The 72089-nt window shown below is 36.5% G+C and overlaps 2 protein-coding genes across 2 annotated transcripts; one reads left to right on the top strand and one right to left on the bottom strand.

Moving 5' to 3' along the window:
- Nucleotides 1–864: 864 nt before the first annotated feature.
- On the bottom strand, nucleotides 865–23672 carry Smp_125340 (putative hepatoma derived growth factor; the record flags this gene model as incomplete). The annotated part of the gene is made up of 11 exons (XM_018794319.1): nucleotides 865–2019; nucleotides 3344–3439; nucleotides 5756–5949; nucleotides 8656–8675; nucleotides 11486–12422; nucleotides 15805–16496; nucleotides 19476–19515; nucleotides 23246–23294; nucleotides 23330–23465; nucleotides 23501–23574; nucleotides 23607–23672. The coding sequence occupies 11 exons, from the start codon at nucleotides 23670–23672 to the stop codon at nucleotides 865–867; spliced, it is 3459 nt and encodes a 1152-aa protein (XP_018648744.1).
- Nucleotides 23673–52208: 28536 nt separating this feature from the next.
- Nucleotides 52209–68407, top strand: Smp_005960 (hypothetical protein; the record flags this gene model as incomplete). The annotated part of the gene is made up of 2 exons (XM_018794318.1): nucleotides 52209–52257; nucleotides 68109–68407. The coding sequence occupies 2 exons, from the start codon at nucleotides 52209–52211 to the stop codon at nucleotides 68405–68407; spliced, it is 348 nt and encodes a 115-aa protein (XP_018648743.1).
- Nucleotides 68408–72089: the final 3682 nt, after the last annotated feature.

The raw sequence follows: 72089 nt of genomic DNA, 5'->3' as shown, positions 1-72089 counted from the left end.
AAATGTATATGTAGATGTGTGTGTACGACAGCGAGAGAGAAAGAAGAGAACAAAATAGAACATGAACATATGGAACACAAGATCCAAATAGAAGAACAGTACGAAAGACAACAACAACAATAAACCATCACTAAGATACATGAAAAGGAGAAGGGGAAGAAGAAGAGTGTAGATAGTTTGATAACAGAAAGTGAGACTTCATTTCCTTATGTCACATTACTAGTATTAACAAAAAAAACAGATATGATACATTGGTGAATATATGTATGTAGGCTTATGAGGGCTATGGAGATACCTTATTAAAGGAGATTACAGAAAATAGTAGTAATAATGACCATAATTGACAATAGCATGTGGTGGTAAACACGTACGTACGTACGCACGCACGCACACATACATACACACACACGACTGATCCTAAAACTACAAATTGGTCAATAGTAAGTATTACTAAGTGAGAATACAAACACACTTGAGCACAAATCCGATCGAGTTTAGTTGTTGTTGTTGTTGTTGTTTATTTTCAAAGTGTTCATCGCCGACAGTTTGCATTTATACACTGGGGATGATATACAAACATTATAATTTATAGATCATTATTATTATTATTACCATTAGATACACTGGTTTATACATAGAAATAATTTAGATAAGAGGCTAATTGAATAAGTCAATATTGTTTATGAATAAAATCCTCATAGGACAAATAATATAAATACATATCTATATATATATATGTATATGTATAGATAGAGAGAAGGGGGGGGGAGAGAGCAAACTTTTAGAATATTATATTGTTGTGACTGTGCATGAAAAAAATAGTAACAATAACAATAATGAAAAGAGACCAGTTTAAAAAAAAAATTACACACCTAATAAATCATACAATTCTTCATCTTTCGAAGGCATTTTTGCAGTATTCAACCTTTTGGTCAATAATGGAGGTGTATGAATAGTAGTAGTAGTAGTAGTAGTGATGGGTGTAGTAATAATTGAAGACGATAATTTTTCTACAATATTTAATTCATTATTATTGGATGTTGGTGATGGTAATGGTGAAGTGACTGGATGACATGATTTAATCGGAGAACCAGATGCTTTAACTGCAGCTAATTTATCTGCTATTACTTTACGCTTAGCTAAAAGAACTGGTAATAGGCTAGATGACGATAATGATGTGGATGGAAGTGTAGAAGATGAAGTGGAGGATGACGATGTCGATGAGGTTATACTTGTTGAATTCTGCTGAATATGATGAGATTGTGCTTTAGGTGTCATTTCTGATTTACCTACACTGATTACAGGGTTTGAGTTAGAGGACCTAACAGATTTTTGTGAACTAGCTGCCGACATAAACAACTGTATACGTGAATCAAGATCTAAGTGGTCAACACTAGGGGATGTCTTTGCTTCAAGTTGGTCAGACGGACCAACAGAGCTAAAAGATAATGATGGCGGGGGAGGCGGAGGCGGGGGTGGAGACCCTAAACTAGCTGAATTTGAATAATCTATTGAGCCTGCCTCGTAAGCGGCCACTTGTTCAACACGTGACATGACAGATTCTTCATCTTCTTCATCATGCATATGGGCAGTGGCTGCAGCGACGGCCGATGCTCTGATTGTTCGACCTCCTGTAGATCTTATCGAGGAATTGGTTACATGATTAGATATAGATTTATATGGTGTATCAGATCGTGTAGATGAAACGGCAGCAGCAGCCATTCGTTCTTCTGTTGCACGTATTCGTGATAGGACATCATCGACTTTTGCTTCTAAATCAGCTGTTAAATTTTCAGGTTCATTTGTAATAGTAGTAGTTGTATTGGTATTAGTGTCGGTGGCATGATTCGATGTTGATTCAGAATTATTTGAATTTGTATTATTTTGTAATGTTTGTTTATTATCAACATCAGTGGAAGTAGGTAGTGAATCAGTTTTTGAAGTATTTTCCATTACAGAATCTTGAATTGAATGAATACGATTTTGATGAGATGCAATAAGTGCCTGTGCTTTAGAGAGCTATGAAAAAAAAACCGAACAAATCATGTTGTAATCCTATTAATTTAACATTAGAATAATGAAAAATACTTTTATATAACAGTACTTACTTAGCAGTTTGGTGTTATACAACACGACAAAACTAATCAACATACAAATCTTGACTGTATCTAATAAGTAGCAACTAGGTTACAGCGCCGAACATTAGCTTTTCGTCTTCTCAATTTCGTAAACAACACTCCCACTACGAGAAGGCAGAGAATCGGACTTTCCTGACAGTGGCTGTAAGAGCGTGGCTGTGTGAGAGCATTTTGAAAGGGAGAGCTAACTCTTCCCACTCTCAGCCGTACGAGGACATTTGGGGAATTAAGTCCTAAGATTGTATAACAACTCATAAGATGAAATCGAGTAAGAATCTTTCTCGTATTTCATTAGGTGTGCGCATATATAAATAATAAAGTGGTTTTAGAAAAAGCTTAAATTCTTGTTAGATTCGAACTATTGCTCTAACAAACTGGTACAAACGTTAAATAATCATGCATTATTATTATTATATAAAGAGATTGATGGAAAATACTGTTTACATTATCAAAATAAAGCGTTGTCCTAAGATGAGAACCCAGATAATCTAATTTGTTTGATTATTTCTATAATACCATTTGATGTTAGTATTTTGAAACGTCTTTGCCATGAAGTCATTTTATGTTACTATGTAAACAGTGTTGTACCTTTTCAATTTTTCCACTTTATATTTGGAATATAAATTTTATCTTGAAAGTCTCATCTCCTCTATTTTATATTCACAATATCTATTAATAACCACGATGAGTTTGTTGTGTGTTAGATGTTCAGTTTATTTGACTTTCTGTTCATTGCATTGCATTAAGAAAATCTTCAGTTGTTCTTAAATAGAACTGATAAGTTAATGAGAACCTTTTAATCACAATTGATTGATCACTGGGTGGTGATCAATGTCATGCGTGTCAAGTCCTTCTTAGTGCCGATCGAATGCTATCGATCAAGTTGCAATGTGGCCACTAGTCTAGGTGGCTCGACACTGCGTGCACTATGTTGAGATAAGATGGTGGTTGGAGGTGATCAACAGGAAACCCTGGATCCGGGTTTCGTGCTACTTGGCAACTCGTCAGCAAGGTGTACCTGTAATCTTAAGGGAACTGGTGCTCCCTGACGGATTCGATCCCGTGTCACTCAGCTTCACAGTCAGAGACGTTACCACTGAGCTACTCGGGCCACACAAAGTCATTATTCTTAAGAATTAAATTTTAACAAGGATGATTAGATTGATATTTTTGGAAGAAAAAGACCATACACTACATTTATATACCTCTTCTTTGGTTGTATTTGCTTGTAAAGATTGAAAAAATTGAAATGTTGTTTGAGCAGCTTCACGAACTTCACTTGACAGTTTATACCGTCGACACTAAAACAAATATTAAGACAGAAATTTGATGAATGATTGATTATAGAATATCACTGAATCAAATATGTCTATTAATAGGAGTAGAAAAAACATAGTTTGCAGAAGTGATATGAATTAAAACTCAAAGAATTCTTATTAGCTCTGGTGAACTCTAGCATTAATATATTCTAATTCAGTTTATTTACACGACTATGAAGGGAGATATGGATATAAACATTTTACAATATATCGGAGTGAGGATGAGGAATTTGAGAAATAATAATAATTGACTAACGAAAGCTTCGTTCATAGATGTTCACAATGAACATCTCCATCTATCAACATTTTGATTCGTTGAGGTAGTTGAAACATGTGTTTCATATGACCAACTACAACTTAACTTGACGGATGATTTTGTTTGACGTAGGAATAAATTGAAAAAAAGTTAGGGGGCGGTCAAACTAAAACATGTAATCGGTCAATGGAATTATGAACTGCTGAACTAAATCGTGTAAACAGATGCAGGCAACCTGATTGAGGTTTGTGTGTCGACGGTAACTAGCGATTGGAGATTTCATGTGACACGGTTCAGAAACGTCCGCAATAGCAAAGGAACATTCAATTTATACTATTGTTATAAACGGTTTTATTCCCTTAGTTTCCAGATCCCGAAATCTCCTTATAATCTTCTCTTTTCTACTACTACTAATGATACTGTGTTAATACTTCTACTCATGGATCTGCCTTGACCATTTTATCTTACTGTGATAATGTGGTAAGACACACTGAGCTGATGTATGTATGTTCTAGGCTCTGCGTTGCATATGACTGAGAGATCAAAACCAAACTAAATTATATTTCAAAAAACGAAATAAAAGTGAGTTTATCAGAGATTTCTTAAAAATGAAATACTGATGTGTTTAGTACGTATGATAGGACATCTCTATTTCGTTAGGGATTTATTCTTTTCAGAATTTTTGTCGTTAATTAACATTACCAAATGAAGAAGTACTATTGGCAAATAAACTAATACCTATAAGAGGGGCGGGCATTTTTTTATCATTACTCCATAATGATCTGGTTGCATGATTCGAAGTTGAAACCAGTAAGGATGTTTTATTATTTATTTATTGAATCCACATAAAATCTATTACAAATGGGCACCAAAAATAGTATGGAATACATACCCAAACCAAAGCAAGCGATCCTCTCGAAAGATTACCCTACAAGCCTTCGGACTTGAAGGTCTATTCCATGAAACAGTGAAACAAAATCAAGCGTCAGCGTCCCATGGTAACCAGAGACCGAAAATAGGTTACGATTACCATTTATTCCTCCATTGTCTTTGACGCTGCACATTATTAGTTTGGGATCAGGATGTTCTAACTATTCTAGGTGGACTCTCCAGATCAAGTGATCTGGTTTACTAACTGAACGTTTGTTTTTCGTCGCCAAAACCTTTTAAATAACACCGTCACGAGGAGTGAGTGAGTAGAACTTCCCTGATAGAAGCTACAAACGTATGTATATATGAGGGCATTTCAGGGAGGACAGAGGACTCGTCCGTTCCATAGATTCGTGAGGTAGATACATTCAGTAAAATGGACTCGGCGTATATTGTCCCAAGAATAACTAGCATTTGCCAAGTTAGTGAATAGTGGCAACAATCTATGGTTCGAAAGTCACGTTTTTTTATTAATTTAATTTTTATTATTTAATTTCTGGTCAGTTCTTTTTAGCAAAGCTCTCTCGAGTGTGAGATGGGACAGTTAACCCCCATGCCTGATCCTCCTCTTTTATCCGGGCTTGGGAACAGCAGCAACTCTAGAAGAGCTTCAGGCGAAAACGCTATAATAGAATCAAACTCCATCACAAGACAAGCCCTGACCAGGAATCTTTAAGTCGAAAGCAAAAGAGGCAGATCAAAGAACATATTGTGTTGGAAACTGGAAACAGACGTGAATAGCATGAATAGTACGAAAGAACTAGAAAGGGGGGGGCCACGATAAAGTTGATTGGAGATCTCTAGTCGGTGCTTATCATTCACGAAGAGCAACACATGTAAGTAAGAAAACTTGAATCAGCGACATTGCGGTTGAAATCTAACGAGGAATAATAATATGTATTCAGGTACATTCTACTAAGAGATTTTAGACAGATGGAAATGAACGACTTTGAACATCACCATGGGATACCATCAGATGTTATTAAAAAAATAATCAGCCATTTGAATCTACAAATATTCGATGGAAATATTACAAAATAAAATTAAGCATTGGTATTAACATTTTACAATAGTTAAATTATATACAAAGTCAAAATATTAACTTTACTCACTTTTTTAATACAATCCATAAGATCCCAAGCTTCAGCTAACTGAGGAAGTCGAACAGGGATAGAACGAACTTTATTCAATAATTGTACCGCTTCGACAAAATTCTCATGACCTTTGATTAGACTGGTTTTTAGGTCACGACAGCATTGATTCAATTGAGTGACAGGATCATTCGATGGTGTAACGTGACGAATACCTGTATTTGTATTAGCAAATATTTAAAAAGATGTGAGGGAAATAACTAAATGATCTCAGTATGAAGGGTTTGTGGAGATTTTTGAAATCACAACCCGACTACTACTTTTGATAGTGTTGCTACTTTTTCCGTTACTCTGGGATTTGTCTTGATAATTTTAGACATCCGTTAAAAACCAAGAGGCAGTAAACGACTGTTTTGCTCTAGTATCGGTCTCCTCAGAAGTGCGTACCCACGATTCAATCCAAACGGGTCTAACCCAAGACCTTCAGTCTCATGAACAAATGTTTAACCTCTCTAGATCATTAGCCTGACATCCAATGGTTTACATGCCTAACTTCGATCAATAATTAGTAATATATCTTAAAGAAAACATTAACAATTTAAAGAGAACAGAAATCAACGGAAGACTCGGAGCTAGTACGATAAAAAAGAACTAAACAAGCAGTAGCTAGTTATAAACAACCTTATACCTGGTGTACATCGGCTCCGAGTGTCACAATGAAAAGGGAAATAACAAGGTGAAAAGCATTGATGGAGGTGAAAATTATATCCAGTAAATTCGAAAACGAATTAAATTGGTGGATGAAAAAATTACGAACCTTCAAACCTAGAAATTTGAAGATGAATAGATGTAACTGTAGGTTATAGGTGTTTAGAGGTTGTCAGCAGAGAATCATGGTTAACTATTGAAGTCAGAATAGCTCAGTAGTGACACCTAAAACTGTGAAGCTGAGTGAGGAGGCTCGAGTCAATACCTTCATGATTACAGGTACACTTTGCTGATCAGTACCCATTAACACGAAACCTATGTCAAGTAATGTCCCCTGTTGACTACGTAGCAACCACCTTATATCAAAACATAGTGCATATGATGTCGAGTCACTTAAACTAGTGACCACATTGCAACTTGATCAACAAAATTCGATCCTTACTAAAGTAATAGACAAACATAACATTGGTCTCTACTCAGTGATCAATCAATTGTAAACGCAAATTGCATCAGTTATCGAGTTTCCAACCTATTTGTTATTCTATTATTTCATATCTAGCCTGACATTCAAGCAACATAAATATAATCATGATCTAGCACTCTAATATACAGAGCGTGTAAAGAACTCTCACTAGGTATTGAATTGAATAGGTTATACCTAACTCTTCATTCATTGATGTCATGTTTAGAATTCTATCATTTTAGATATTATTTTCCATCGTCTGCTTTGCATTGAGTTTATTTCTTCTCACTGTGGTAACATGAAGTATGGCAACATCATTTACTGATTCAAGCTTATATCAAGTCTTATGTGAGATGATCACTGACTGATAAAGAATTTAGCAGAATATTAACATGTAAAGTTTTGCAGATGCGATTCTTAGGAAGAAACAAAAGCTTGTAACTGATAATCCATCACGTTCGGTAGCAGACCTGATGATGTATAAATCTACGGAATCAGTCAAGTGAATCTCAAGTAAGAAATTTGTTAACGACCTAAACATTCAGATGACATTATTACGTGTAAAAAAAGAACAATTTAATTGACATCGCTTGAGTTCTAATAACATCACAACTATATCTCATATACCAAACAGATATTCGCAAAACAGTAAATAGAATCATATACATATTTAGTTAAGACGTAGCGGTTTGTAGTTATAGACCTTCAAAGTTAAACTTTGAAGGTAAACCAAGGAATTTGATTGGCTAATTTATAATTTTCATAGTTTAAATAACGGATTGATTTTATCTAGAACACTAATGATAACTTGAAAGCATTGAATGGCCATTTCGTCCTAGTAACCGACACCTAAGCAATGGGCATCCAAGGCCCTGAAACCGACAAATGGATCTAGGACCTTCGGTCTCACATCCGAAAGTTTAACCCCTAAACCACTGATCCTATAACCAACGATGAAAAATGTCTCAGTTAAATTAATTCGCAATAATCTCTAATCCTCATCGATTGTCTGCGGTGGATAACTGTTTTACACTCGAAACGGTTAAACTCCACTGGTCAAGGCTTCTCATTAGAATTGCATCTTGGAGCTAGTAGCTATTAGTTAGCGAATAATTATTATCAGCAATGATAGATTTATAGGGATTGTAGGATTTTCATGGTTTAAATCACGAACTGGTCCTAGCTAGGATAATCAGTAATCTAAAATACATTTAGTTGTCATGAAAAGTAAGATAAGAATTTCAAAAAACGTGCAAAAATCAGAGAGATGTAAACTGATACAAAAATAACTGATTAATCACTGAATAATGACGACCGTCACATATATCTAGTACGTCAGTGTTGTTAATCTAATTTTATCGATTAACTTGTAAGGTGACCAAAAGTTTAACTGAATCAAAATCACATCCACTGTTTAGATGCAAGGCGATAGTTGAATGTAATCGACAGGAAACTCTGAACCTAGACTTCGTGTTATTTGGCACTCGTCAGCAAGATGTACCAGTAATCTTGAAAATGGTACCTCCCAGCAGATTCGATCCTATGTCACCGAGCTAAACAGTCAGCGAAAATACCACTGAGCTATTTGGGCTAATGATCTTCCGTATAATTGAGATTTATTTACAGTTAATTGATTCATGAGTAGTAGTGACCAATGTCATGTTGATCTAGTCCTGTATACTATGATATCTTTGGTCACGTTTCTCTTATTAACAAAGGGAAATATATAATATATACGGTAAAAACTTACCACTTGAATCGTTAGAAATTCTAAAAATTAGAAATAAAAAAAATACAGATCTTTTAAAATTACGAATTACGGACAAAATTAGATACAAACTTTCAAAAAATACAAATGACCTGGTTAATCTATAACTGGATTAAATTTTGAATCTGTTTTTTCGTAACAATAATAATATTATGTAATATGTAATAATAGCCCATCAATCGTGGCTCACTAGTTTACGAAATAACAATCAATGGTCTCAATTTGACTGTTCCTTCTACAAATATCCATCCATAGTCTCCGATTATTATTGTTCATGCATTTTATCATACCAATTGCGTGCCGTTCCCGTTCTCTCCTTATCGATCTTCTACTGAAATGCATTCAATACCCGACCACCATATACTACTTATGTGGATATCAGTAACCCACACCATAGTATTACTTGGCATTTCATTACACTTAAAGCAAGACTGTTGAAGCTAAGTACATACATCTGTATTTGATGAGTTGTAAACAGAACCTACAATCCATATTATATGAACAAATTAATGATTTTGAACATTGAAAAAGACTTGTGAATACTTAAAATAAACGATTAAATCGATGATTAATTCCAAGTATCTTCTTGAACAAACAGTTGAAAAAATAGAAATAAATAAATAAAACTTGATCACATAATCCCTTGAACATTCCAGAAATTTCTTTAAATAACTAAGCCATAACATAATACATTAACAAACCTGAAAGAATAAATTGTGAAACTCGAGATTCTAACTTAGTTTCAAATTATTACAGTACAGTTTTAACCTCCACCTCTACCACCATTAAATTAACTACTTCTATGAATCCGGTGTTTATCTTGTTGTGCTAACAAGGTATAGCAACTTGAACCGATGCATATATGTGTCTGGTCCTACGTTGTAGCTGACTGACTCAAAGAAATACAGGTTATCTTTTAAATCAGAATACAAGTGTCAATTATCTCTACAGTTGTAGAAGAGATTAATAAAAGTAATAATAAAATGCTCGTATTGAACAATTCACTTCAATGATCTCAACAATCAGTTTGAGTTTAAAATGGAATTAAACTACTTACTCATCAACCTATTATAGTGTCTGAACATAGTACAGATTGTAAATTATTCATTTAATAAAATATCTACTAATTCTGTTTATTCTATGAATTTCAGTCTATATGGTCTTTGTAACAAAAAAATAAACATATCACTCAGTCTTACATCATATATATATACGGTACGGTACAGTTGAGAGTGGGGAGGGCCCGCTCTCTCTCTCGAAATGCTTTTACACAACCACGCGTATACAGCCTCTGCCAGGAAAGTTCTACTCACTGACATCTCTCAATCAAGGTGTTGTTTACGAAATTGAGAGAACGAAAACCGAATGTCCGGTGCTTTAACCGGGTTGGTGGACACGGAAAGTCCACCTATAGGAGTTGGAAAACCCTGATTCAAAACCAATGGTGCACAGGGTTCCAGGATCCTGAGGGAACAAATGGTGTATGAACCAATCGTCGACCATCGGCTACTATGGGACTGTAACTCCTCACGATGCTCCACTGCCTTGTGGATCAGACCTTTAGATCGAAAGCTCCGGATGTGACCCCTTAAGAAAACCACCTGCTTCGGTCTGGGTACCCGGGCAGTATCATAGCCCTTACACAATTGAATGAAATGACAATTTTTTGTGTGGCGCATATATATCTGGTGCCCCCTGGTACCAATATTTATGTGTTCAAATAAATAAAGAAAACAACAACCAATTAAAATCCTAATGAATATAAGCAAGTAAGATACAAGTATGATAGACTGACTAAACTTATTCTCTCTTTCTAAATATTTACAAATCATCATTCATTTAGATAATCTAAAACAAGAACTAATAAGTATTTCAGAATGAAATCTGCATTAAATAAATGTAATTGGTCATACAATAATGATTCACAAGTACGGTTGAGACTTTTTATAAGTGAATTTTGATGGAGTTTTGTTCTCTGAGATGGATGGTTTGGTCGTTGAGCTTTCATCGTCCTTCTGAACAACATCATCAGCAAAAACTTCAGGTAAATGTTTGATTTACAGAAGTTTTATGGAATCAAATAAACTAAGCCAAATAAAAAGTTGGTTGACAATTAAATGTGTTAGTTTTATCACTGCAAAAAGCTACAAAACTAGTATTACCAAAAATCAACTAACTGTGGTAGTCCATCATAGTAAAATTAAATGTCACTACACAGTTGATTACCTTAAAGTTTGGGGAATAAAAATAAGTTAGGTCAGGACACGAACAATTACGATGTGATCATACAGAACGACTGAGTTGAATCTAAAATGGCCGCTTAGAAGAATATCAAGATAATCAGTGGTGTCTAATGGAGTAAAGTTGCTTAGTGTTTAAAACATTCGGATTTTAGTATCCCAGGATGGCAGCCCATTCTATCAAATTCAGTTTGGGAAACTGGGCAGTATCATCGGCTTATACGAAGATGCTGGCGAATGATTTAATTATATCATGATGTTAATCAATTCCAGATTCTAACTGGAATACAGTGATTAACCCATTTTCGATAAATCAACACTAACGGACGGATCAAAGTGCTAAAAGATTCTGATGTAAATTCAAGTCACTAAAAGATTTATTGTTTGCTCTCAATTCTTGACCTGATATGAGAGGAAACAAATTGAGCACAGTATGTCCAAGTGGTGTATACTTGACAGTAAAGTAGTATATCAAGGTTATCAATAGTGAAAAGAAAATCAGCTACATTTAAAAAAGGAATTAAGTAACACTGTATGAAAGAGAATACTATCAAAACCTATATTTCTCTTACCTTTTTTCATCCCGTACACTGGTATTTGATGCGGTAGTCGGTTTGACTTCTGATTGTTTGCTTTTCATTTTCAAATTATTATTATTATTAGTTTTCTGATTAGATTTTTGATTTCTCGATTTTCTAGATCGATTTGATTTGTTTATTGTTGAGGATTTTGGTGAAGAATCTCGACTTTTCTCTTTCAACTGTGAAGATGGTTGGTCTTTGCTCTTTGAATTCTCTACGTCAGAATCATTTGACAATGATAAAGGTGATGGAGATGATGATGAGGAGGAACCGTGTAGGTTGATTACTTTCTTTTCAGAATTTATTTCATCTTCCTCTGAATCAAGTGATATAGAGATAGGTTTCTTTTTACGTAAACGAGAACGATGTTGTTCAGACTTCTTTCGTTTACTATTATTATTATTACTAGTAGTAGTAGTGATGACGCCATGTTTAGTGACAGCATCCGATAAAAGTTCAGAAACAGGTGATTTTGAATTGTTAAACCCCTCAACTGCCAATAAATCAGTAGCTTCGGTTACTGCTACTGATTGTTTGACATCTTGTTCATTGTTCGTTTGAGAGTGATGACCAGTTGATTTTGATGATGACATAATTTTCATTTCAGAATGACACATTCTGTCGTCGTCATCATCATCATTATCGTTAATTAATTCTGTTTTAGCTTTTTTCTTCGGAGGAATTTCACTACTTTCCAATTTCATTGCCCCATTTAATAGTTGAGAACTTTCATTATCGCTTTCATCAGAATGTAAAAATATTCCTGTGCGTTTATTTCCAATAGAATATTCGGGTTTATCATATTCTGAAGGTGTAGTGTTTGAGAACTTCATTTCTTTAGTTAAAAGTTCTCCATCGGAAGAAGAGTTGTCATTTTGATGAGTTGAAAATATACCATCATCATCATCATTAGGTTGATGTATGAATACTATAAATTAACACAATTGTATAACGCATTACTTGACTGCATTACATAATTCATTGCATATAAATTTCAAAGTACCCATTATCACATTTACTAATAAAGTGAAATCACTAGTCGTCATACAGACTGTGGCTCTAAGCGAAACACACACGTTTTGTCTCACTTGTGACCTATTAGCCGGACATACCTGCCAAATCCTAGTTTTGATGTTCATTCTGAGACTAAAACTTATGGCCTTTCACTTAATATCCAAATACGCTACACACCCAACTAGATATATAGGCCCTTATAACTGAATTCATCACTGTTGCTCAAAGCAGTGGTTGGGATGTGGTATATATATTTAACTGAAGATTGCTAAACAGGACGAAACGCACGTCCTAGATTCTACCACTAGCTACTAATCAGTTATGTTCAGAAATCCTTGTGACTGATGGAAATAACGAAGCAATCCGCTCAGGATGTATACATACCAAGAGACTGATCAACTTCAGTTCTCCACACCAACAATAGTAAAATTCAAAGCCTTACAATTGAATTACGAAATAAGTGGTTTGAGAATCCCGATCAGTGATGGGTTACATAGTCACATTGACTAGAACGTCTTAATTTAGACATGTATATCTCATTTATTAGCTATACTACTAATTGAAAATGTCAGTAGTTTGGAGACTGGTCTTCAAAACCTTATATCCAGGATCACAAACCCTTTGCGTCGAGCTAGTTCCATTTCAGTTTTTTTCATATATGTGTAGAAGTAGTTAATTTAATGAAGACAATATATAAAAGAAAGATTGTATATAAGAATATAGTACAGGAAGGAAGACAGATATGAAGAAATTTTAATCTCATAGTTTAAGGGAAGACAGAGAGTGTATACACCCACGCCATTGTGATCGATTCTGAGACATGTCACCCACAGTCTCCAACCATTGGTTACGATAGTCACACGAACCCCAACTAAGTAGTCTGCACCTACCAACATGGTACAGACTAGAAGTTAATGAATTCGAGCACTGATGCCACGTTTTGGTTTGGTCACCCCTAACTCTCTTCCAATTATCCCCAATACTAGTCAGCATTGCGTGTCGTGGTAATCGGTGTTCAGGCATACGTAACACGTGGCCTAACCATCTCAGTCGATGAAGATTAATGACCTCATCAACTGATTTACCATCATCATTCCCTAATACCCTGAGTCTAACCTTACTATTACTTACCCGGTTATCCCAGCAGATGCCAGTGTGTAGATATCAATACTACAATCGAGGTAAATCCAGCTGCGACGTCTCAAAAAAGATAAAACATCAGTTCTAGATTCTGCTGCTAGCCACTAATATCCAAAATTACTAAAAATTCAGTGACGTAGCGCATAGGTTGTTAACATAGATATTAAGTGATGAATGATTGAAAGGGAATTGCATTTCAACATGTAAACAATTAAGAAGACACACTTGTAAACAAGTGCCAAATAGCATAAAACTTAAGTCCAGAATATCCTGTCGACTACCTACCTTCAAATACCCAACAAAAAGTACTCTTATCATGTAAAGCTGATGTGACAATTGAATGGAGAAAAATGAGATATACAGGATAGTAATCACATTACAAGTAGGCATTCATTTATCACATAAATATATACACATTGAGAAGAAAAGAAAAGAATTTGAAACTATAATGAATTGAAAAAAATTATTTTAACAACTAGAAAAATTATAAAAATTGTGAGACTAGGTCAGATAGACACAGTCAGTCATAGTCGGTGTATAGATTGGCACAAATAATATGAATAGGCTCAAATTGTCATACGATAGTAGCTATGCACAATGAATAAACACAAATAAGTTGTAATAATTGTAGTAATAAAATTAATGAGAAAGAAAGGTATGTATGCAAGAGTTATGGGACTCAAAATCTAAAGTGAATGAATTTACGGCGTCGTGATGGACTATGTGTCAGGTGTGATGTAGAGAGCAATGAATTAATTGATTAGGAGTGACGACTGGGATATAAAATTGATCATCGATGACATGTAACCATATTTTGAGGAATAATTTAGTCCTACCCCGTTTGGTCACAGATGCTTAATTGCAAGTTATTGAGAAATTGATGTTAATTACTACTCAGTTCAATTTATCTGATTGTATAGAAACCATTCAAACAGTACTATACTCATATATCTCACTTTGATTTATTTCCGTAGTTAAATAAATCAAAAACTACTGTCTTAGTGTTTTCTCTGTGCGTCGTCGGATTTGAGGTTTTCAGTACCAAGCGCAAGCCAGCCAGGCAGTTCCGCGGATATAACAATCGACAGACACAACAGTCAGTCAGTTGGTCACAACGTAGAATGTGGTACATATGTACATCGGTTCAAGTTGCCAAACACCATGAAATTATCAAGCCAAAAAAAATTGATCATTGAAAATACTATTCAAGAAAACAATCTAAATGATACAACAATGTCCTCAAATATCATCAGTCACCATTCGGTAACACGATTTGAAATGGATTAATTATCATTGTTTATAAAAAAATCCTATCCCGTGTATACAAATAGAATATTGGTGAACATTGAAGAAACTGTTTTCTGAACATGATAATAATATTGTGAAATAAAGAATATTTTGTGATGAATTAACTTTCAAACGAAGAGGAAATTAGGAAAAGACTCTGGAAGTGAATGGGATACACATTATGGAAATCGTCAACTGCATCACGAGGCAAGCCGTAACTTGGGATCCTCAAGATAAAAGGGAAAAATGCAGATGAAAGAACATATTGTGTCAGGAACTGCAGACACACATCGCGAAGATGAATGGAACTTTTGTACTGGAAGGCAGAGCTCAGAGATGGTGTTGGTTGCAAAATCCTGGTCGTGGCCTATGCTTCAATGAGGAGTAACAAGATTAAATACTTTGAGTTGTACACGACTTTCGTAAAAAAGGACCACAATTTTGATGAATGAACTGAAAAATTCCATGAACCTATGGTTTATCGTCAATGTGATGAATAGATTGTATAAGTAATAGTCTTAAGTAAAACTGAACTTTTTGTTATTAAGTATCTAACCTAAGAAAAAGAGTTTACTAGTAGTTTACAATGTCAACGTAGATTTTAATTTGGCAAACAATATCTATATCGATCATCAGGCATAGTAGTCTCAAGTTAACTATTGCAATTAGAATCCATACGATTAATGATGAAAAGCCAGTATAAAGTAGACGAATTTGCATCGAACATCAAGTGTTTATCAAATAAACTTTCAAACAAGCCAACCATTAAGCTTCACTTATACAGATATATAAACATAAAATGGATGTATAGGAAAGTGGTTCAACTGCAGATTTACAAGCTTAAAACAAAAGGATTGCATAAAACTTACGAAGCGGGTTGGCACATTTATCGTCCAAGGTAGGCACGATGGGTTTGTTAGAACTGGAGTCGGTAGAATCTTCATTAGTTTGAACAGGCTCAGAATGAGAAGCGGAAGACCAGTGATTTTCATCCCATGCATGATTACTAGAGCTCTCTAGGTTAACGTCAGGATTTCTCGTATTCGATTCTTGAACATCAAAATCTAAACTTCCTTGTTCCGTTAAACGACATTTTTCCAGTTTATGAAGACGTTTTAATTCACGTTTAGCTTCTCGTCGAGCACGTCTTTCAGCTCGTTTCTCTTTTGCTAATCGTTTTGCTTCTCGTTTAGCAGCCTTCTTTAAAGCTTTTTTCTCAGCTTTTTTCTGCATTTTACGAGCAAGTCGACGAGCTTCTCTATTCTCTTGATAAGAATCTTTTTCATCAGATGGACGATCAATTGTTGAACTAGGGCTAAGCAACTCCGGACAACTTATATCCACTTGCTGATAATTATTAAACTGTAAGTGATGATTTGTATCATCTATCAATGTCTCTTCATCATTACTATCTTCAGGAGCTGGGTCTAAGCTATTGACTCTCGATTGATCTGTGCTTATTTCACTCGATGTATCATCACTGACACGATTTATTTGATCATTACTACTTGTCCCTCGTTTAGTAGTACTGAGTGGTTGGTCATTGTCAACTTTTGACTTCCTAATCACCCAAAAATCAAGTAAGAATGAAATATTCAAATTTTTAAATAAATACTTGATTATATATAGCATTACAATTTATTTGATAAAATATCAGTCGGTATTGAACATTGAAGAAATTGGGTGTAAAAGTGATTAATACTAATGATCAAACTCCCACAACTTAAACATGCCTTACATTTGCATAGACCATGTTTCATAGCCATGAAGTAAGTACTACAAAGTGGAATATTATGTGGTAATGATTTTGATGGAGTTTTGTTCTCTGAGCTGGATGGTTTGGTCATGGAGCTTTTATCGTTCTTCTGAATGACATCAATAGCACAAATTTCAGGTAGAAGTATTGGGACTTTGAATAAACAAATGAAAATCTCTCCTGCAGAAACGTTTTACACTTGGAGGATGAAAAATATATACCGAACATGCTTTCACTGTTGTACAAGGTGATCAGAACAATCTGCATTTGGTTCAGGTTATCAAATGAATTTTCTGGTACAAAGATCAATCAAGTTAAGCGAAAAAAGTGTCAATCCTAAAAGAATGTTTTTGATGAAGCTAAATAAAAATGGAGAGTGAGCAATCCTTGATGTTACGTACTCTGATAACAGTTTTTCGAATGGATTCACGTAGAGAGTCATTAAAAGGTTTATGCATTATTTCTATAGATCTCATGACAAGCACTACCACAAAACTTCCCGATCAATGAGGTCGAGAAGTACCACTACAGTCCGTATATTTATTCTCCATATTCTCCATATATAGCCTTTCTTTTATATACTACCACCATCAAATTAACTACTATGAATCCGGTGTTCATCTTGTTGTGCTAAGGAGTTATGGCAACTTTGACCGCTGCATATATGTGCCTGGCCCTACGTTGTAGCTGACTGATTTATTCTCCATAACCTATCGAAGAGTAAATATTTGACCAATACATTCACATCCAGGTTTGAAACCCAGTTCCTCTTCTTGATTTTTTTCGAGCTCCATTCAGGCGTCAAGTGACTAGAGCGAACAACATTCTAGACATCATACTAGTTAATCCGATTCCCCTGTTGATGTTCAACGAGGATTTCCGTCTTTTCTCATACACTGAAACGATAGGAGATCGAGACCAGTAACATGGAATTACATTTAATTCTCAGATACGTGTTAATACCTCAGTAAGTCGAACTTATAAGACTCAGTCACTATCATTAGAAATCGATGAAATTATCCTGCCGATCTGTAACACTTCACGTTAGATATGGTCTTTTCAACCATGCTAAGAGTTAGTGGACTTGTGTCGATTTTTTAGGTACGCTGCATTGGAATGGAAGGCTATTGGAAAATATCTGTAAGCCAATTTCCAGGAATGAGAGAGTGGAACACAGTCCCAAAGGGACTCATTCTAACCCTCTTGTTGTTGGAGAGTAATATTGCTGGAGATGTTGACTGTTCGAGGGAAATACCTTACCGACATCATACATGAGTACAGTTGGTAGCAGTTCCACCTCAGACCTTAAATTTTCTGCTTTTGATGTTACAGCACTAAACCTAACACGGATAACAGGCATGGTACCATCTAAATGAACAGACGTTTCAGTCAATATAGGTTGATTAGTTCGTTACGATAGGCAGGTCTGACCACGATGTCAAGAAGCAGCTGCCGCAGAACGATTTAGGATACAGATACCTCCCAATCAACATACTACTTCGGTTTATTGTGGAATTAAAGTATTTAGAAGCTAAATTATTTTCAAACTGAAGGATTCTACAGTTACTATGTAATATCTAAATTTTCCAGATTATATATGGCAGAATTTAGTGTATGGAATAAATGTGCATCAATATAGGACACCAAACCTCAATAGAGTATAAAGAGATCAACAAGACCCAGGTGCTTGAAGATGATTGTACTGGCAGTAAAGTGAGGGAAACAGAATCCACTTAGTGGTCCTCTTAAAACAAACTGGGATACCAAAAATAGAAAATTAAAATGACTGTCTCTATCCAACTTCCATGAAACTACTGGTTTATTACCAGCACTGTAAAATCGCTTGATAATATTAGATCAAAGACTGTTTCGAGTTTCAAGTAAGGTAATTTTTATGGTGTGTTGCATAACTCCAATACCATAACACTAGATCATAACACAACAATGTGAAGATGAATTTCGTCAACAGATAACAACCTGTGATCCAAACTATATTCCAATGAAACAAACTACTACAAACAAAATTTATTCTCCATAAATACACGTTGTTCAATATACAAATCCGAGTGTAAATATTCAATCAGTCAGTTACAACCTAGAACCTCATACGTATGTAGATCGGTTACGTCGGTTTAAGTTGCCATACACCATTACCACACAGAGATGAAGTTTTCAAGCAAAATCCCAGCGTAATACAGGTAGTAACAGTACTAGCACTAACAGGAAAGACCAGGTATTGAAGATACGATTCCGGAAGAAAATACAAAGTAATGAAATAAAAACACAAAACAAAAGTCATGAGGAATTTAAGATCTCAGAATTTGTCCGAAGACAAAGAACGGATGCAACTGCACCATTTCAAACGATTTGAAGCCATGTCATTTAAAGTTTCCAACTATCGGTTACGATAATCACACGGATCCCAACCAGGTAGTCTACATCTATTAGCATGGCTCAGTCCAATTGTCAGTGACTTCATGGACTGATGCCATGTTTTGATTTGACTGCCACTAATTTTCTTTCGGCCTACTCCTACACCAGAAAACATCGACTGTTGAGGTAGGCGGTGGTTGGACATGTGTAACACATGTCCCAACCATCTCAGGATGCAAGTTCTACCTATTATGTACAATATAAAGAGATCATATTTTATTTACGACTAAACTAGCTAGAACTAGGTTGAAACCTCTGAACTGATAAGGAGCCGAGTATCTGCATTGACTAAACTTCTTTTGTTAAATTCAAGAAACTAACGTATTTTAAGATTAAGATACGGAAAATTACCTGGAATACTGACGTTTGTATTGGCGAACACATTCACTACCTACTAAAAAAGAAATCAGAAAACCAGTTTTTAAAAAATGAGTTCTATGGGGTGACCAATCAGCTAAATGATACATAAGTGAAAAGATGGACGCTTTTAATTTGATGAAACCCAATAATAAAATACAGGTTCATGTACTCGGTATTCGGTAGCATTTTTCAGTTAGAACCAGTGATATTGATCGACTACTTAAACCAAGTCGGCGAAGTGATGTTCAAACCTGATGTCTAAACGTTGGAAGTTGAGTGCTTTTATCATTAAACTACGTAAACTGAAGGATTTCAGACAGATTATGTGCTATTTTAAGATATGGTGGGTGAAGGATGGAAGTGTAAACAGGCTATTGTGATTAAATGAATGAAATCCGATCAACAGCACCATCTGTGTCTCTGTCTGGATCAGACAATATATATATACCTATGAGTTGTGTAAGTTGTTGGCCCTTTAGCATAGATTTCCTTATGTATTCTTAGTCATCTTTCTACGGATGGTTGTTAAGCGAAAATAGGGAAAATTACTGTATGAGAATCATACCAATAGAGAACAATTAAATTACTGCGCAGCAACAACTATTGCAGCCAATATAGGTTGGTTTGGGAGCTATGATGAGGATCATCATAGGATACGGCTATCAACTATACATACGAATCACTTTTGGAAAGAGTCGTTTCAAGTCTGAATAAGTGTTGTAAACTCGTAGTACGCTTCACAAGGTTGCTTGAGCGGTAGTAGAACTGATTACAAACCACACTATAAACTTTCTTGCAGCTCTACACACAGTATATATGAGATTTTAGTCCTTCTAATATCGAGAACAATTACAACCAGGACTAGACAATACGCCTTAATGCATCAACACTCCAAATGCCCTGGTACGGCCGAGAGTGGGGAGAGTCTGCTCTCCCTCTCCAAATGCTCTCATAAGGCCTACTCACTGCCTTCTCGTGGCGGGGGTGTTGTTTACGAAATCGAGAGGACGAAAAGCGAATGTCCGGCGCTTTAACCGGGTTGGTGCATGTGGAGTGTCCACCTAGGGGAGTTGGAAAACCCTGATTCCAAACCAATGGTGCACATGGGCTCCAGTATCCTGATGGAACAAATGGTGTACGAATCAATCATTGATCACCGGCTACCATGGGACTGCATCTCCTCACGATGCTCCACTGCCTTGTGGACTAGACCTTCAGGTCAAAGGCTCGGGGTGTAGCCCCATAAGAAAACCACCTGCTTCAGTCTGGGCAGTATCACAGCCCTCACACAAATCGAATGAGATTTGTGCGGCGCATATGTATCTGGTGCTTCCTTGTACCAATATTTATGTGTTTAAATAAAATAAAATAAAAAAAAATCAACACTCCATCCATTTACAATAACAAGATTGATAATCCCATTTATATACTCTGAAGATCAATAACGTATTATCAATGGTACTAGTTTGAGTGACTAATGGGATTAAGAGTGCAGCATCAGTCACATCCAAATGAATCATATATAAATGCAGTTTTTTAAAGTAAACTTATCAAAACTTAAATAAATGCGGTTTCTTAAGTGCATAAGACCATAAACGGTGAGCCACAGATGCCTTTGAGCACTACTTCTTGCTTCAATTAGGGAAGGTATAATTATAATCCGGGAAGCTCAGCGGAAACATGAAAGTCAGTTAGCCTAATCTGTAATCAAGCAACCTAGGAGACTATTCTCATATATAAATTACAGAAAAAGGACGCAGTATTGGATTCCCAACCTAATTACAGAAGGTGGTGGAACTAAGATAATAGAGAATGACCAGGAAATATCAGAGGCTATAGCAACTATTTCGGGGCATTTTTCACTCAGGAGCCTCTTCCAGGCGAAGAACTAGACCCAAATACGAAGTCAATAAACTGTTTGCTGACCGTGGACTCTGAAAATGTTAGACACGGGAAAGTCAACAGGACCACATGAACTACACCTCGTAATCTTGGGACTAATTGTAAAGTGAGATCGATAAGCGAACACACCAATGATAAGTGAAACGCTCACCACCGCACTAAATTCTTTGACCTTGTATGACTGTCTTTGTTTTATCCACCAATCACAATCTTATGTTCATTCTAACACAATTTTCTCCCTTTTGACCCATTTTTCCTATTCTCCAGTTACTGTTCGGTATGTCATTTATATTTCACCTTTTCCCTATGTAATAGACTACTGTTTATTCGTATACTAATGTTGTTAATTTACGTTTTAGAAACAGATAAAGTTTATTAAGCCAAATAGCTTACTTGTTCTGACTTTGGCGAAACCAAGACTCTGTATTCGACAGTTTAGAGAATAGCTTAAAGTTACCCCTGTAGGAAATTGCTTCCTACACTAATTGCACAATATACTGCAGTCCCACTGACTGTGATATTCAATATGTCACTTGGTCAAGGTGAGTTACCTATGGACTGGAAGGATGCAGTCATCACTCCAATACATAAAACATGATCAAGACAACTTCCACCAAACCACAGATCTGTCAGCCTCATCAGTGTCGTAGTCAAAATTTCGGAAAGAATATTCGAAAAGACCATAATGACATTCATGAAAACTAATAACTTAATAAACAATGAACAACAAGGTTCCAGAAAAAGTTCATCTATCTAACATGTTCTTTTTCCTTCCACTAGATTGGGTCATTTCAGAGGGTATAGCAGGCGAGTAGAAAAGCCAAGATCGAACAAAACACCCGTGGTATACAGGTCTTCAAACCGAGTTAATTCTCTGAACCTGTTACCCGAAGCAATGGTGTCCGCGCCTTCAATGGACTCGTTCAAGAGAAGACTAGACACATGAAATCATACTAGATACTAGAAAGGGAATAACGTAGGCCTTCTATCCTTACCATACCTGAATCTGAAAATGTCTTTCCTCAAATAATCTTGATACTTTTTGCTAATGATTCCTAGTCAGAAAAATTAGATCGTATGAAGTGATTTCGGTGAGACTATACTTTATAGGTGACCTAGAAGCCATACCAATAGTCTTTGAAAAATCCGCCTGCTTACTGGGGTTAAAAGAGTTATAAATAAGTGAGGAATTATGATTAGGATTTAGAGTTACGTTACGGTTACAAACTGAGGTCATTACGTACTGATATCAGTTATAAGGCTAAAATGCTATTTAACAACAGAGATGAAGGAACTCCGCGCCAAAATCCATGAATTACAGTCTCTAATTTCATTGATTTGTCCACAAACTGTAGTTTCGCCATGATATCCGCTACTTAGATTGAATCATGTTATTAGGGACAAATCAAATAACTTACCACATGTAACAACAGGGCCACAAGCTCCCTTTAAAAAATACTGTCCATGTCCCTATGTAAATTATTACAACCATATGGACACCACCTGAGCTTCAGAGGAAGACTATTGTATCCATTAGTATTATTTTGGTCTACCTACTACAGAGTCTCTTGTAACTAGTTTAGAGCTGAATTTATCGTGAAGGCTCGTGATAATACTCAGATAGCGGAACCAAATAATGCTTACTAGTTCGAATCTGAGGACCGCCGATTTACTAATCCCAAGCAGGAACTCGAGACACCATTACATTGACCATGTGAACACTAGGGAAATTTTCATTAAAACCTAGTCTGTTGTGAAATCGAAGCAATTTCTGGATTAAGCTTTAAACAAAACGTCCTATCACGAGATTACAGAATAAATTACATCCATTTGATTAAAAACAGCTAAAGGTTACTTACTTGGTTTGAAGTCATAAAATTGGTGCAGGAAATTCTCAGCTCTAGGATCCTAGGTAGGTTTCAGTCTAATGGAAATTAGATTACCTCTCCCAACATATAGATGCCTGGATTAGCTTCGATTTCATTCATAGCTGCCATGAACTGTGCGCTTGGCTTTGGCTTTCCCCACTTATCTTTAAATTTCTCGTAAGGAACAATATTTTTGACGGAAACAAATGAACTGCATGAGGTAAATACAAAACTCAACAAGCTTACACTTGATAAGTTCCGTAGAAAAATATAGGAAGTTTTCCTTTGGGTATTTGTACATCATGTGGAAGGGGGTTTACCTACAAATGTATTAGGATCATCATCAAAATACCCTAGCAGGCCAGTTGGGAAATCCTTTGATCTTAGCGAAAACCTTGTCGCCAGGGGAATGAGACATTGATTCTTCCCAAAGCAAATGCCAGTAAACTAGCAAAGATACGCCGAGTTCCGAATCACCGCGCTTACGTCGTGATTGATTCTAACAAGTGTTTACTGACAGCTAATGCTTTGGTCACCTGTATCACTTTGAAAAACATAAAAGAGTTTCATGAACATAATAATTATGCTTTTTATGTTCATTTTCGGTTGAAATACTGCTGAATGATGATTATGCATGTCAAAAATATGGCTCGTTTAACTTCAGATACTTATGGACTAAACACATTAATACGACGTAAAAATTAAAATTCAAATAGGGGATACATTAAGGACGAGTATATTTCATATTTTAATGTGATCAGGGAAACTGGATGAGTGAATGTAGAGATTGAGATATCCAGATTAGAGTACTAGTGAAAACCTAGTCATTGCAAAATAGGCAACTTATTTTGTACGCAAAGTGAATATTGCATAAATTACAGATATCCAAATAAAGTATAAATGTCAAACGCACATAAGCAGAGTACAGCTAAAATATGTCAAAGTTATCAATGAATAAGTTGCACAAGTATTTATGAAAATTTACAAGGAATAATATAGGCAGTGGGATATCTACATGCGTGTATAAAATATAATTGTTGAAATTACAGTTGAACGTGGGAAAATAAGCAAAGAGTCTGACAGTGGTTTGTACCAGTGTGTCGTACTAGTTCAACGTACAACTGATCGATAGTTTATTATAAAGACAGTTGGGAATCACAGGCGAATTCAGCAGCTCGAGGAGATTGTAGTGACCTACTTTTATGACGAGAACGTGACTTGTATGATGGAAACAATTATTATCATAACCAATTATACCAGTGATTATTTTACAGTACCTATTTCTTTAAAAGTACAAAGCATACACATTTCTGCCGTTGCCTGTGACCATGCACGAACTCGCGTACGCTCAGTAGTTCCGCTTGTTAACTTTGGCACAATCTCAGTATTTCTTCGATACCACAAGATCGCCAACAAATATATCATATTACAACCGTCAACTGCTTTCTGGTGTTTGGCCTATGGAGGGTTCCAACCTAATACCTGTGAAGATACGACTAGTATTCTAGTTTGACAACTAGCAACCAGTAACACCTTCTATATTCGAAGCTTTCCCCAACCAATCGAAATCAGAAGTCAGATGCGAAGAGATTGGAAAGATATAATTGACACGTTATCAATATATCGAGAAGTGTTTGCTCTAATCTGGCTGGTGAACGTAGGAGCTGTGTCCCACGCTGGTTCGTAACGTGATCTAGTACGGATGCGTGACCGAAAGCCTTCAGTCAAACAAGTCCACTTAAACACAATGTGGTCAGCATCCAATGTCGAACACTTAATGAGCTATTGATTTTGGGGAATTATTTACAGCTACAGAGTGAACCCCTTTCATGTGTGGGAACGACCGCACTCTTAGTCAAGAGGTGGTTCATTGTAAACTAATAAACCCAATAAGAGGTTACCAAGTAGGTATACAATAAGTTTTGACTTCATTTCAAAACTCTTGGTCGGATTCTAATGAGCTCCTGGAGCTTGTTTGGATCTAGGTGCTTTAAAGTGTCTTGGATTTTGAGGGACTGAAGGCTTAGTTGTCACATCCAATGGCTTTATATGGTAGCCTTTCTATGATCCTAGCCCTGAAATTGTAAAACAAAAATAAAAGTCGTTAACCCTCGGATTATTTCACTATAGGTATTGAAGAGGACGCAGGTACGTGAAAAGTGTGATCCTCAGATAAGTGGTGTGTTTTGCGTAAACTATTTGTCTGTAGTTAGTAACCAGCTGCAAGGGGTGTACTTGTTTGCGTTTACATAGGTTGTATTCATTTTTTCCTCTTCCAGGCTATTTCCTAGCAGTTCAGTTAATTCACATCCCAACACATCCAGTGACCCTTGGAAAATAACCTGCTCGCCTACTTGGGCGAGTAGAGTGGATGTTTTTTGTCGAACTCAGTTTTAATCGTTACCTTTCCATAATTTCGTAATGATTTGTAAGAACTGTTATGTGACAGATTACGGTGAAATGGTAAGAAGTATCATTTGTATTCCTGTCAAACTCATAATCCTGGACTTCAAAGTCTCTTATCAACACTGGTTGTTATCATCATTGAGTAGCTATGTTCAGTAATGTTCCATATAATGTCCGGTTGTACAAGGATTGTCTTAATAAGAACCTTGTTTTTCAACTGTCCCTGAGCATATGTAATTCACTTAGGGATAGATACTAAGAAGTTTTTTAAACCCCACTAATCACCGTTCAACAGTAGCAATCGTGGGACTGATCTGACGATATTAAATAAATAATTCCAAAGAACAGCTGTGGTATCTATCAGAATTATACGACAAGCCTATGAAGAAATTAAAAGTGTAGTTACATCTCTTTTAAGTGCCAGGACAGTCCACAGGTGAACTTGAGGAAGCTCTAAGAAGCTCAGAAGGAGCCGAACATATTCCATCCAATCAGCCTTTGGAAGAATATCTCAGAATCACTACGTGTAGCTTCCCTATTGGACAATGCTAATATCCCCCCGTGTACGCGCTGGATAACTATAATGATGATTTCACTTTTACTAGAAACTACAAATACCCGACAGTCTTGTACCATAATTGACACGGTATTGGGAATAACATTCCTACTTATTAGTCTTCTGTCTTCTCTCTTGTGACGTTGCGGGTTCGATCGTTCAAGTAGACTAGTAGTACGCGGCAGAGCAAGAATCTAAAGCTCTAGATATAACAGTAAGTGGCACAAGAAGCCTTTTATCTCCATCCACTAGTGGGATGAGATTCTCTTGTGTCTCGTCGCTTTATCGACGAGACACCCACATCTTTATTGGTCAGAGTGTTCGAAAATTCTATCAACCTGTTTCTCAAGCCCACTAACCATATCCTTGGCAAACGATGTTATAAGTAGGGTGGACAGTTTGGACAGCCCATCAGATGACTACATTGAACTCAAGTACTTTTTGTTATCGTCTACTTTTTTCACAGGTGATATTATACTGCGAGGAGGATGTCTAAGAGGGCAATGGCATTCGTATTATTATTTCTAACTGTAGGACATTTCCTACAACTTAGTACTGTTGGAACAATTTGTGCTAAAGTATTGTGGCTTGAAGTTGTTACAATAAATCCAGTATTGATTTTGTCACCTTGCTGTTAGTAGGTAATGTAAAGGCCGTGGAAAGTGTCCTTTAAGGTCACTATATTGGTCCTATCCAACTTATCCGTTACAGCGTTCAACTTTCACTTAGCTCACTTATCCAGCCTGCCACCCAGCTACGTTTATAGGTTTGTGGCGTTTTCTCACCAGGTAACGGTTTTCATGTCTCGCAAGAATACTTCAGATACTATTATTTCCCTGCGAACTCACTCAGGGCATTATAGAGATGGGTGAAAAGCTTAGCCCAGACCATATTTAACTTCATGACCTTGAACGGCTTCACTCAAGGCTGAAATTCCGTACTCATAGTCCCCGGGGCTGGTTGAACGTGTGTAAACTTCCATGAGTTTGTAATGTTCGTATACCTAGGCAGTCTATTGGAGACTTGAGACCTAAGTAATCGTTCAAAATCATCTCGAGTGTGTTATCTTTCTTTTCAAAGTGCAAACACTGAATTCGCTTTTGAGTAATTGTCAATTGAAAAGCTCCCGTTTTACATGCTTCGTTGAAGAATGTAACATATTTCAAAGACACTGCAGTCCCATAGACTGTCTATTTACATTGGTCAAAGGATATTTAACGCTATCGGTCAAGTTCGCGAAATACAAACGAACAGTCTACAAATTTTTTTCTTTCGGATGGTTTCTTGAAAGTGTTTGATGAATCTCGATAAACAAGATAGGACTTATTCCATTACTTTGTAGACTTTTTATTTACTTACTTACTTACTTACGCCTGTTACTTCCAATGGAGCATAGGCCGCCAACCAGCATTCTCCAACCCACTCTGTCCTGGTCGTTCCTTTCTAATTCTATCCAACTTTCGTTCATTCTTCTCATATCTGTTTTTATTTCTCAACGTAATGTGTTCTTTGGTCTTCCTTTTCCCCTCTAGTCTCCAGGACTCCATGTGAGGGCTTGTCTTGTGACGCAGTTTGGTGATTTCCTCAATGTGTGTCCTATCCACTTCCAGAGCTTCTTCCTGATTTCTTCCCCCACTGAAATCTGGTTTGTTCTCTCCCACAGTAGAATTTTGCCGATAGTGTCTGGCCAACGAATAAGAAGTATCTTGCGTAGACAAGTGTCAATAAACACTTGTGTGTTTTGGATGATGGCTTTCGTAGTTCGCCAGGTTTCCGCCCACACAGCAGAGATTTTACATTAGTAGAACTGTCCTGACATTTGTATTGAAAATTCTAATCCTGGTGTCAGTTGATAATTATCTTCAGTTCCAGATGTTTTTCAGCTGTAGGTATGCTGCTCTTGCTTTGCTTATCCGCGCCCCCACATATGCATCAGATCCACCATGTTCATCAATGAGGCTGCCCAGATATGCAAAGGATTTTACATCCTCCAAATCTTCCCAGTCAAGTATGATTCGATTGATGCATGCTGTGTTGTATCGGAGAATCTTGCTTTTCCGTTTTTGTATGTTGAGACCTACTGCTTCTGAGGCTGCTGCTTCACTACTCGTCTTCCCCTGCATTTGTTATGATAGAAGAGCCTGATCATCTGCGAAGTCTAAATCGTCCATCTGCATCCTAGCTGCCCACTGTATCCAGTGTTTCACTCCAGATGTTGACGTCTTCATGATCCAGTCGATCACCAGGAGAAAGAGTAAGGGTGGTAGTAAGCAACCTTGCCTGACAACGGTCTTTACATCAAACGAGTGAGTTGTCCTCCGTGCACGATTTGGCAGTTTAATCCATCATAGGAATTCCGTATGATATTGACTATCTTCTCAGACACGCCGTAGTTTCAAAGAAGTCTACATAGTGTTGTCCTGTCCACGCTACCAAATGCTTTCTCGCAATCAATGAAGTTGATGTAGAGTGATGAGTTCCATTCAATTTACTGTTCCACAGTGAACTGTAGAGTTGCGATTTGGTCTGTACATGATCGATCCCTATGGAATCCAGCCTGTTAATCCTCGTACAAAAACGCTAACCACGAAATATTGTAGACTTCACGGACTGACTATATCCAAGTGGAGGGACAACAGAATAATCCGAACGAACTCTCAGCATATAGATAAGAAATCAGTCTCTTTTATAATCCAGACTTCTGAATCACTAATAAAACGTGTATTGTCACGTACTTCGAATGAGATCGATGAGTCCATTGAATATCAACAGGAATAACAATCATTCTAAGATAATGAGAGCTGGACCTATGAGGAAACCATTTGATATGTCCTAAGAGCAGTCAAGAGTAAAGAGACAATAAGGACACAATCATCATTCTCGTTAATATAGCGGTGATTAGAGACTATCGTCCCGTTATTCTGCCCGGCGTAGTCATAAAACTGATGGAACATATTATTTGGATGCGCTTTTGAATTGTGTTGGAGGAAGTGATTTTCTTAGCCAAGGAATAACATAGGTTTGAGAATTACATTTCACGCTCGAAGGGATTATCTAATACTGGCCTGTCCTATACTGAACGATGACCTTGATGTCAGTATGTTTCGTCTTTTCCTTCCATTTAGGACTGATCATTTAAGAGGGCGTTCCATAAGGATTTGTACGGCCAGCGAAATGTCATAGAACCATATCCAAATCATCCGGTGGTCGGGTCATTGAATATCGAACAACTCACCGATCTTCGTCAAGGTCCAGAAAACCCACATATGTATCGGCTGATTGCATGCTATGGATTGACCAATGAAGTGGTGGTCGCATTCTATTTCTTGTACCTACTTTTACTAATATACTTCCGTGATAACGTTGTTTGTGTTGTATGTTAATCGAAGCAGCCATAGTACCTTGATACGACGAAGGAATAATCAATGTTATGTACTATGACTAAGAGGTCATCTGGTTGGTCACACCATTGCCGTCTAACTAGAATAGGCTACCAATCATCCGACTGATATCATGTAAATTAGCGACCTACAAGTTTAAACTAGGGATCGAATCATATATGTCCGGAGTTACACTTCTCACACCAAATTGTGAATAACAGGAGTTCTCTTCAAGACCACATTATATCAGCACCTGTTGATATATTCAAAGTGAGATCGGCTCTTCACAGTACAAAAAATTCCAAGGGTTAATTTAGGTTGATCGACCCTACCACTGAAGACTAACTAGTCTTTAGTGAGACATAACTGTTACTTTTACCATTCATTTAACAATATTATATTTTATGAGGTAAACATTATGCTCTCTTCTATACATTGTGTTGCATTACTGTAATTGGTGTGATTCAATGCAACGTTCAAAAACACAATTCCGAATAAGAGGCAATTGTCAAATGGATTCGACAAAGTTTTTGGTGGTCCGATTATTCGGATTCTAAACCCATCAAATTTCTACCAATGTACTACTGTCATTGCTTAATATGTCAAGTTGTCAAATCGTTCAATTTAGAGTTCTTTGCTTTACTCCTTATGATTCTGTTTTGTCATTAGATGATCCCTTCCATCAGTGTCCTTATTCTATCTTATAAATTCCTCACTCTATTTGGTTTATCCAAAACTTTCCTCATTTAAACATGTACTTTTTTAATATGCATGTAATACTGTTAACTGTTGTTACTTACTTTTCTCAAATTAACCGGAGATAATGACTGAACATTGCGTTGTATTCCAATTAGTAAAGATTTTGGTTTTCAACTAATAATAAATATGTATAATTAAAATACTCTTTGCAACAAATACTTGTTTTCAGTCTCATGATAAGTACAGCAATATGGGTGAGCAAGTCGTTTGTAAAGGAGTTTTAACTATTGAAAGGCGCTGAAACTGGTTGTGATACGACGTCCCAGATACTGCTATTTGTAGGACGAGACACAAATGAAACATGTGTTAATACTTATTTGTTTAGTTTATTGTTCCTGAGACGCCTGTTTTCTGTCAGTTTTCGGTACGATTTACTGTTCTTAAGTTATGTTCAGTTTATTAGTTACAGTCTCCCTCGTTCACAGCCACATTTGACTTGATCATGTGTAAACGCTATTTCCTATTTTATAGTTTAATGTTGTCTGGTTTGTCTGGTATATAAACCAACTATGTTTGAAATAAATGATTCGCATAGTGGAAGCTGTTATTGGTGTTCTGGACTCAACTGGATGGGTTAGGTGAGAAAAGGACCAATAAGGACTCTAGACTGCTCATACCGGTCGAACGTCATTTGTTTAGCACATTACTAAGATTGAATAAGTCGTGTTTCGATTGGCGAATAAGTCATGTGATAACAAGCCGGACTTAAAACATAACACAATCAGTGCTAGTGGATACTTGGAGAATATTTTAGAATCTTCTCGTGTAAAAACTATAAATATACTAACGTTTTTCATATTGTACTTCCTACTTCCATCTACCCTTGTTATTTGGAACATAATTCCGTTCCTATTCAACCGTGTTCTGATTTGGAGACTTATGGAGTGAATTAGTATCCAAGATTAATAAGCAATAGGAGTAGCTTGATCATAATAAGAGAAATTGTAACACTACTAATACCAATGGTTGAACTACATTAGTACCGTTACATGGGATCATATATGCACTAACAATAAATACTAATGGACCTGAAAGTACCAAAATAATCTACAATCTCCACGATGAATTACACGAAAAATAAGTGTAATAAGTGCAATTAGACTTAATGCCATCGAAACGCTACCCATAGGTTGGGTAGATAACTATTGCATTCAATCTTCAAAATAATTTTATAAGAGAGGATAGCTTTATCATTCAAATCAGTAAAATATGAATTAACGGTTCGATTTCTGAATACATACAGTATTATAATTAGAAAGGGTTTTGTGGAGATTTCAGTATTTTTATAGTTGAAATCATGAGTCAATTAAAGTTAGACTACCATGGCAAACCTGGAATCATTGAATGGCCGTTTCGTCCTATTATAGGACTCCTCAGCAGTGCGCATCCACGATCACACACTCGTGAGATTCGAACCCAGGACATACCAGTCTCGCGCGCGAGCACTTTACCGATAGACCACTGAGTTGGCTTCCAACGCTGTTAATGTCTAACTTCAACCAATCTACAAAGTTTGAGCAACCGTTCACCAATTGTCTCCAGTGAGTTGCTATCTCACAACAGACCTGGTTGAACTCCACTGGTCACTGCTTCTCACTAGAACTCCAGGACACATATCTTGGAGCCAGTCACTAGTGAGCATATGATTATATTCAGAAGGGGTTTTGTGGAGATTTCAGTATTTTCACAGTTGAAATTGTGGATGCTCACTGCTGAGGAGTCCCGTAATAGGATGAAATGGCCGTCCAGTGCTTTCAGGTTTTCCATGGTGGTCTAGCTTCAATTGACTCATGATCTCAACTATATGGAATTTATAATAATGATTGTGATTTCGGGTATAATAGTACGGTTAACAATAATAAACATAAGATGTAAAACCTTCTTATATCTCCGGCTTGTGAATTTGGTTACTTATTTAATGAACTTTAAATAATTTTAATTACTCGTACTATCTAATGTAATTGAACTATGAAAGAAGCCAAGTTCGTCCTATTACTAATCACAAATGAGGGTAAATAAACTTACAGTTTTATGCACTTGGTGTTGTTTACTTGTATCTTCCCATCATAATTTAGGACTTCAATTGATCAGTCTCTTATTGGCATATGTTCATCCTGTGAGGTTTGTCTCGATATTGCCTTAAATCACAAGCATTATGAGTCAAGATGGATGGATGGTGGCTAGCACCCCATTTCATAAGCTAGTGGCTGTCAGGACTCAGTAGTTAAGTGGATAACGCGATAACATTTGAAGCCAACGGTACAGGGTTCGAGTTCTGGAGTGAATATCAACTATGGAACATAGGGCTTATCCAGCTGACAAGTCCCGACTGAGACGAAACGCGCATCCTGGTTATCACTGCTAACCACCATCCATCTTTGTTTATAATACAGATAAATTATTACTACAAGTGTCTAAATACAAAATGTTAACAGTGAGAATTTACTTATAACTACCTGGAAAAATTGTACACAAGATCCAACCTAATGTAGTCAGTCTTATCGAATCGGATCTATCTATATCAATGACTGTAGTGTGATTCTTGATCAAACGACATTATTATGATTCTAAGCAAGGTGTTTGTCATATTATCTACTAATCAGATTATTTTCAATGAAATTTCGTCACGTTTGATTTAAATCACATGAATATGATACATTACTACCTTCCTTTCATTTCACTTTCTAAAATGTGATCGTAAATTATATTCTTGTTCTTTGAGTAGAATAAACTAATGAGGATGATTTAGTTTTCTCTACTTACATTCTGTGGAGTGATGGATTAGTAGTTTAGACATTCAACTTTCAACTAGTAAGTCTCTGGTTCGAACTTTTTTCCTTCTAAGATGGTTTGAGCAAACATTTGACATCGTAACCCCTCACAACTTGAGTGTGACCGTACACTCAATTATATGGTGAATGACTTAACTATGTTACTATACTTGCATTCAAGTATTCCAATTTAAGCATGTAAGATCAATTCTTACGAGTACAATAGCCATAACGTATTGACACTGATTGCAGTACCATCTAAAGTGGAGTCGTATGAAACAGTAGTAATTCCCTATATCCTACCCTCTCCAAAATTTAGAGCACATTTTAAAACTGAAAGTTCAACATATTATGTACACTGAAACTTTTCAATGACTTTTAATAGTATGTATATGCCGCTTATTCTTATACTTGGAAGTACAAAGAATCATTACAATTCCCAAGACACCAAGTAAGAACACCAAGACGAATACAAGTGAAAATTTATGAACCCTCAAAACACAACGACGACTCTAGTCGAAAATACATTCATTTATATATTGATTGTATACTCACTTCGATCACCTAAATGAAAAACACTCAAAGTTATGACAAATCACATGCTACCTGTCGTGTTGAATATAGTTCACGTTGATTTAATACAAAGAATATTATATCTTTAATAAACACCACACTCAAAATAAATCTTATCAGAAGGGGGTTTTGTGAAGACTTTAATAAGTTAATAGTTGAATTCATAAGTCAATTAAAGCTAGACCACCATGGAAAACCTGGAAGCAGTGAACGACCGTTTCGTCCTAGTATGGGACTCCTCAGTAGTGCACATCCATGATCCCACCTAGCAAGATTCGAACCCAGGACCTATCGGGCTCGCGCATGAACGCTTTCTTTAAATAGTCATTAAATTTAATTTTTAAAAAATGGAAATAATGTTGAGCGTAAATCATACTTCGTATTAGTTACACAGCTGATAAAATTATCAGAATCACGAAAACGTGATAGTACATATTATTCAAACGGGAATGGTGTGACTAACTAGCTAACTTCAAAGTCACACCTCATAGTTAGTATCTAACATGAATTATTCCTTCGTCGAATCAAGGTACTATGGCTACTTTGATTATCGTGCAACAGAAACGACGTTATCACGAAAGTATATTGGTAAAAGTAGGTACAAGAAATAGAATGCAACCACTAATGCATTGGTCAGTCCATGGAGTGTAATTAACCGATACACGTTGGTTGTTCTTGACCTTGACGGAGATCGCTGAGTTGTTTGACATTCAGTGACCCGACCACTGAATGATTTAGATATGGTTCAGTGATATTTCGCCGATCCCATTCCAGCTTTTCTTCTGAACAAGAAAAAAGTAAACATGAAGAAAAATACCCGACGAATATAGTATAAATTGTTATTGTTTTTTTTTAAAAAAAACAGAATTTTAAAAGATTTAACACCATATTCAAAAACCCATTCTTATATTAATCAACATATACTCACTAGTGACTGGCATCAAGAGGTATTAGCTGGAGTTCTAATGAGAAGCAGTGACCAGTGAAGTTCAACCAGATCTGTTGTGAGATAGTAACTCACTAAAAACAATGGTGGGTGTGACGCTCAATTTCGTGGATTAGTTGAAGTTAGACACTATTACCGTTGGATATCGGCTCAATGGTTTAGAGGCCAAGCGTTCGCGCGTAAGACTGATAGGTCCTGATTTCGAATCGTGGAATCGTGGATGCGCACTGCTGAGGAGTCCCACACTAGAATGGGATGGCCGTCCAATGCTTCCAGGTTCTCCATGATGGTCTAACTTCAATTGACTCATGATCTCAACTATTCATATTCAATAATGGTTTCTTTTTTTCATAAAACAGACACAATTACCAAGTAGATATGACCTTAAATGTAACTAATTAGACATACAAACAGGTATTAATAAAAAGAAAAAAAGAAAAGAAAAGAAAAGAGAGAGGGAGAGATACATTCTCATATATATAAATAAATGTCCAAAAGCTGAGATACTCATAAACTGAATATATTAATCTACCAATAAACTAATATTGGATTCATATATATATTAAATACATATATGTATATATATGTTGATATTTGATTGCGGAAATTAGTGTATAGACCATTAGTCAATGTCATAGTGTCATTATCTATTTACATGACAACTTCATATCATCTCTGTATGCCAATTAATTTTCAATAAATAATAATTAATATTGCAAATTATTCCATTTAAACACTATCACCACCGCCACCGCCAACAACAACGCCACCACCTCCACCAACAACAACATCGTCACCACCACCACCACCACCAACAACAACAACAAAAACAAACGAACAAGCAAATAAAAAGAGGCTAACGAAAAAAAATAAATAAACACGTTTTTTCTTTTGTTTTGTTTTTTCCAAAAGAAAAAAAATTTTTTATTATTTATTTATGTCAATGAAAGAAAAATTAAAAAAAAAAACATTAAATAATTAAACAGATGAAAAGTTAATATGATTCAAGATATTATATTTATCAAATTTATTCAATATTCTATGATTATGGGAATTATGTTAGGAATAGGTAAGTGTTGTTTTTAAGAGGATTTGATTTTAGAGTGGGGGTTTTGTGGAGATTTTAGTAATTTTTTTCATATCGTTGAAATCATCAGTTGATTGAAACTGGACCATCATGGAAAACCTGGAAGCATTGGACGGTCGTTTCGCCCTATTGTGGGACTCCTCAGCGGTGAGCATCCATGATCCCGCCTCGCGAGATTTGAACTCAGGACTTACCAGTCTCGCGCGCGAGCACTTGACCTCTAGACCACTGAGCCTGCCGGCATCCAACAGTGTTAATGTTTAACTTCAACCAATCCACAAAAATTGAGCACTGCTGAGGAGTCCCACAATAGGACGAAACGGCCGTCCAGTGCTTCCAAGTTTTCTATGGTGTTCTAGCTTCAATGGACTCATGATTTCAACTATATAAAAGATTTGATTTTGTTTATATCTATTATTATTAATAATTCATGATTAATTAGTTATAATCCATGTAGAGTTAGTTTAATTCAAACATGTGTTGTTGATTTAAATTATCATAATATATAAAGATAAAAAAAGAGATGAATGATGATAAATGGTGTCCTCAAATGCCCTGGTATGGCCGTGGATGGGGACAGTCCACTCTCTCTCTCTCCCTCCAAATGTCCCCACATGGCCAAGTGCATACAACCACTGTCACAGAAGTCCTATTCACTACCTTCTCGCACCACGGGTATTGTTTACGAAATTGAGAGGATGAAAAGTAAATATCTGGTAGGAGATTCAAGCTCGTTGGGTGACATGAAGGATCCATCTAGAGGAGTTGGAAAACCCTCATTGTAAACCAATAGTGTACATAAGCTTCAGTATCCTGATGGAACAATCGATGGTCATTAACTATCATGGAACTGTATCTCCCCACGTTGCTCTAATATGTTTTGGATCAGACCTTTAGGCTAGGGAGGGGCCTCCTAAGAAAACCATTTGCTTCGGTTTGGGCATCCTGGAAGTATCACAGCCCACACACAAATCGACTCATTTGTGTGGCGCATATGTATTTGATGCCTTTTACCAAATAAATAAATAAAATATGACAAATAGTTGAAATAATATAATAGTGATGACAACAATAATAAAGCTGGATATTGAGAATATAATTTGACAAGATAGTGCAGATTACTAACTTAGATGATCTATGTCGAATGCTTGGGGGCCTACTCTAATTAGACGGGAGTGCTGTGACCAACAGCTAACTTCGAAGTCATACCTCGCGGTCAGAACCTAACGAGGTTTACTCCTTCGCCGTACCAAGGTACTAATAGCTGCTTTGAAGACCGCATAACACAAAGAACGTTGTTACAGAAACATATTAGTTAGAGTAGTCACAAGCGAAAGTGTGACCACCACCACTGCATGGATCAGTCCATAGCGTACGATAACTGATGCGCGTTGGTTGTTCTTGGGATCAATTAACTGTTCGATATTCAGTGATCCAATTGCCGGTTGATTTGGATAGGTATGAAAAAGTATGTATGATTGAATACTGGTACTCAATATGTGGAGGTAGATGAAGAGTGAATAACTAGTCCTTAATTTGATTAATTTTCATCCATATCCCGCAATCGTTTCGACCACTGATTGCGGTTATTAAGTAAGCATCAGCTAGGTAATTTATGTCTACCATTTAAACTTGAAAAATAATCTGTTCAACAATCAATCAATTTCATGGATTAATTGAAGTTAGACATAGGCACCGTTGCATTCTGGCTTATTGCTCTAGGGGTTAAGCGCTCACATACGAAACTAAAGGTTTTGGGTCCGATTCTCATCTCCTGGGTCGTAGGTGTGCACTGTTGAAGTGACCTATGCGCACTGCTGAGGAGTCCCACAATAGGACGAAACGGCCGTTCAGTGCTTCCAGGTTTTCCATGGTGGTCTAGCTTCAGTTGACTCACGCTTTCAACTATTTTACATTTGTCTTTGAGGAGGCAAGACTATAACTTATGGACGAACCAATCAGATATAGGATAAAAGGTCTTCGATTTTAACGCAAAATTCGTTCACCTATTTAGATAAATAGTGTTTTGGCATTTTAACTCATCTTTGTTCGTGATGAAAACCATAAATCTAATTCTTAACCTTAAACATCAACTATAAATCATAATCCCTATTCTACACACAGGTTTATAACTCTTAAGGAGGTGGTCATTTTCAAGGCCACTTTAACATCGCTCGAAGATCGTCCATCAATTATAGTCTCAATTGCCTTAGTAACATTAAATTGGATATTATTTAAGGCCAGAAATCGATTTCATTTATCATTTTTATTTTATATTCAACTGACATATATACATTGACCTGAAATGATAGTTTAATTGTATACCATTGAATCATTCAAAACTACATACATAGTTTATAGGTTAATTCCAAAATTGTTTAACCTTGTTAGTAATAGTAACACTTATAAGTAATGACTTCTAAAGAGTTTGATATGCTTTAATAGATGCTTGATACTTAGGTTTTATAATAATAAAGTAACATTGAATGTTTCTAGTAAACAAATTCACGCGTAGACTAAGCCTATGTTTGAGATTATTTCTATATAATCATCTATCATAGAGCTAAACAGTCGTTTTATTTTTAATAAAAAACGATGGATGATGGTTAGCCGTGGAGTCCACGACGCGAGTTTCGTCCCAGTCGGGACTCATCAGCTGGATAAATCTGTGTCCTATAGTTGATATCCAACGCGGGACCTTAATCCAGTACCGTTCACTTTATACGCTAACGTATTATCCACCCAGCTACTGATTCCTGATAGTCACGTGCTTGTGCAATGGAGTGAAGTTGAAATTCATTTTGTATTGTTCATTTGAATCTTCCAATTGATGTCTAAGACCTCGATTGATCAGTCTCTTATTGACATATATTCATCCTGTGAGGATTGACTCGATATTGTTTTAAATCATAAGCAATATGAACAAAGATAGATAGTGGCTAGCAATGGAATCCAGGACACATGTTTCATTCTATTTGAAACTCGTTAGCTGAATGTACCTACATCTCAGAGTTAATGTTCACTCTGTGAATTAAAGCAATATCGAGGCAATAAATACAGTATGCACATATGCAAATAAGAGAATGATCAATTGCAGATTCAAACATCAATAGAAAGATTCAAACAAACAACACTAAGTGAATTTAAACTTCACCCTCATTGCACAAGCAAGTGGCTATCAGGACTCAGTAGCTGAGTGGATAACTCAATTTCGTTTGAAGCGAAAGGTACTGGGTTCGAGTCCCAGAGTGAACATCAACAAGTCTGAGATACAGGTACATCCAGCTGACGAGTCCCAAATAGGACGAAACGCGCGTCAAACTGGATTCCACTGTTAGCCACTATCCATCTTTGCTTATAATACTTGTGAATTAAAGCAATATCTATGCAATCCGCACAGGATGAACATATACCAATAAGAGATTGATCAATTACAGTCCTAAACATCAATGGGAAGATTCAAACAAATAATACACAAGTGAATCTAATCTATATACTTCTAACAAAAATAGAGTGTGAATACTACACAATGAACATCATAGTTTTTCTAATTTGAGTAGTACATGGGGGGGAGGGAAACAATATACAAAGATACAAATACTATTTTATTATAGATTATCAAATTGATACATAAGGATATTGATTATTCATGATATTGGAATACTTTTCTAGGTTATCACATGAATATTAAAACTTGAAACCAAGAAAAAAAAAAAGAAGAAACGATGTACTTTATGATTCCTTAATTGTAAAATCTCCGTTCATGTTTTTATTTCCAGTGATATTTTATATGGTTACTAATTCATGATATTATCCTGATTATATTATAAAACAATAAATGAAAGTGAAACTAAACAATAACTGATAAAGATGGATAGTAGTTAGAAGTGGAATGCAGGATGCATGTTTCATCCTTATTTAGAAAGCGTCAGCCGAATGTGGCTGCATCTCAGACTTGTTGATCTTCACTCTGGGACTCGAATCCAGTACCGTTCGCTTCAAACACCATCGCGTTATCCACTTAGCTACTGAGTCCCGATAGCCACTTGCTTGTGCAATCGGGTCAAGTTTAAATTCAATTGGTATTGTTTACTTGAATCTACCCATTGATGTTTAGATCTGCAATTGATCAGTGTGTTATTGGTATATGTGCATCGTGTGCGCATTGCCTCGATATTGCTTCAGTTGACAAGCATTATAAGCAAGGATAGATCGTGGTTAGCAGTGAAATGCAGGATGCGTGTTCGTCCTATTTGGGACTCGTCAGATGGATATACCTGCATCTGAGAGTCGATGTTCACTGTGGCACTCTAACCCAGTATCATTCGCTTGGCAGCCCATCGCATTATCCACTCACCTACTGAGTCTCGATAGCCATTTGCTTGTGCAATTCTCTTGGTACTGTTTACTTAAATCTTCTCATTGATATATTTAGGACTGCAAATGATCAGTCTCTTGTTGGCACATGTTCATCCTGTGCGGATTACCTCGATATTGCCTGAAGTCACAAACTTTATAAGCAAAGATGTATAGAGACTGATCAATTGTAGTCTTAAATAACAATGGGAAGATACAAGTAAACAACACCAAGTGAATAACTGGGAAACTTTCGTAAACAGTATAATTCATTATCAGTGTGACGAATGTTAAGTTTTTGATTAAGATCATGAATCGATAGATGTTAAACCATCATTGGGAACCTGGAAGCACGGGATGGCCATTTCGTCTTAGTATTGGACTCCTCAGCATTGCTTATCCACTATCCTGCATATGGGATTCGAACCCAGGACCTTCAGTCTCTCGCGAGAGGACGCTTGACCTCTAGACTATTGAGCCGTTATCCAATGATGTCAATATATAAATTCGATTAAATTTATTTTAAATTAGTCAAAAGAAAATCCATGCTATCTGGTGCTTGTTAACAAAATGTACCTATTGTTTTGAGGTAACAGATGTATCTTGTCGGATTCGAAATCGTATCACCCAGTTTCACAGACTAAGAAACTAGAATCCTACAAATAACATCAGTTTTCTTAAGAATTCAAGCATAATTTACTGACGAGTGCCAAACAACATGAAATATAGATTAGCTAAGTTTCTTAGTCACTAAACTTCAATCAGCTAACAGTCTAACACAATGCATACAACGTCTAGTCACTGAAACTAGTGGCCGCATGCGTGTTTAATCCTAATTGAGATTCGTTAGCTGGATGTATCTGCAACTTAGAACTGATATTCGCTTCGGAACTCGAACGTAGTACCGCTCGCTTGGCCAATATATTCTATAGTATTTTTCTGATATCTATATAACTTTTAGGATTCTCTTATATTTAATGATTATTCATTATTTTCACAAATATTATTTTACTCTTTTTATCTCTATTGCAAATTTCAGTGGATGCACAGTGAGTTGATAGTTTATTATGATTATTAATTATTAGTTATGGTGTACATGGTTATTTTTCAATGTGTAATATTAAAAAACAGGTTATGCCTAGCTTCTCTATCTATCTATCTATCTATCTATCTATCTATCCACACATCTATCTATCTATCAATCTATCTATTTGTATATCTATCTATCCACACTATCTACCTCCCTATCTATCTATCTATCTATCTATCTATCTATCTATCAATCTATCTATCCACACATCTATCTATCTATCAATCTATCTATTTGTATATCTATCTATCCACACTATCTACCTCCCTATCTATCTATCTATCTATCAATCTATCTATCCGCACATCTATATATATGCCTATCTATCTACCTATCTATCTATATAATTACTGCAAATGAAATCATTTAATACTTCGTTTGTCATATTTTGTTGAAAATAACGTTAAGCTTATTTACTGTATATATTTGAATATAGTTAACGATACAACTAAGCAACCGTCTTAAAGTCATTGAAAATTTGAATAGATACCGTGATCTCGAATTGATTAGATAAAGAATTCAATACACTTCAGCATGGCATGATTGAATTATGTTTAGTAAAAAGATAACGATTTGAATTTGCTTCGTTGTCAAGTTGTTTCTTCGTTTTTCTTATTAGATTATGATGGGATGATTTGAGAGTAGAATTCTTGTCAAAAAAGTTTTAGGATTCTTTGGTTATTATCAGAAGGGGGATTTTGTGGAAATTTTAGTAATTTTATATAGTTGAGATCATGAATCAATTGAAGTTAGAGCACCATGGAAAACCTGGAAGCATTGGACGGCTATTTCGTCCTATTGTGGGACTCCTGAGCAGTGCGCATCCACGATCTTTGATTATATTATGAATTAATCTGAGGGTGTATATTACAAAGGAAAATCATGTTTAGATTTCACTGTCTTCTAGAATTTTCCACATATTTGTCTGACATAAAACTAATCCCAGTGAAACCATGAATCGATTTAAGCCAGATCCTCGATTACGAATTTTGAATCACTGGACAGCTATTTTGTCCCAATATAGGACTCAACAGTACGTATCCCCAATCTTCCATGAAGGACTCGGATCTAGGGCCTTCGGTTTCTCCGGCTCAGCGGCCTCGAATTTAATTTTCCGCACTTGAGATCAAAGGTCTCGGGTTTGAGTCCGTCATAAAAGATAGTAGATGTCCACTACTGAGTCCCATATTGGGACAAAATGGCCATCCGGTACATCCATATTTTTAAGGGTGATCTAACTTTGATTGATTCATGATTTCAATGAAATTCAACAGTATCCATAACCCATACTAAACATATAACTAACTACCAGACAAGTAATTTTTAAAGATATAAGCTGAAACATGTTGTAATGATACGGTTTCATACGTTTCAATTACTTCAATTCTACATCTATTTCCATTTCAAACAGATCGTTTCAATATAGTATTGGGTTTATTATCCCATTGGTTTTGGGTGTAGTTGGAATAATATGCTCAATTGTAGCATTAATACTTATTTGTTATTACAGAAGGAAACGGAATAAACAAGATGGTAAGTAAAACAGCTAATCAAACTGTTTTTTCTCTTTACTTCATAATGTTTAAAAAACTGTGTCAAGATTAATAGAATCGTCATGCTTGTGGCTTGTTAATTGGATATATCTGCTATATCCGTCAGTAGATATGTACTTGGTGACTCGAACCCAGTACTATTGTAGTGAATAGAACAGAGGTTGGGATATTTGAATGTATTATAGCACAACATTACACAGTATCTCATTAAAATATGAGAACGATATATAGTGAACAGTTAATTGGCAAGATAACAATCAATTGTCTCAATTTGACTGTTCCTTCTGCAAATATCCGTCCATAGTCTCCGGTTATAATTGTTCATGCATTTTAGTACCAATTGCGTACCGTTCCTGTTCTTTCGTTATCGATCTTCTACTGAAATACATTCAATGCCCGACCATTGTTATATACTACTTATGTGGATATCAGTAACACACACCACACAATTAGCCTCAAATGCTATTGATTTATCCACTTAGCTAATGACGTTTCAAACTGTAATTGATTAGTCTATTTTTTGTAACATATATGTATCTTACGCAGAATGTCTCATTGTAGTCACTAAGTTGTGAACACTTTTTAGACAGCGTTAGATGGTTATATAAAGGCAATACTCACAGGATGAGCATTTGCTAAAAGAGACTGACCAATCTCAGTCCTAAACATTGATGGGAAGATTCAGACGACCCATACAAATGTATAAACAATATATTGTTGACAATATTGTAAGTGTTAAGTTCTGCAGTCGTTCAACGCTGACATATATATCTTCTTCAGGAAATCAGACGACATTTTATTCAATAGCTTGTCTGATTCCTTAGAAAGTTGAGCCAAATCTTGGCCAATACCATTACGCCGTTCTTGTTATAAATTACTCATTAACTATAACCTCTGCCAGGGAAGTCCTACTCACTGCCTTCTCTCAATGGGGGTGTTGTTTACGCAATTGAGAGGACGAAAAGCAAATGTCCGGCGCTTTAACCGGGTTGGTGGACACGGAAAATCCACCTAGGGGAGTTGGAAAACCCCCATTCCAAACCAATGGTATACATGGGCTCCAGTATTCTGAGGGAACAATTAGCATATGAATCAATCATTGGTCACCGGCTACCATGGGACTGCATCTCCTCACGATGCTCCACTTCCTTGTGGATCAGATCTTCAGGTCAAAGGCTCCGGGTGTGGCCCCTAAGAAAACCAACTGTATCTGGTTCCCCTTTGTACCAATATTTATGTGTTTAAATAAATAAATAAAACTAAAGATATTTATATATATATATATAAATGGTAGAATAAAACTTCATCCATTATTTGAGGTGAATAACTGTCTCACATCCGAGACGGATTAGATCACCTCGAGAATTCGACTTTGAACATACTACAATCTCCACAAATCTATGATTGATTAATCACTGAATAAACCTGACCAAATCCTATTGATCATGTGATAATATGTCCATTAGGTTAAGTGACTCGATATCATGGTTAATAAGCTTTGGTATTAGGTAGTTGGAAGTACTTGACAAGAAATCATGAGTTATCAAGATTTTATTTTTACAGCAACCATCCTACAATTAATTTTACTTACGGTCAATTCTAGTCAAGCCCTTCAATTAAGTCATTTAACAGACAGTGTTATTCGAACAGCAACAATTTGTCTATATCCTTGTATTGTTATGACTACCATTACGTCTGTGTTAACGTATATGCTTGAATCTCATTAATTGTCTTGGAATTACTTCGCTTCACCTCGATTCGATTTGGCTATAAAATTGTTTCTGTGTTCACTTGGACACATATATAAGCCACTCTGCTCCAATTCACTTGATATGCTTATTAACTTGGTTATCTGTGCTACACAATAATAAACTGTAATCGCCGCTTTTATTGCTTTCTGAATTCATAAACCGTTAGGATTTGTTTATAAATGGCCATTAGGGTGATTGATAAATGAAGCCTAAGAAATTACATATAAAAGTTTACTATAAATCTATGTACTCTTCTTCATATATATATATATATATATATATATATATATATATATATATATATAATGGCTTCAGGGTATCTCGAACAGTTAATCTTCAGTAACAAACAATGGGCTTTCATTAATATCCAATAATAATAATAAAACATTAACAAACAAATCGATAAAGTACTGGGTTCGAATCTCGAGGGGCGAGGTGGCGGATGCGCACTAGTGAGGAGCCCCACAATAGGACGAAACGGTCATCCAGTGCTTCCAGGTTTTCCATGATGGTCTAGCTTCAATTGACTCACGTATTCAACTATGAAAGTACTTTAATCGATAACGTATATGTAATTCTTATATGTGATACTAACCAGTTAGTAGCTTAATTTTTTACCACCTAAAGTCATCCAAAGATCCAAAATGAGTTACTATACACTATGAATAAATCTATATTGATTATAGTTTAAGTTTAACTGTTATTAATGGACTAGAAATTTAATTGTCTTTTTTATTAAATAAATGACACTTGAATGACCGCTTCATTTAAATGGTACATTATTGTATAGTGAATGACTACAATTCATTTCTTCACTTTAAAGAACAATAATAACAATGATAATAATGAAAATAATAGGTCTATCCATTATTATAACCAGAAGAGGGGTTTTGTGGAGATGTTAGTAATTTAACAGTTTAATTCATGAGTTGATTAAAAGTAGACCACCACGGAAAACCTAAGAACACTGGACGGCCGTTACATTCTAGTATAGGACTCGTAAGCAGTGAGTATCAACGATCCTGGGTCTGTTGTGAGATAGCAACTCACTGAAGACAATAGTGGATGGTGAAGTGGATTGGTTGAAGTTAGATATGAACACCATTGGATATCAACTCGGCGGTCTACAGGTTAAGCGTTCACGCGCGAGACTGTTCGGCTCTCGGTTCGAATCCCGAAAATGAGCACTGATGAGAAGTCCCCAACCATCCAGATTTTCTATGATGCTCTAGCTTTGATTGACTCATGAATTCAATCATTATTATAAATTTCATTTGAGTAAGGAAGAATATCTTAGCGACAGCCGTTCATCAGTACAAGTTTCTTCCCAACATACAGTCAAATGATGACTATTCTATAAATATTCGTTCTGTAGTCAGAAGTTCCTTGTAACTTCAGATGTCACAACTATTTTCTTTTCTCCAATACTGAAGGTTGAATACATGACTTTCAAAATATTTATCTTTCTTTTGTTTCCTTCTAAAAAGTCAACAAACGGATGAATATAGTTAACAAGTGTATGGTTTCAGTTTGTTATTTTCAGTATTTAATAATAGACTGTAAGTCTTTGATAATACCATGATACTATCGTCTCCTAAAAGGCAAAGATGCATAATGACTAGCAGTGGAATCCAAGACACGCGTTTCGTCGTATTCGGGACTCGTCAGCTGAGTGTACCTGCATTTCAGAATTGACACTCACTCCGAGACTCGAACCCGATACCATTCGATTCAAACGCCATTACGTTATCCAGTTAGCTACTGACTCCTGATTTCCACATCCTGAATTCCAATGCTAGCCACTATTCATATATACTTATAAAGCTTATGATAGGTCACAGGTTTCCACACTTTTAAATGAACCAGAGTAGTCAAATCAGTGGTATATGGTGAATAGTTAGGGTGATATTTTATGATTATATTAGTATTTCCTAAAATCTATATTCATCTACATTTTAGAGAATTCTCCAACTTCTAATTCTGTAAATCAAAGAAAACAATTGAAACTTAATGGGAAAATAGAATCTGAAACAAAATTCAAAATTGGTGATATGCTAAACTTAAGTAAACAATATCCATCTTATCCAGTTACTACACAAATGCCTCTTGGTTCAAATAAGTTATCATCAAATTTAACTATTCCACAATCGTCTTCATTATCACCATCAGCTTATCCGATTGCTGGAAATATTGCCAAATCAATAAATCCACGCAGCCCAACTCAGCCACCATTACCTTTAATACAAAACAGAAAATCATTCAAAGTAATAACTGATTGTAGAATTTTTTTTGAGTTTTAATTGCAAAGTAATCTTGACTAGACCAATGTTAAAAACGTGAAAGTACTGGATGGCCGTTTTGTTCTAGTTTGGGATACCTTAGCAGTGCATATCCATTATCCTGGATGCGGGAATCTAATCCAATGCCTTCTAGCTTACGAGAGAAATACAATCTCGAGACCAGTTAGCCGGAATTGATTAAAGTCAAACATTACTACTGTTAGATGTTGCCCTAGAAGTTTGGAGGTAAAATGTCCTCTCGGATGACCGAAGGTCCCGAGTTCGATCCCTGCGTGCGGGATCGTGAGTGCGCTGTTAACGAGTCCCATACTAAGACAAAACGGCCGTCCAGTGCATCCACGTTTTCAATGGTGATCTGGCTAATGTCAGTTTGTGATTTAAATTACGATACTTTTTCTTAGTTATTACCTTGAATTCTTTGAATTATTGAACAGAATATGATATGGACAACTGAAAGAGATTACTTATTCTTTGATGCCATAGTACACGTCATTGGTTAACCTTAGTTGGACTGTTGTGTTTAACTACGGAACAAACGTTAAGTTGATCAACCAAGTTCCAACATAATTACTAGCCTAAGTGCCTCAAGATCGTGTAAACTATGTTGGGATGTTAAGTGATTGGAGTTTATCAGTAAGAAACCCTAGACTTATAAAAAAGTGTGTCCTGATTCAAGTAGCTCAAACTGTAAGGCTGAGTGATGTGGAGAGCATCAGTTTCCTCAATACTACTGAAGCATCTTGTTAATGAATGCCAATGAGCATGAAATCTGAATGAAGCAAGGTTGCATGTGGACTGTTTTCATGTGCCCAATACAGGAATGAACCAGAAAGGTGCTTCACCTTTCATTTTTACATACAAACATAGTGATTTGAAGTACAAACCTGAAACCAAGTATGTGTCACATCTTTAAGTTAAATAAATGAAAAATGAAGATTCAAGTCATATAGCAAATAAGTTTAAACACAACACTGTTTTGTCAAATGATTTATTTATCATATAACATTAATTATAAAAGGAGAATTCGCGTTAGTGGCCACGATAAAGTCAGTCAATCTCAACGTAGAACTTCGTATGTACGTACATCAGTTCGAGTTGCCATACCACATTAGCACAGAGATGCAGTTGTCGATTTAAATCCCATTGTGGTAGAAGTAGTAAGAGTATAAGCAGTAATCCGAAAGATTAGAGTTTGAAGATGTTATTCAAGGAGTATAATACAGTGGAATAAATTTGGAAAGAGAAAAAAGATAGAGACATAAAGAATTCAGAAGATTAGAATTTGGTAGAACACAAAGAGTGGATGCACCTTCACCATTGCAAACGATTTCGAGCCATGTCATTCAAGGTCTCTAACCATCGGTTGTTATCATCCTGCGGATCCCAACCAGGTAGTCTACTCCTACCAACATGGCTCATTCCACTTGTCAGTGACTTTATGGATTTGTGTCACGTTTTGGTCTGGCCGCCCCTAGCTTTCTTCCAGCCTACTCCTACAACATGAAACATTGCTTGTCGGGGCAGTCGGTGGTTGGGCATACGTAACACGTGTCCCAGCCATCTCAACTGATAAAGTTTCACTACTTCATCAATCGATTTGCCACCATTACCTAGTACCCGTCTCCTAAAAACTGCATTAGGACCGACCGTTGCTGCTACCTTGACGTGGTGGTCGGGCTTGTCTATCGTGATGAACCAGTCGAGCTATACTGGCTGGAACTATCGTTCCTCAAGGTCCTACCATGCCAGGCAGGTCGGTTGAAGAGCGGTAAGACTAAAAGCAGCAATCCCACGGTCCGAAGGCGAAGTCGTACTGCCGACTGTACAGAGGTGTGACAACAGTAAGGTGTTTCCTTCAGACAACCAGCATAACAGCGTTGCTGCCTTCCCACAAGGAGGGGTGTGGTTAGAAAAGGTCGACCCTAAAAATGCCCACCTCGCCTTATCTCACGGATTTCCGTCTCCGGCGGTAAGGTCCTTTGAAGAACAGAGCTAACACGTCTAAAATCCCTCATGATAAAGTAAACTAAATGAAACAGGATAAGGAGCCTATACGAAAGAAACAAATCAATACATGTCTTTTTTACAAGTTGAAGTATTAATAATTGTTAGGAAAAAATACCTCAGATCGATATCGTGTATCTAAATGAGAATAGATTTGACAGAAGCCTTAATCAGATAATTATCGAAAACTGGGAAATACTGGACAGCAGTTTGATCCTACTGACAATGAGGGATCATCAGCAGCACATGTCCATGAACCTACCATGGAGGATAGAACTCAGAGCATTCAAATCTTACAGAAAAAACCTAACCTTTATATCATCGATCTATCATTCAATGGTTAACACTTTTCATTTCAACCAATAAATGGTATTTCATACCATTCTTTCAATCTTATCGATGTTTAGCTGCCCTGTATCAGGTTGGACATAAGATGTTGGTTGGAGGTAGTCAGCAGGAAACCCTAGACCCGGGTTTCTTGCTACTTGGCACTCGTCAATAAGGTGTACCTGTAATCTTGAGGGAACTAGTGCTCCATGGTGGATTCGATCCCATGTCACTTAGCTTCACAGTCAGTGACGTTACCACTGAGCTATCTAGGCCGCCACCGACCTCCTGTAGGACTGAGATGTATTTACAATCGGTTGATCACTGGATGGTGATCAATGTCATGTATGTCAGGTCCTTCTTAGTGCAGATCGAATCCTATCGATCAAGGTTAGATATTATTTACAAGTGAACAAATAGGGCTGTCAACTATTGGCGACTGTCATTATCAATAGATTATTTTAAAAAATAACAGTTTTGAGTTTGATAGTGAAAGTTTACTATCTATAAAGATATTTCCCTTTAACTGACATTGATGATTCTATTCAAAGTCATATTTTTTTCAGACGGGGTTTTGTGGAGTTCTCAGCATTTTTCATAGTTGAAATCATGAGTCAATTGAAGCTAGACAACCATGGAAAACTTGAAAACACTGGACGGCCGTTTCGTCCTATTATAGGACTTTGTGGATTGGTTAAAGTTAGACATTAACACCGTTGGATGCTGGCAGTCTCAGTGGTCTAGTGGTTAAGTGCTCTGACACGAGACTGGTAGATCCTGGGTTCGAATCTCGCGATTGCGGGATTGTGGATGCGCACTTCTGAGGAGTCCCATAATGGGAAGAAACGGCCGTCCAGTGCTTCCAGGTTTTCCATGATGGTCTAGCTAACTTCAAATGACTCATATTTGTTTATTACAGTAATTTCATCTACTCATTAGTAGTATAATAAACATGCTTTAAATTTTTAGGAATGATACAATTTGCGCATCATCTTTCTGCAACTTATCATTGCATACACATCATTATCAATCAACAGATTTGTTTATATTTCTTATTAGAGATGCTTGAAACTTATTTTGATAGATTGGAAACTAAACATTTTTAATTGTTGATTTCATCATTGTAACTATCTAACTATTCTGATAAAGAACAAAGTTATACAGCACATTGTTCATGTAGATTTTGTTTCTTCTTTTTTTTACGCTCTTCTGATATACTGTTTTAAACTTCTACAATTCATATTATCTTTATTCATTATTTAAGTTACAGACTTTGTAACTAATCAGATGTCTTTCATAAATTTAACTCCTCTTGCTCGTCGTCGTCGTCATCCTCCTCTTCCCCCTCCTGCTCCTCCTCCTCCTCCTCCTCCTACTACTACTACTACTACTACTACTACTACTACTTCTACACTCTGTCTTGCACTAATCTAGTATTCTAATCGAAATAATAATAATAATAGTAATGTAAAACATAGTTGTTACTTATTAAGTCACCTTGTGAGTTATTTATTGTTATATCGAATGTGGCTACCTATTAGAGAGCAGTGAATTTATTGATCGCCCAATGATACACAAAAGCCGTATGAGCAGTCTAGAGTACTTATCAGTCCTGCTTTCTGCCTAGCCCAGCCAGTTAAGTCCAGAACACCAGTAACAGCCTCTACGGTATGAATCATTATTCTCAAACATACTGGGTTTATATACCAAACAAACAGACCACATCGTACCATAAAATAGGAAACAACATTTATACAAGATTCAGCCAAATGTGGCTGTGAATAGGGGGAATAGTAATTAATAGACTGGGTATAACTCAAGAATGGTAAATTGTATAATAATAGTTCATAGGTCAAAATAAAGCTTATGATAAGAGGGATACGAATATAAATAGTTTAGTTACTTAACAATTATACAATAGGAAATATGCGTATCATATTAGTCCATAAATAGTACTCAAAAGTTACCATTCATAATTCTCTTCGGGTTATAACACGACATGTTAGTTTCATTGTATCTTCATCTAACATTATGATGTTTCCTTTGACTGAATAAACTGTTGTGTTATACAGTTGTCCAAGGTCTACTACTCATATACAAACTACTTATATGAAAGCCTAATCAACTAATTGAGTAAGTAAACAATACAACCACAAGTCATTCGTAAATATAGATACAGTTTTAGGTTGCGGAGATTATGAAGTTTCTGATTGAGATCATGAATCGTTTGATGTTAGACCACCATTGGAAACCTGGAAGCATTAGACGATCATTTCACCCTATTATGTAACTCTCCAGCAGTGCGCATCCACGATCCCACTAGTGGAATGAAATATCTAGGAGGCAGAAACAGGTAGCCCAGATGTTCAAGTAGGCCGCTAATCTTTCATCTGTCACCTGACTCATATTTAATTGATCCAATTTATCATAAACCAATCCATTTTACTTAATTAACATATTTAATTAGTAATAAAAGTCTTGTGAATATACTTATTTGGTTTCAGGTGATATTTAGTATTCATTTTTAATTTATTAAGATTCTACGAAATCTTAATTCATCTTTATTAGCCTTCGCAAAGCATAAGTTTCATATTGAAACTTGGTAATTCTGAGAAGTTCCTTTCATGATTAGAAACCAGGTATAAAACATAACCGATATAACGATTATCTCAGTAAAACTAACTTATTTAAATCCACTTAGTATTGTTTGTTTGAATCTTCCCATTGATGTGTTAAGACTGCAACTGGTCAGTCTCTAATTGGTATATGTGCATACTGTGCGTATTACCTCGATATTGTCTTAATTCACAAGCATGGTAAGCAAAGATGGATAGTGGCTAATAGTAGTGGAATCCAGTTTGACGCGCGTTTCGTCCTATTTGGGACTCGTCAACTGGATGTACCTGCATCTCAGACCTGTTGATGTTCGCTTTGGGACTCGAACCCAGTACCTTTCTCTTCAAACGCCATCGCGTTATCCACTCGGCCACTGAGTCCTGATAGCCACTTGCTTGTGCAGTGGGGTGAAGTTTAAATCCACTCAGTATTTATTTAAGTTTGAAACTGCTATGTAGTCATTTTGTCTCCTCAATCTTATGGCTAGTTTATGGAATTGTGAATTGCTACAATTCCCACCGGCACAAAGTAAGAATACGATTGATCGTCTATAAACATGTTGTAGCTGAGAATATATCATGGTACTTCAACAAAAGAACCATCAATAAGACAACAAAAGTAAGAACATGGAGACGATAGATAAGGATTTACACTGATTAGTACCCAAATTTTTATATATTGAAGGTTTACGTTGATTAAGTAATAATTTCGCTGAATAAACGTTGAAATACAATATTATGGAATCGCTATGTTGAAAAGATTACGAGTTCACCTAATCTGCCAACGGAACGAAGACTCAGTGACACAATGACCAAATAAGCTAACTAACTATTCCGACGAGTCTCAGCCCCGCTGACTAGAGAGAGATGTTCATGTTCAGAAGAGGGAAATGTATTCCGCAAGCAGCCAAAAGCATGAACAACATTAAGCAAAACTCAAGAGTATATATACAGCGTAAAGATGTTCTTAGGAAACGTTACAAAACAGCAAAATAAAAGAGACAACGAACCAATGACATTTAAGGTTCTCCCAAGTGGGAAGCACTACGCGAAGGTGAAAATGAGCGCTTTCGGTGAGAAAACAAGAAATTCGCATTTCAGGGATCTAACACCCCCCCCAACAGGAATTCACTACTTATTATCCTAAAAATGTAATTAATTATCATAGACGGTTGGGAAATGAAAATCAATATTGTATGTCTATCGTACTCTAATCAATTAAGTCCTCACTCATCATATCAGATATATTTATATGTTACCAGTAATCAAACCAAAAATGTGTATTTATTATGTGAACGTCACACTCTTCTCAACCTTCTGCTGTCAGTCATTACACTTTCGACTGGTGTTACATACTACTTATATTTGTCGACATAAGTAGCACACACCACATATTAATAACACAAACATCCTATTCATGGAATCAGACTACTTATTTGTATTTACTTATTTAAACAAACACACACTTGTAAAAGGAAACATCAAAGTAAATAACTCTCGTAAAATAAAAAAAAAGAGTTTGTAAAGAGATAAGGGAAGGAAGGTGAGTAAAATAGGAAAAAACAGGTGAGTGAAAGTGGGAAATGGTGAGAGAAGCGATTCAGTTAAGAAAAAATACAACTAGAAAGAACTCTTTTCAGTTAAAGCTGAAAGTAAAAAGGAAAACTACACCTGGATCGCCACACTGTCTTCTATTCTGAGACATATCTGATAACGTTTGAATCCATTAAGTTACGCTATCTCTAAAATCTCAACCAGGGAGTTGTAAAAGACCAACAAATACTAGTTCCGTACAGCTGTCTTTCATGCCACGACGCTAATGTCATACATTGACCAGCTTTCCACTTTTTACACTCGATCTCAGCGTCTGAAAAATAATGAACAATGTGGAATTCACCGGGATGATATTTGTAAGAAATGTCCAAATAATCAAAGTCAGTTTTACAAGATGGTGACACTAATCGAATTAATGTCACTGTACCCGAGCACATGGATTGCTGAACCTCCGCATTACCAACATAGTTTTGCCACTAAGTGTCAACAATCATTTGGAAAGAATGACGATCAAACATAGACGGATGCTTAACATCCTCGACTCGGAGAGACCGGATTTCACAAATGTAGAGAAAAACTGCTCTCCTCGATATTTTCTAAACCCGATCTTTTACAGCCAGACTAACATCACGATGACACAGATTAGCATAAGCCACTTACCATGTGATAACTGATCCAATCACTCACGCCAACTTTAGCAGATAAACGAACTTCTCAACTAGATCTAATTACCCACCATCAAGATTGATTGAAGGTACAGGGTTCTTACAGTCCTGTAAAAACACCTTGAACCTAGAAAGAGCAGACCAGCTACCCGAGCCAGGAGACTGAAATTGTAAAGAAAGCTTTATTGACTAAAACCGGATCTAAAATATCTATACACTCATACATAAATATATATTTTTCTCCGTGAGAAAATAAAACCACATTATCAACCAATGATGTGCTTTTCTTTAGAAAATCAAATCAAATCTTGCCTAATGTTATCCGCCTGTCTTTTGGCCTCTATCTGACTGATCAAACTTACCAAGTATACTTAACAAAACTAACCAACTCACTGTCATTGTAATAGACATTAGAATACACTTTCTAAGGTGTATATATTTGTAGAAAGCGTCAATTTTGTTAATATCTCACTTGCCATGGTTAGCATGTCTACCAAGCTAAGTAGTTGGTTCTTCAATCTAGTCCAATTTCTACTTCTTATTCTATCACCTTGATTGTACCAATACGAAAATAACATGTGAATAACAAGAAGTAATGTAGTAGCCAAATTGCATATTACTGAACTCATCTTTAGATTCTCAACAATTGTACATTTTCAGAGACTGGTAGGTCCTGGGTTCGAATCTCGTGAGTGTGGGATCAAGGATGCGCCCTGCTGAGGAGTCCCATAATAGGATGAAACGGTTTTCTATGGTGGTCTAGCTTCAATTGACTCATGATTTCAACCATGAAAAAAAAACATTTTCAGTTTGAGAAAATTCCACCATCTTCCTGAATGTGCTAACTATTTCTTGCGGTAAATTTAAAAGTTATTTTATTCGGGTCAGCGTGCAAATATAAATCTTGATCATATCCTGTTTGGTTTTTTGTTATTATTAACTCAGTCGTTGTTAATATAACATCATCTGCCTTAAGAGGTATTTTTGGATGAAAGATTTTTGTATATTTGTATTGCACTTGAGGTCGGATACTCATAGAATGATTAGAACAATAATTTGAATCAGTCGTTTGTAACCAGAGCTTCTTCAATAACCTTCGCTTTTCTAAGACTCAAGAATATTAGATATTATCTGATTAATGAATTCAATACTTGAATTCATGAATCAATTAAAGCTAGACCGTAGAATACTTGGAAGCACTTGATGACCGTTTCCTCCTAGTACGGGACTACCCATCAGTGCGCATTCACAATCACGAACCCGGGATTCGGACCAAGGACCTATTTATCTCGGGCACGACTGCTTGTCCTTTAGACCACCGAGCCGACATCCACGTTTTAATTTCTAACTTCAACCAATCTACGAAATCGCGTCACCGTCTACGATTGCGTTCAGTGAGTTACTGCCTCAAAACAGACGAAATGACTATCTAGTGTTCTCAAGTTTTCCATGATGGTCTAGCTTTAATCGACCCATGAAGTTAACCATTAAATTACTACAATCTCCACAAAACTCCCTTTCTGATTGATGAATCCCTACAGTCGTTTCCTGATTAAAATTATTATACTTCAAAAAATATATTTTATTTTGTTGAAATCATGATTCAATTGAAGCTAGACCACCATAGAAAACTTGGAATCACTGGACGGCGGTTTTGTCCTATTGTGAGACTCCTCAGCAGTGCGCATCCACGAACCCGTCTCAGGAGATTCGAACCCAGAACCTATCAGTCCCATGCACGATCACTTAACCACTAGATCACTGAGCCTACCGGTATCCAACGGTGTTAATGTCTAACTTCAGCCTGTCTAGAATGGTAAAAAACAAACAAACTTAATCTTGATTGGCTCAATAAATGAAAAAGAAAAAAAACTGATCAATAAAACAAACAAAGAAATTGTATATCATATGAGAAATTTTACGTGATCAACTCTGAAATATCGATTTCCATTTACCGTTTTTTTTCCTTTTTTTTCACTGATCAATTAATAAATTTTATTCATTTGTTGCTAACGATGTTTAAAATGGATAATTTAATAAGGAAAATCAGTACATTTCATCTTATTGTGGTCACTTAGAGATAAACATGATCTTAGGGACAATTTGTAAACAATTCAAATTATACACATTTACAATGTTTATCGATTAATTTAATTTATCTAAAATGATAATCCTAACTTAACAATCACCCATTATGTATACGTTTTGTTGAGATAAGATGGTGGTTGGAGCTGGTCAAAAGGAAAACCTGGATCCGTGTTTCATGCTACTTGGCACTCGTCAGCAAGGTGTACCTGTAATCTTGAGGGAACTGATGCTCCTTGACGGATTAAATCCCGTTTCCCTCAGCTTCACAGTCAGAGACGTTACCACTAAGCTATTCGGGGCCGCGACCGACCTCCTATAGTTGCCACCATCTTCTCTCAACATAGTTCACATAGTGTCAAGCCACTTAAACTGATGGCCACATTGCAACTTGATCGATAGCATTCGATCAGAACTAAGAAGGACTTGACACGAATGACATTGAACACCATCAAGTGATCAATCAGTTGTGATACGTTTTGTAAAAATGATTATTATAAAATGGTGATAGCTTTCTCATAGTATTCAGTCTAAATAGGTTTTCTTTTTACTCTACAGTATAATAGAAAGTTTCGAAATGCTACAATATTTTTTTAAAGATTAAAAATAAAACCCACCAAATGCTTCAATTATTTTCAAAGTCTTCTAAACCAATATCAAGATTCTATCGTTTAATGTGTTATCTTAATAGTTGAATTCATGAGTTGATCTAAGCTAGACCAATATTGAAGATCTGGAAGCACTAGACGGCTTTTTCGTTCTAGTATGAGACTCCTCAGCATTGTACATCCACGATCCCTCATCCCGTAAGGCAGAAGGTTCTGGGTTGGAGTCTGTCACTCGAGATCGCGGATGTACACTGTTGAGGAGTCTCATACTAGAACGAAATGGTTGCCTAGTTATTCTAAGTTTTCAATGATAGTCTAGCTTAGATCAATTTATGAATTCAACTATTAAAATAACTACAATCTTCATAAACCCTCATTCTGATGATAACGTATTATTCACCAGAAATGACATTTGTCTAATTTAAATGATGGTGTGAACCTTTTTATGTGGTTAGAATCATGGAAAGCCTGGAAGCACTGTATGGCCGTTCCATCCTATTGTGGGACCCCTCAGCATATGTATCCACTATCCCACCTCGCGAGATTCGAACTCAGGACCTATCAGTCTCGTGCGCGAGCGCTTAACCACTAGACCACTGAGCCTGTCGGCATCCAACGTTGTTAATGTATAACTTCAACCAATCCACGAAATTGAACAACCATTCACCAATATCTTCAGTAAGTTGATATCTCACAACAGACCTAATTGAACTCCACTGGTCACTGGTTGTCTAGCTTCAATTGACTCATCATTTCAACTATATAAAAAAATTACTAAAATCTCTACAAACCCCCCCCCCTTCTAATAATGATACTATGAACTCTTTAAACTTCTTCCTAACATTTTCGTAAACTAATTTTTTCGGTTACAACTTGTACAATCAAAAGAGAAGATACAAGGATGAATACATGAATTATACATAAATAGATCAGTCTCTTATTGGCATATGTGCAGACTATGCGTATTACCTCGATATTGCCTTAATTCACAAGCATTATAAGCAAAGATGGATAATGGCTAGCAGTGGAATCCACTTTGACGCGCGTTTCGTTGTCTTATTTGGGACTCGTCGGCTGGATGTACCTGCATTTCAGACTTGTTGATGTTCACTCTGAAACTCGAACCCAGTACCTTTCGCTTGAAACGCCATCTCGTTACTATCTCACAACAGACCCGATTGAACTCCACTGGTCACTGGTGGTCTAGCTTCAACTATATAAAAATATCTATAACCCCCCCTTCTAATTTCGTAAACAAATTTTGTCGGTTATAACTTATACAATAAAAAGAGAAGACACAATGATGAATAAATCAATGATACATAAATAGATAAGTAAAAAACAATTAACAGAAGGGGTTTTGTGGAGATTTTAGTAATTTATAGAGTTGAGATCATGAGTCAATTGAAGCTAGACCACCATGGAAAACCTGGAAGCACTGGACGGCCGTTTCGTCCTATTATGGGACATTAACACTGTTGGATGCCAGCTCAGTGGTCTATCGGTTAAGGGCTTCGGCTCGAAACCGGTAGGTCCTGGGTTCGAATCCCGCGAGAGTGGGTTCGTGGATGCGCACTGCTGAGGAGTCCCATAATAGGACGAAACGGCCGTCCAGTGCTTCCAGGTTTTCCATGGTGGTCTAGCTTCAATTGACTCATGATCTCAACTCTATAAAAAACAATTAACTTAATCAATATTCTTAACCTTTTCATAGATACACCTATATCGATAAATAATCAATACTATATCTGGTAAACAAACAAAGAAAGAAAAGAAACGAAGATTTTGATAAACAAGTTTTTTTGTTGTTCTGTTTTTGTTTTTTTTTCTTTACTTTATAAACTACCCTATCAGATGATAATTGAGTTTATATTACTTATATGATTATAGTAATGATGTATGATACATTCACGTGTTTTGTTTGTATTTGTATATGTAATTCTAGTAAAATGTGCCTTAGTAACGCACAAAAAAAAAACAAAAAAAAATAATGGTAATACTTTTAGTCATAGTGATTATAAGAATTAGTTGCTGTGTCACAGTGAGTAGTTGCGTATATCTATATACATATATATATATATATATATATATATATATATATACATGAAAAGGGTGGATGTATCCAATTAAATTATTGGCACATGTGTATATATTAAATTAAAAGCTTATCTTTTTATTGCACACACACACTCACACATACACACGTACACATGTTCATGAACTCTCTTTCTCTCTCTCTCATATGTATTTAGAATAATTTGGATTAATAATAATAAAGATCTACTGTATATACTTGACAACATCAATATCATTTGAATAACAATAAAGGAATCAGTATTATTGTATAACTATCATTTTTATTGAATGTTATATGGGGTCAAAAATAATTGCATTGATTGTATGTCTACCATTAATACTCTTATTTATTGGATTGGGACTTGCGGTTTTCTATTGTCTACGTTCAAGAAGACGTACTAGTAAGTTTTGAGTTATGATTTCTCCGTCTTGTTTTTTTTATTAACTACGTTTTAAATCTATGTTGAATATCAGCGGTTGAATTCAAGATAATTCATGTCAGGTAGAGACAGGTATCTATCTAAATACAATGGAAGTTGGTCGCGCAATTTCGTGGATTGGTTAAGGTTAGACATTAACACCGTTGGATGCCGGCTCAGTGGTCTATCGGTTAAGTCCTCTGGGGGCGAGACTGATAGGTCCTGAGTTTGAATCCCGCGAGTTGGGATCGTAGATGCGCACTGTTGAGAAGTCCCACAATAGGACGAAACGGCCGTCCAGTGCTTCCAGGTTTTCCATGGTGATCTAGCTTCAACTGACTCATGATCTTAACTATATAGAATTCAAGATATGATGGATAATTTGTAGCTTAGTAAGATGTTTGAAATTGAAAACCACTTCAGTTGTGAACGTACACAAGAGATACAATTTTAATGTAAAAGCCATATTATAAGAAACACTTGCTACTAATGCATGTTGTATATTTGGAATGTTTGTTACCTGTTGAATGTACTTGATGTAATTCAAAGTGTAATCAAAGCTGTTTGTGAGGATCTACAAATGTCACCAGTATATGATAATCTAATCAGTACAGAAATATTACTCATTTATATATGTTAAATGTAATTAGTGACAACCATTTATGCAAATGATTGGAGAGAAAGTATAGATTATACATAATTGATCATCGTTTGTAAGAGTTATTTCGTTGATCCTATAACTAATATCTATACCCAGTAATGTTGGGGATAATGTAATCACGATTAAATAAATATCATCTATTCATAAGGAGATGAAACGGCCGTCCAGTGCTTCCAGATTTTCCTTGGTGGTCTAGCTTCAATTGACTCACGCTTTCAACTATGAAAATATCATCTATTTTACAAAGTATTTAATGAACTGAAGTTATGTATGCGATCCTCTTTATCATATATGAGTTGATTTTAATACCCATGAATCTTTTGTGTTTTCTGTAATAAATTCATTTATTATTATCAGAAGGGGTTTTGTGGAGATTTCGTATTTTCATAGTTAAAAGCGTGAGCCAATTGAAGCTAGACCACCAAGGAAAACCTGGAAGCACTGGACGGCTGTTTCATCCTATTGGGTGACTCCTCAGTAGTGCGCATCCACAACCTCGCCGGTTAAGTGCTCTGGCGCGAGACTGAGAGGTCCTGGGCTCGAATTTCGCGAACAGGATCATGGATACGCATTGCCGAGGAGTCCCATCATAGAACGAAACAGCCGTCCAGTCCTTTCAGGTTTTCCATGGTGTTTTAGCTTCAAATGACTCATGATCTCAACTCTATAAAATTGGTTTTCACTTTGTGAAAATCGATCGAATAATCAATAAACTTGTTTCTGCAAAGGTACATTAAATGTAAATTTGTAATGTACTTTTAAATTATGAATTAATTCATTCTCATATTAACCTGATTATCAGTACAAAAGATTAAACGGAAAGAATACATAAGACAATAAGATTAATACAGTAATAACAGTTAATGGATATTTGAAGATTACTAGAGATTAATTAATGCTGATATTTATTCAATTCAGTTTTTGGAAAGATGTTGATTAACTGGGTGAATGAACACTGAACTTAGATAGTATAATCAGTCACATAATTTTATGATACTATATTCAAGTCTATTGAAATGTAACAATGTGGATCGTTGTATTCTGACGTATTGGTCAGATGATTAGGCATTCATGTGAAGGTCCTGGTTTCGGTCTCCTGTAATAGGGTTATGGATGTACATTGCTATTGAGTACTTACTTACTTACTTACTTACTTACGCCTGTTACCCCTCGTCGAGGTGCATAGGCCACTCACCAGCATTCTCCATCCAACTCTATCATAGGTTGTAAACTTAAAGATGTTATTCATTTGATAAGGTTGAAGATGAACAAAATGATTTATATGTATGTAAATTTTAAAATTGATGTCTATTCCGGAAATCGAAAAGACGATGGAAGTGTATGAGAAATATATTACGAAAATCATCAAACTGCATCAGGAGGCAAGCATCAACTTGGAATACATAAGGAAAAGGGAAAAAAGAAAGACTAAAGTACACACTGTGCCTGGAGTTTGAAACAGACGTCAAAGGGATGAACAACAACTAGGAACAACTGGGAAGGATTGTCCAGGACAAAGTTGTTTGGAAAATGCTGTTGGGAGGCCTATGTTTACTACGAGAGGTCACAGGCGTACGTGAGTAATGCTACATTCAACATGCGATCATGGCTCAGAAATTGTTTGTTATATTACTGTCTCTAAACTCATTGAGTTTGGTTTTGTTTGTATTCCTAAACAAAAATCTCTGAATGAAAACTTTGAGTTAGTTGATCGACGTATTCAATTTTCGTTATTTAAAGTTTTGCACATATTATCTCCGATATTTGAGGGTAAATAGTTTTGATGGAGTTCTGTTCTCTGAGCTGGATGGTTTGGTCGTGCAAACTCCATCGAAATCATCTACCTGAGCTACAAATCTTCTCTACCATCTCAAAAACAGAATAAATAGGCTGTAACTAATAGTAGACAGCATGACGTATGTCATACTACGTGAAACTCGTCTAATGGATTTATCTATTACATCCCATTGTTGACGTTAATATTGAGACTGAAATCCAGTACCTTGGACTTTTAAATCTCAACAAATTATCCACTGAACTATTGCATTTGACATTGATGATGTTTTATATCATAATTAGTAGAATTTAAGTTATTCTATTGTCGATATTCACCGTATTTGATGTTCTATTCATTCCCTTAGCAATTCTATATGAACCAAATACTTACTTACTTACGCCTATTATCCCTCGTGGAGGAGCATAGGCTCAACAACAGGATTCTCCATCCAACCCTGTCCCAAGCAACTCTTTCCAGTTAACATTCATCCTTTTCAAATCTGCTTCAATCTCCCGGCGTAATGTGTTTTTTGGTCTCCCTCTTTTCTGTTTCCCTTCACCATTCCAAGTCAGCGCTTGCCTCGTGATTCAGTTTGGTGATTTTCTTAATGTATGTCCGATCTACTTCCAACTTCATTTCCTAATTTCCTCTTCAGCTGGGAGCTGATTTGTCCTCTCCCATAAAACACTGTTGCTGATAGTATCCGGTCAGTAAATGTTGAGTATTTTGCGTAAACAACTGTTTATAAATACTTGTACATTCTTGACGGTGGATGTAGTAGTTGTCCACGTTTCAGCTCCGTACATTAGAACTAACTGTCTTGACGTTCGTATTGAAGATTCTGACCTTGAAATTCGTTGAGAGTTGTTTTGAGTTCCATATGTTCTTCAATTGTAGAAATGCTGTCTCTGCTTTGCCAATCCTCGCCTTTACATCTGCATCAGATCCTCCTTGTTTATCAACGATGCTCCCCAGGTACTTGAATGTTTCCACCTCATCCAGAGTTTTGCCATCAAGTGTGATTGGATTGGTGTTCTCCGTGTTGCATTTGAGAATCTTGCTTTTTCCTTTGTGAATGTGGTGGCCTATCGATTCAGAGGCTGCTGCTACATTTGCTGTCTTCATCTGCATTTGGTCGTGTGTATGAGAGAGGAGGGCTAGGTCATCTGCGAAGTCCAAATCATCTAATTGATTCTGAGAAGTCCATTGTATTCCGTATTTCCCTTCAGATGTCGAATTCTTCATAATCCAGTCAATCACTAGAAGGAAGAGGAATGGGGAGAGCAGACAGCCTTGTCTGACTCCGGTCCTTACTGGAAATGTATCTGTCAGCTGTCCTCCATGCACCACTTTGCACTGTAGTCCATCATATGAGTTTTGGATAATGTTGACAGTCTTCTCAGGAACTTCATAGTGTCGATGAAGTTTCCATAATGTTCTCCTATCCACGCTGTCAAACGCCTTATCATAGTCAATGAAGTTGACGTATAGTGATGAGTTCCACTCAACTGATTGTTCAATGATGATCCGTAGTGTAGCAATCTGGTCTGTGCACGACCTATCCTTACGGAATCCAGCCTGTTGATCCCTAAGTTCTGCGTCTACTGCGTCCTTCATCCGATTCAGCAGCACTCTGTTGAAAACTTTTCCTGGTACTGATAACAAACTGATGCCTCTGTAGTTCTCACATTTGCTCAGATCTCCTTTCTTTGGTATCTTGATGAGATATCCTTCTTTCCAGTCCATTGGCACTTGTTCCTCTTCCCAAATCTTCTTGAATAGAAGGTGAAGCATGTTTGCAGTTATTTCAATGTCTGACTTCAGTGCTTCTGCTGGTATATTGTCAGGTCCTGCCGCCTTCCCACTTTTGATTTGTCTGATGGCCATCTTGACTTCTTCGATCGTTGGTGGAGTGACATCTATTGGAAGGTCAGTGTGTGCTGCTTCGATGTCCAGTGGATTCAATGGGCCTGGTCTATTCAGCAGACCCTCGAAGTATTCTGCCCATCTTTTCCTCTGTTCTTGAATCTCAGTGATTGTCTTTCCTTCTTTGTCCTTGACTGGTCTCTCTGGTTTGCTATATCTCCCTGCCAATTTTTTCGTTGTATCATATAGTTGTCTCATATTCCCTTCTCTTGCAGCTTTTTCCGCCGTCGTCGCTAGTTCTCCCATGTATTTCTTCTTGTCGGCTTTAATGCTTTTCTTCACTTCCCTGTTTGTTTCTGCGTAGTCTGCTTGTGCTTTAACTTTCTCTGCTCGTGTTCGGCTGTTGTTAATTGCTAGTTTCTTGTTCTTCCTTTCTTGAATTTTGTCCAGGGTTCCCATAGAGATCCATTCCTTGTGATGATGCTTCTTAGGACCAAGAACCTCCTGACACGTTGAAGTTAGTGCTTCTTTTATCCCTTTCCAGTTGTCCTCCAAAGTAGTTTCTTGTTCTTTCAGTAGATCTTGTAGAGCTTGGAACCTGTTGTTGAGAGTTATCTTGAATTCGTAGAGCTTGTCAATATCTCGAAGGAAGGCTGTATTGAACCTTTGTAGTGCTGTTTGTCCAGTTGTCCAGTGTTTCTTTAGCTTTAGTCTCAGCTTGGCCACAACCAGGTGGTGATCTGAAGCTACGTCAGCTCCTCTCCGGGTTCTCACATCTTCCATTGATCTTCGGAATTTTTTATTGATACAGATGTGATCTATCTGGTTCTCTGTGATTTGGTCCGGTGAGATCCATGTAGCTTTGTTTATGCGCTTGTGTGGGAATATTGTGCCGCCTATAACCAATTTGTTGAATGCACATAGGTTTGCAAGTCTCTCCCCATTTTCATTTCTCTCTCCTAGTTCATGTCGTCCAATTACATCTTCAGATCCTGTGTTGTCCACTCCAACTTTAGCATTTAGATCTCCCATCAGGATGGTCAGGTCTTTTCGTGAGCACTTCTCTATAATTGATTGCAGCCTTTCATAGAACTGATCTTTATCATCGTCGTTGCTATCATTGGTGGGTGCATAACATTGGATAACGTTCATTGTGATCCCTTGCTTCTTTGTTCTGAATGATGCTTCGATTATCCTGGGTCCATGAGATTCCCATCCCACAAGTGCATTTCGTGCTTCTTTGAACAGCATTAGAGCAACTCCCTGAGTGTGTGGAGCATTTTCCCCTTCGTGACTGGAGTACAGCAGCATCTCTCCTGTACCTAGCCTTTGTTGTCCAGTTTGTGTCCAATGGGTTTCGCTGATTCCGAGTACTGCCAAGTTGTATCTCCTCATTTTTATTGCTATTTGGCTGATCTTTCCCGTCTCCCACATTGTCCGGACGTTCCATGTACCTATAAAGAGTGTTGCTCTGATTGTTAGAAGGTGCATCGGTCCCGTGACTTCCGAAGAATTTCGGCTTTCATCATGAGACGTCATAATTATTCCTTCAACTCCCAGGGCAGAGTTTAAATGGTTTGAATTATTTTTTCTGGTCAGCGTTTTTTTAGCGAGTTAGCTTTTCTACGGGATGGGGTCGCTAACCCCATGCCCAACCCTCCTCCTTTACCCGGGCTTGGGACCGGCAGTAACTCTAGAAGAGCTACAGGCGGAGTTTGTTATTGAGTAATCTCATACTAAAACAAATAACGGTCTAATAATTCACGGTTTTTAGTGATCGTATAATTAAGGTCATTTCGTGACGTAAACTATGGAACATAACAATCTCCATAAATTCTGTGTACTAACAATTCTATTTCATTTTTTGACGTCATAATGATCTTTCGTTGATAGTCTTTGAACAGACAATAGTATCATTTATCAGAAGGGACTTTAGAAACCGTCCACTAGTGACTGGTTACAAGAGGTATTTCCTGGAGTTCTAGTGAGATAGTAACTCACTGAAGACAATGGTGGATGGTGACGCAATTTCGTGAATTAGTTAAAGTTAGATATTAACACCTTCGGATGGCGGCTCAATGGAGTCTAGTTGTTGAGCGTTCCTACTTTTACTAATATACTTCTGTGATAACGTCGTTTCTGTCGCAGGATCATCAAAGCAGCCATAGTACCTTAATACGACGAAGGAATAATTCATGTTAGATACTAACTATGAGGTGTGACTTTGACCTTAGCTAATTGGTCACACCATTACCGTATGACTTATATTTACTATCACGTTTTCATTATTCTGATAATCTCATCAGTTGTGTAACTAATATGAAGTATGATTTTCGCTCAACATTACTTTATTTCTTTTTTAAATTCAATTTGATGACTATTTAAAGTAAGCGTTTGAGCGCAGGACCGATAGGTCCTGGGTTCGAATCTCGCGAGGTGGGATCGTGGATCGCACTGTTGAAGAGTCCCATACTAGGACGAAACGGTCGTCCAGTGCTTCTAGGTTTCCATAGTGATCTAGCTCCAATTGACTCATGAATTCAACTATAAAAGTACCATTTATATTTAAATGAAAAATTCGAAAAAAACGACTAGGTGATATAATTTCGCATAATATTCATTTTTCTATAGTAGTAATTCTATGAATATGGTTTAGAATTAGATTCACTTGGTATAGTTTACTTGGATCATCCCATTGATATTCGGGACTGCAATTGATCAGTTTCTAATTGGTATGTGTGCATACAGTACGTGTTGCCTCAACATTGCCCTAATTCACAAGCGTTATAAGCAAAGATGGATACGCACAGAATGCACATATGCCAATAAGAAAAAACTGATCAATTGCAGTCCTAAATATCAATGAGAAGATTCAAATAAACAATACCAAGTGAATTTAAACTTCACTCCATTGCACAAGCACGTGACTATCAGGACTCAGTAGCTAAGTGCATAACGCAATTTCGTTTGAAGTGTATGGTACTGGGTTCGAGTCCCTCGGTGAACATCGATTTCAGGGCGTAGGTACATCCAGCTTATGAGTCCCAAACAGGAAGAAACTCGTGTTGTGGATTCTACTGCTAGCCACTATCCATCTTTGCTTATAAGGTTTAGAATTATTTCAAAATTGTGAAGTTTTTTATAAATGCTTTAAAGTATAGTTATTATTTCCAAGAATGGAGCAAACAGTTTTACTTTGAAGCAATATGTATTTCTCGAATATATAGAGTGTCGGTTGCATCTTAAGGACGTTAATCAATATCATGTACTGTATTGCCCAATCAGAACTTCAATTATCGATTAGTTCACATGTATTACTAGTAGGACCGGTGACCTACTAAGTATCAAATGTCACACCGACCAAAAAACAACACTTAAAACCTTAATGCTGGTTAGCCGTTCAGACCGTTCTAAACACAGCAGCCAATCGGAGGACGTGGATAGGAAACAGATTAGTTCCTTATTGTACTTAAATCGACTGTAACTTAAAACATATACAACAATATACTTCAAGTTCCTGACCACAGAAGACACCAAATAAGAAATCATGATTTAAACATAATCATAACATTAGTGGTAGAGAGCAAAACAAACAGTACGTGATTAATAAACGGTAAATCTATACCAATACTGACAATTTTGAGCGACCTGACAGACGACTGGGAAATGCTGTCTGGTTATGAAACAATTAACAGCAAAGATCGATAAAATGATGGCTTTGATCTGAACAATTAACCTTCACCTGTCAAATGATTTCTTGTAAAGAAGGGAAAGGTGAGCTTTACATATTAATAGTCGGAATAATAGTGAGTTTGAGTTATAACTCCATAGATTTTTCGTCGTCAACTAGCCTCAATTATAACACCAAAAGGTTAGGCTGGAGTTTTAATTTAGGTTTACAAATGGAGGTCGTTGTTTTCATAACGCACTGACATCAGTCATAATCCAACACCTCGCCACCTTTCTATTTACAAACGTAAGAAACTTGGTGCAGAGATTTCGAGTAAGAGTTAAAGTAGTGGAATACTACCTAGTTTCATTAAACACTCTTCATTACGCATGAAATCACACAAAGTAATTTAACACACAATTTGACTTAGAAGCAGGGATTTTTAGTAATGTAGTTAGCACCATCTTATATTCACTTTTTATTTGCATAATAAATAATACCCTTGACCTAAATCATTTCAAGGACTCAATGTTGCTAATTTTGATTTCTCCAATAATAAGATACAAGTTACCTATCACTGACCTTCAAATTTTGGTCAGAAGGGGTTTTATGGAGAATTTAGTATCTTCATAGTTGAAATCATGAGTCAATTGAAGCTAGACCACCATGGAAAACCTGGAAGCACTGGACGACCGTTTCGTCCTGCTCAAAATCGTGTATTGGTTGAAGTTAGACATTAACACCGTTGGATCTATCGGTCAAGTGCTCTGGCGCGAGACTGGTAGGTCCTGGGTTCGAATTTCGCGAGTGCGGGATCGTGGATGCGCATTGCAAGTTTTGGCCAAGATGCATATGGCATTACTTGACCTCCAATCGGTTAGTTTAAGGCCGTCAGTATAATATACTTTTACCTGACTAGGAATATGTATATATTCCTAAAAATTCACATTTTCTATTTGACTAATTTATTCTATTATTTTTACACTTGCGTTTTCATAGAGCAACGTACTACATCAACTCCGGTGAGAAATCATTTACCTAGATCTCAGCCAACTTCAACTTCAAATTTTACTAATATTCCTGCACAAGTCCCATACCCAACCGGTTCATCGCAAAATCCATATCCGATGAGTTCGTCTCAAGCTCCATATCCAATAAGCTCATCACAAGATGGAATGCCAACAGGAGCAGCAGTGCTATCGTCGGCGCCTAACTTAGATCAACCACCACCATATCCGGCATTATCTGAACTAACACCTCCCCCACCACCATATTATTCGAAAATAGAAAATCCCTAGATAAAGAAATAAAGTATGTAGTTTACTGATAATGTATGTCTAATGTTTAAACAAAAATTTCACTTTATGTATGAATGGCGTATTAAGCATTTAACTGAGAATTATTATTTATTCGTCATGATTTCACTAGTTTGTAGCATAACAAATGATTTTTTCTGATTAGCGTTTTTATTTTAGCAAGTCTTTATTTCTACGGGATTGGGTTGCTGACTTCATGTCCAACCCTTCTCCTTTATCCGGGCTTGAGAGAGACAGTAACCTCAGTAGGACTCCATGCGCAAATCGCCAGACTGAATCACGAAGCAAGCCCTAGAGTGGAATTCTTAAGGTGATATGAAAAAAGGCAAATCAAAGGATAGATTTCTTTGATAATTGGCAGTAAACATCAAAAAGGTTAGTGGCACTTGGCAAAAACTGAAAAGAAGACCCCAGAACAATGTAAGTGTGAGATTCCTGGTCGATGACCTGTGCTCCAAGAGGGGTAACAAGATTAAGTAAGTAAGTATTAATAAAGGCTGAGGTCAGTTATGCCTCGCGGATATGCGAAACAATCTGTGATGTCCAAATCAAAACAGATGTTTATGATTCATGCAATTAACACATCAGTCTTGATTGAGAATATGAATAAATCAATGTTAGACCACCATTGAGAACCTGCAAGCACTAGATGGCCGTTTCGTCCTATTGTGGAACTCTTCATCAGCTTCAATTAGCTTCAATTGACCCATAAATTCAAATATAAAATTACTGAAATCTCCACAATAATCCCCTTTTTGATATTGATCAATATATGCGCAATAGCGACTGACTTTAAGAGGTATTTCCTGGAGTTCTAGTGAGAAACAATGACCAGTGGAGTTCAACCGGGTTTGTTGTGAGATATCAACTCACTGAAGACAATGGAGAATATGTCGCTGAATTTTATGGATTGATTGAAGTTAAACATTAACATCGTTGGATGCCAGCTCAGTGGTCTGAAGGTTAAGGGCTCGCGAGACTGATAGGTTCTGGGTTCGAATCTCGCGGAGTGGGATCGTGGACGCGCACTGTTGAGGAGTCCCACAATGGGACAAAACGTCCGTCCACTGCTTCCAGGTCTTCCATGGTGGTCTAGCTTCAATAGACTCATGATCTCAACTATTGAAATTTAAAATATTGATATTATTTTACTTAAATATATATTAAATTTCAGGCTATTCATTTATTTACCACAAATAAAAATTATAAAAAGATAAATTCATAAAAACAATCTTAGTGATTAAATAGTATCCATACACTGATAGATAGAAATCATCAAAATTATTGATTTTTTTAAAAATAAAAAAATTGAATGTTCTTGTATGAGTTTGAGAGTGTTATATCCTGGTGAAACCAATCAAATTACACTTGACGGAGAAGCATTGGAGGATGTGGAAACATTTACATATCTGGGCAGCATCATTGATGAACACGGTGGATAAGATGCAGATGTGAGGGCGCGGATCGGCAAAGCAAGAGCAGCATATTTACAACTGAAAAACATCTGGAGCTCAAAACAATTGTCAACCAACACCAAGGTTAGAATTTTCAATACAAATGTCAAGACAGTTCTTCTGTATGGGGTGGAGACGTGGAGAACTACGAAAGCCATTATCCAGAAGATACAAGTGTTTATTAACAGCTGTCCGCGCAAAATACTTCTAATACATTGACCAGACACTATCAGCAACAATCTACTGTGGGAGAGAACAAACCAGATTTCAGCAGAGGACGAAATCAGGAAGAAGCGCTGAAAGTGGATAGGAAACACATTGAGGAAATCCCCCAACTGCGTTACAGGAAAAGCCCTCACACGGAATTTTGAAGGCCAAAGGTAAAGAGGAAGACCAAAGAACATATTACGCCGAGAAATAGAGACAGACATGAGAAGAATGAACAAGAACTGGATAGAACTAGAAAAGAAGGTCCAGGACAGAGTGGGTTGGAGAAAGCTGGTCGGCGGCCTATGTTCCATTGGGAGTAACAGACGTAAGTAAGTAAGTAATATCCTGGTGAAAACATAAGTACCGGTAACTTCCAGGATCTATCAATGAACCATTATTCTATATATATTCTTATTGTTTAACAATTGAGTAATTAGATTGTGTATATCTATATTCATCTCATTATAAGCTTCATTTTGACCTATAGTTTATTATTATACGATTTACTGTCCCTAAATTATATTCAGTTTATTGATTATTGTCTCCCACGTTCACAGCCACATTTTGCTTGATTTTGTACAAATATTATTTTCTATTTTATGGTGTGATGTGGTCTGTCTGTCTGGTAAATAAACCGAGTATGCTTGAAATAAATGATTCGCATAGATTCGCATAGCTGAGGCTATAATTGGTGTTCTGGACTCAATTGAAAGGGCTAGGCGGACAAGGGACCAATAAGGACTCTAGACTGCTCATACCGGTCGAAGTCATTGGTTTGGCACAATGCTAAGATTGGAAAAGTCGTTTTTCGATTGGTGGATAATTCAAGTGATAAAATGCCGGACCTAAAATCATAACAAATCGGCATACAGTCTTCTTTTTTTAAGGTCATAAGAAAAAGGTTTTAAGAAAACCTTATTCACTCGAGTATATATTTTCTGTGTAGATTTAATGAAAAATTTTATGATATAATAAAATGAACTTTTAAAATTTTTCCTATCTTCTCCTATCCTTCGTTTATTTTAAAAGTGGAACTAGTTTCATTAAAGAGATTTCATTATGTAAATCGATTAGTTTTTGTATGATTTACTTGGTAACTAATCAATTTTATGGTTGAAATTATTAGTCAATTGAAGCTAGACCACCATGGAAAACCTGAAAGCACTGAACAGTCGTTTCGTCCTATTGTGGGGCTCCACAGCTGTGCACATCCTCGATCACACCTCGTAAGATTCGTACACAAAACCTATCAGTCTCGCGCGCCAGCGCTCAACCTCTAGAATCACTGAGCCTGTCGGCATCCAACGGTGTTAATGTCTAACTTCAACCAATCCACAAAATTGAACAACCATCCACCCTTGTCTTCAGTGAGTTGATATCTCACAACAGATCCGGTTGAATTCCACTGGTCCTTGCTTCTCACTAGAACTTCAGGAAATATCTCTTAAAATCAGTCACTAGTGAACACATGATTATTGCCAGGTTTTCCATGGTAGTCCAGCTTCAATTGACTTATGATTTCAACTATAAAATCACTAAAATCTCCACACACACAAACTCCTTCTGATAACTAATCAACTGACAGAATTGTTATTGTTATAAACGGTAGGATGTTTGTTATAATGCTAGAGTTTCTTGTTATAACAGTTCTTTCAATTTTTACACGTATGTGGGACGTTAATTTACCTTAGACAAATATCTACACTAGATTCCCTCACTTCAGTGTCTATTCTACAGGACTTCAACACAACTCAGATCAAGAAGACGAGATTAGCCTGACTAGAACGTCAATATATTTCTACACCAAAATCCGACACAATCCAACAACAAGGAACAGTTAATCAACAATAATAGTAATAAGGATAGGGGGATATATAACACATATAACACCTGTTACCCTATCTAATGTCTGACTCAACAAAACAACCAATCATTATCATTCTCGTCCACGCATCAGTTATTTAAACCGCTAATTATGTTTTTTTGTTTTTTTTTGTTTT

This window comes from Schistosoma mansoni, chromosome 1 (genome assembly GCF_000237925.1).
Source record: "Schistosoma mansoni strain Puerto Rico chromosome 1, complete genome".
NCBI classification, from domain to species: domain Eukaryota; kingdom Metazoa; phylum Platyhelminthes; class Trematoda; order Strigeidida; family Schistosomatidae; genus Schistosoma; species Schistosoma mansoni.
This window is presented reverse-complemented; position numbering and strand designations above follow the sequence as displayed.